This window comes from Labrus mixtus, chromosome 7 (genome assembly GCF_963584025.1).
Source record: "Labrus mixtus chromosome 7, fLabMix1.1, whole genome shotgun sequence".
NCBI lineage: Eukaryota > Metazoa > Chordata > Actinopteri > Labriformes > Labridae > Labrus > Labrus mixtus.
The window spans coordinates 26,305,273-26,361,056 of NC_083618.1; the positions used below are offsets into that span (position 1 = coordinate 26,305,273).

At 39.3% G+C, this 55,784-nt stretch overlaps 1 protein-coding gene across 1 annotated transcript; it reads right to left on the reverse strand.

The window, feature by feature from the left end:
• Positions 1-2,326: 2,326 nt before the first annotated feature.
• Positions 2,327-23,311, reverse strand: nucks1a (nuclear casein kinase and cyclin-dependent kinase substrate 1a). Its single transcript, XM_061041416.1, has 8 exons — positions 22,972-23,311; positions 15,546-15,592; positions 14,931-15,024; positions 11,304-11,350; positions 11,027-11,179; positions 8,037-8,186; positions 5,955-6,107; positions 2,327-5,298 (listed from the first exon to the last, which is right to left on the reverse strand). The coding sequence occupies exons 1-8, from the start codon at positions 22,986-22,988 to the stop codon at positions 5,045-5,047; spliced, it is 915 nt and encodes a 304-aa protein (XP_060897399.1). The 5' UTR covers positions 22,989-23,311; the 3' UTR covers positions 2,327-5,044.
• Between the last annotated feature and the right edge of the window lie 32,473 nt (positions 23,312-55,784).

The window sequence follows — 55,784 nt, forward strand, 5'->3', positions numbered from 1 at the left end:
TAAAATGGATTTTCCAACATTTAGTGTCCCCTTTAGCCTCTCTCTTAGTTTGTGCTGTCTTTAAGCATCTTAATCTGTATATTATAATCCTAAGAATATACTTATATTTATAGCATTTATTTATATTTATAGCATCCCATTAATCCAGACATATATACCCAATAATTCACTTTTTTTAGTCTACATCTGTAAATTTTGTAATTACTGTACATAGCACAGATTCTTGCACTTTCTGCTTATTTGCACTTCTGGTGAGATGCCAAACCTCATTTCGTTACTCTACACTTGTATATGTGTAATGACAATAAAGTTGACTCTCATGTCATCATGATATCATACTGACTTATACAATATAAAGTATTTTATATTTGAACAAATGAAAGTGAAGACAGCAGTGTTGCTCTGACTTGTGTTGGGACTGAGAGCAGATGGTGATGAATAAAATCAGATCTGCTCACTTTCTTGTTGTCAGCATGACGGCCATGTTGCCGGCTGTCTGGTTTCAGGACATCTCTCTGTCGGAGGATGACCTTAGCTATCACTTAGCTTAGCATGTGAGCAATACTCTGAGTGAAGTGACGATTAAAGTGATGAAGAGCCGGTTCACACATACACAACTTGTGAGATGAAGCGCAGAGGGGGACTCATTCATGCCTTAACAAATAAACCCAGCGCTGCGAGATAAAGAACAGAAATCTCCTGTTAGCATGAAGGCTAACCATCACTGGTCAATGCTGTTTCAACACAGTTACTTGAAAGGAAAAAAATCCTGCACACTGCTCCGACAGAGGGACCGAAATGTTGTGATTTTTCTAATAAATTTGTGATACTTCACAAGAGTAGTGTGCAGGATTTTTTCTTTTCCAAGTAATCGTTTTGTGGCACTACGCACCTCCCCTATGAGATAGTTTGATGAGCGAACACCTCCTTAAAAAAAACTTTGTTTCAACACAGTAAAAGAGAGTTCTCCATCGGTCTCATCAATCTATTTTTCACTGTTACACAAAATAAAATAAAATCACCTTTATTCCAGAGTATATTGACCAAATTGAGAAATGATATCACAACTGGAGCCGTGTGTAAAGATGATCGAACGTGTTGGCAGCAGGTTGAGGGAGTTTAAATTCCACACGTATCATACTATCCATCATGACGTCCACGTCGATGAATTTAAAACAAGGAATCAACTGGTGGCCAGTAGAGCACAGGTCACTGTGTCAGGCATTTTGAGTCATTGCAATCAATGGACTGAAAGCTAATCCATTGAATCAGTTTCATTGTCGTACACTTCAATGTATTTGTTCTTCCTTTTGCCTCTTGGGAGCAGTAACTCTTCAAACATCCAATTCTGCTGCTGCTGAATTAAAACTTCAAACATACAATTAAGAAACATGTCATAATCATAGACTTACACATTTAAGTTTAAGGTCATTTGGCTTCCAATGCTTGATATTGTTGGTATGCATAGTCTTAAACGAAATGGGAAATGAACTCGAGCTTTTAAAGCCTTCTGACGACTCAAAGCTCTTTTTACACCACACGTCACGTTCACCTATTTACACATTGATGGCAGAGGCAGCTTTAAAAAGTAGACACCAGTATTAACTAATCTTAGCCACTGACAAAGCAGCAGGTTCAATGTTTTGCCCAAGGACAATTCAACATGTGACAATAGGAGCTGGCAAATCGACGCTGAACTTTCAGTTACAAGAAGATCAACACTCGTAAGGCTAAACATGCCTTAGACTATTTTTTTGAAAACGAGGAAACGGCCTGTTTGTTCATTTAAAGAAATAAGGACTGTTGTCTATTATGGCATGACGGATGTTCTAGCAGACTTACAACAATCTGTATCCTAAAAACTCTGAGCTTTGAGCTGTTATATTCTTTATTATCTTCACCAAACAGACCAATTACATGTTGTTAACTATATTTTGTTTGTGTTTGGATCATTACACACTGATTGAATTCTATTACCTCTTTTAGTTTTAATGTTAACTTGTTTTTTATTGGGAAACAAGAAACAGAATCAGAGGTTTTCCTTATTTTCAAACCAGTTGCCTCCATTAACCACAATGCAACTGTTTATTGGTCAGACCCTTTCATTTTAATGTATTTTTCTCGTTTCTCAGCGAACAGATTCTGCAGTGCAGTTTTCATGTGAAGATGGAAGCAGCAGCAGTCTGTTCCATCAGATTATTATGCTGTTGTTGCACACAGCGCCCCTTAGTGGCAGCCACGGTGAACTTCTGCTCGTTCTAAACCAGAGAAGCTACCGGCACATTACAAAGAGCTTAATGTCACAAAACAAGTAGTTAAATCCGTATAAAAAGTAGGTTGCCTTTATTAGAAGCTGGGAAACCAAAACATTATCAACATCATTGTTGTTAATACTTTTTTTTGTTAGACCACAATATTGCCATCACCAGCATCATTTCATCATCATCATCATCATTGCTTCGCACTTCTTTTCCACAACATGCAAAAGGTTCAAGAGTTCAGCGTTCCTTTTTCACACTACTGACAAAAGCTTCTCCTCTTGGTCTCCTGTAAAATCACAACTTGGCTTACATTTACATGGCCAGTACAACTGAAGGTAGATAGAAAAAAAACACACATCAAAAAACAGTACAACTGAAGAGTTTGAAGGATGGATGTTAAGAGGAGAAATCCACAATGCCATGTGCCTCCTGTGAGATGATGGAGAGGACCCTCGTTCAAGCCCTCCATGCTGTGAACTACAGGACACTTTTTTTTAATACTACTGCATTCAAAGTTCTCTGAACTGAAGGTTAGTAGAAACACACTTTTTACCCCCTTATTTATATTCAATCATCTTAAAATGACTGGGAGGATTGGTTGCCAATTCAGGATCTGAAGGTAGAAAAACTAACCTGCTATTAAGGACATTTGTAAAACAACTCAATGTGCTTCTGAACCAAGTACAGGTTCCACTGTGTCCTGTTCACATCCAGGACTGATTTGCACTGCAGCCTTGGGACGGATCAGATCTCGTCTTTATCCTGACCAACACCTTAGAATAATATCCCCAAGATCACAATAGCAACCCTTTTCTTCCTTTTATGTTTTTTTTTTTTTATTTGACATCAAAATACTACTCTTTGCAAAAAAGGACAATCTCACAAGTGCTGCACCTGATGTCTGAGTCACTAGTTTTGAGATCGTTTATGGCTTTGGATGTTCTGCTGATCGTACAAATTGTTGACTTGTGTTAAGTCTACTCTGCTGCTCGCAGCAAATATCTAAAACATGAGGACAGGATACATTCTCGGGCCTCCAACGACGTTTCCAAAACCACTACTGAAGCTGAACTCAAAAATTAAGGCTTTAAAGACAAATGAATGCTGCTTATTTACCGAGCTGCCCACTTTGTTTCTTTTGTCAACTCGTTTCTGAGCATCAGAGCTTCATCTCTCTTTAATCCAACGTATCTGTTGTGAAACAGTAATGGATGAACAGAAAGCTCCAAGAAACAGATGGATGGATATCAACAGTAACCGTGAAGCTGATGGGGCCGGGAGAGGGACGGAGAGGAAATGAATGAAAGGACAGAAGAGTGGGGGGACGGCTGGTCCGACCATCCGGCAGAACAGATTGGATAGGGTCAACGTTTTTTCTTTAAAATCAAGATACATTTTATTTCTTTTCTTAAAAAACAAACATTACAAAAAAATCTGAATAGAGAATTAAAACAATGAACCAACAGGAGAAAAAACAACATTCATTTTCTTAACTCTCGACAGAAAAAAAAAAAGAAAGAAAAAGAAACATCTCTTCTTGCATTTCTTCAAAATCAAAAACAAACAAAAAAAAAAAAGGACAAATTTAGGGGTGCCTGGCACAAGGGATTGAATGTTCAGAAGCAGCCATGCAGGGAGGCGGGGATTGTGTGTTAAAAAAAAAAAGAAAAAGTGTCATGAAGAGTGGTGCTTCAGCCCAACATATGACAACAGGAACTGTTTTACATAAGCAGCGGATTGGCTGAGAAGGAAAAAAAAAAACAAGCCCTCTTACAGGATGTACCCCTACTTGAAGCATATACATTTAAACAAGTCAAATAAAAACACACAAGCCGGCTGTTAAAGGTGTGATAGTGGCGGTTCAAATTGTAATGAGCACTCAGGTGTGAGCCACCGCCACTCAGACAATCTACAGACCGCACCTTTAAGTTTACAAACTGACCTACGAAGCAGCAGCTACTAGTGGATTACCTTTTAAAATAACACGCTTTATTTAATTCTCCACGAAGCCACAATATACCAGTTCAGGGAACAAAGATGAAACAATCAGGGAGAGCTTAAAAAAAAAAAAAAAAAAACTAAATAAAAAGACATTGTTTTATCTGAAAGAAGCGATTTCAAACAGTTATCTAACTAATGTCACCCTGTTAAAAAATGATGTTGGTTTAAAAGCATAAAGTACCAAAGAGAGGGTGAAGGCTGAAGCCGTGTGTGTGTGTGTGTTCATGTCGCTTTATGTTTACAGCGCTGTCGTTACTGATACTGAGGCGCTCTGGACAATTCTCTCAGTAGTCGTCAGGAAAATAAAACAGGAGAATATTAGTCTGGCAGTTGTCTCAATTATCACAGGAGGAAAAAGAGAAAGCAAAAAGTGAACTGGTTTGATCACCATCAGGATGGATGTTTGCGAGCTCTGAGCTTGTGGAAAGGTTTAACAGTATGATGCAGAATGGAGATGATGGAAAAAAAAAAATAAAGGAGGCTGGGTACGGCTGAATGCTGAGACTCAGGTGTTGAAAAAGGAAAACAACAATCCTCACTGACACTGTTTGATCGCGTGAGAACAATGTCTTGGTTGGAGAGGGGTGAAGCAGACCAAGAAGAAGCACACCAAGTCCAAACCATTGAGCCAGGCCACCAGGAGAAAAAAAATAAAATAAAACGGGGATAAAAAACCTCGAACGTGGAGCAACAGAAGAAAATAAAAACATTGAGAAGAGACAGAGAGAGAGAGAGAGAGAGAGAGAGAGAGACAGAGGATGGGCTTCAGTGGGTACCATCTTCTAGTCTTCTCCAGACGGTGCCTCCTCTTCTGAGCCGTCCTCCTCCTCTTCCTCCTCCTCCTCCTCATCGCCGCCTCCAGCCTCCTTTGTCGTCTTGGGGGCGGGGGATGTCTCCTTCTTCTCGGCCTCCTCCTCCTCTTCCTCCAGGGGACTCTCTGGCTCCTCGTCCTCCTCCTCTTTGGGTGAGCTCTTCTCCAGGGCCTTGGCAGCACTGGGGCGCCCCTTCCCCTTTCCTTTCATTGGGCTGGGGGTTACTGAGAGGGACGAAAGAAGAAAAAGAAAAACTTCACTCACTAGTAAATTACAAATATCTTATTTAAAAGTCGGTGTTCAGGGATTCAAGAAAAAGAAAATAACATAAAATCTTTTGACCGGGGGCGCTGATAGCCTAGCAGTTATGGCGCCTGCACCATGAACGGAGGCTAAAGTCCTCGTCGCATCAGCCTCGGGTTTGAATAAGACCTCGGTCCTTTGCCTCACGTCTTTCTTCTTTCTCTCCTCCAAATGTTTCTTCTGTCTCTCTTTAGCCTCTCCTATCTAATAAAGGCAAAAGTCGCCTTTCAAAATCTTTTAATTGAAAGCGCTCGCCACAGAGGGGCTCCCTACATAAGCCCCTGTAATCTTAAATGGTGTTTTTTTTTAATCTAAGAAATAAAACTGTCACGTTTTTCTTTTTGAAAGCGACCTCACTTGAGACTTCTTCTAACATTTGCCTGCCTGGAAGGTGACCTACAGTTGGATGCATTGTATGCCCATACACATTGACTAATTCTCAGCTCGTAGTGGGTCCAGCAAACTCTAGAAAAGAGAAAAATAAGTGAAGTTTCTAAAGGAAATGCAGGTTGGAGGGCCTGGGGGTATCTACACATGTAGAATTTGCCCTTGCCTAGTCTGAGGTCGGACTTCTCACCTGTGGCCTTTAGTCGGGGTTTGGGGCTCTTTTTCTCCTTCTTGTCCGGCCGTCCCCGTCGAATCACCTTCTTGCCTCTCTTCTTGGAGCGACCGTAGTCGCTGTCATCATCATCCTCCACCATGAAGTCCTCATCGCTGCCGGACTCGTCAGCTGCACACAGAAACACGTATGGGATGTGTTAATGTAGAGGTCGTGATGCTCAGAAGTCTAAAACACGATGGCTTTGATGATCAACAAATGCAACAATGACCGCTCGTTGATTGTTCGACGGCCTTTATTTCACATAGAGATTATTAAGCATTGATACTAAAAAAACATTGAGGTATCGGTATAGCTCTGATGATATTGAGTTAGAAAGCTGCCAGAAATGAGCCGGTTATTGTGCATCAAAGCATGACTTAAATATTGATTTAAGGGCCGTGCACTTTCTACCTTCTGTGTTAGTTCAATAACTACAATGTAGTGGGGGGCGATATGACCTCAGATTCAGGTATTACAGGTCACGCATATGTAAAGATATTCACGCACTATAACCCCCCCTGTCTTCCCCTTAAACAAGCCGTGTGATGGGATACCTAACTCCTTTCTGTGCTCGACACTGTTCGGTGTTTTAGTATTTACAGAAAACCTTTTGACCACGAGTCAGAGCCACAGCCTGCTTCTTTTCATCATCTTGTACTTAAGACAAGGGAGTCATCATTTGGAAGACACATTCAGCAAACAAACACATGATGGCGATCAAATCCATTACAGCAAATAGCCCATGTTAGCCCGAGAAGGACTGAAAAGACAAGTGCTGCAAGCCACACTCACTAAATGTTGCCGCAACTTGAGGAGGGGAACATACAAGGTAACCAATTGCTGTGCTAGGATTCGCCATCACGTTAACTTTTGACACTTGCACTTGACGCGAGGAGGACAGTGAGCGTGTGAGGCCGCTGGCTCTGCTCCGAGTGTCAGAGCGAACATGCAGAAGACTGTCTTAAATCTGCACTGTCCTCTGTCACAAATCACCATTTACGCTACTTTTATGTCAATGCAGAACATTATACTTGTAAAGAAATTGACACCAGTTTACCGCCAACTTCTACTACAACGACAAGTGTGCATGAAACATACTTTACTGGAACGCTTGCTCGACACTGTTTACAACAGTCACAACAACGTCCACAACAATAGTGCAGCCCCACACACCCAGTTTGGGCCATGGCAGACAACATTTGGGTGTGTTGAATTCTGAGTTGAGTACCACCGGTCTAGAGTACGTTTTAAGTTAAAACACATGAAGCTGACTGTGTTCCAGTAGTTCATACAGAAACAACACATTAGCCATATGTCATCATCTACCTATGTGTGCTGTGTGGCTGCTGGGAGATTTCTTAAATGTTGCATTTAGTGAACCTGTGGCCGTTTTCGAAACCGCGTACTATACTACTAGTACGTACTGATTTGGCCAAAATGCAGTATGCAGTATGCGAACAAATGCGAGATCCGCAGTATGCGAAATATACCCGGATGTCATACTGATTCGGGAAAAATTTACAGTATGCATCGGACCAGTCTACCTCGCGTACTGTCTCCCAGAATGCAAAGCGCCAGGTCAATATTTACAGTCGTAATGGCGGAGGGCAGCTTGTCTCCTTCTTCTTATTGCCACATTGTGGGCATGAACCAATGACAAATATGACATTTTCAGATATTTATGCGTCTTACCACCTGAGATGTTCCTGCTTTTTCAACTGTACGATGCATGTGCCACATGTGCCACAAGCTGCTGCAATTACTGGCTTGCTCATATGATTACATATTATTCACAGCTGTGTAAAAATTAAACCTGAATGCTTGAAAAATATACATGATGGGCCATTGTTTACTTCCGCATTCCAGGACCGGAAACCAGTTTAACCGGACCAAGCATACTGCAAAATAACCGACGACTGGCAGTCATACTACATACTATTGTTGGGTTAGGGTTAGGGTTAGATAGTAGATCTACTGATTTAGATAGTAGTATGTAGTACGCGGTTTCGAAAACAGCCTGTGTGTTGTTGGATCAGTGTTAAGAGCAGTTGTACATACGGTCAGCATAAGTTTCCTCTTGGTCTTCATGCTCCTCGTCCTCGCTGCCTCCGTCACCCAGCAGGATCTCCCTCTGTTTGGACACGGCCTTGGAGGCGGCCTGACGCACTGTACGCTTTCGACTCACTTCCTTTTCATCATCGCTGTCTTCTACTCGGAAAACACAAAGAGTTACAGAATGACTCACAATCTTAAGAGGTCAAAAACAAACGAGATTAACTATGCTAATCATGAAATGCTGAGGCTATAAACAGGTCTATACCCGGTCCACATGTTGATCTGACATATTATTGTTTTTATTCAACACATTTTATGCAGCTGTTTTCCACTAATGTCTTCACACACTGACCCCAATTACAAAATACACAACAATATAACTGTGAGCTGATTGTTTTGTTCAGAATGTCTTTTATTTTAATACATAAAATGGTTCAGTGATTTTCTGCTTTTTACCCCTAGTTTTCCAAAATGTGACCGTTTTGAAACATTGCTACAACCTGCTGAAACAGAGTCTTCTTCAGTTGCCTAAAACTCCAACGTCTAATACATTAAAGTTGATGAGAGCTACGAAATACGTGGCTTTTTTTTAATGATAAATTGGATCAAGCATTAAACTAGCTGCAGACACATTTTCAGTCTGATCTAAGTATCTTATTAGACCTTATGGGGACCTTCACATTGTTCAGACGGCATGTGTGCTGGAGCATGAAACCCCCCGGATAAAGAAACCCAAACCACAGTGTTGACAAATCAACTGAATTTCGATGTAACAGCTAGTTCTCCACGGTTTGTAACATCAGATGATTTTTGGACTATATCGTTTTTCTCTACCGAAATATGTTTTATTTTTATTTTACATACTTTATTAATTCCTGAGGAAAATTCTGGTTTACACTTTGTTATTAAGAGACATGCTTCTCACACACATAGGCCCGAAGTACACACACACACACACACACACAGGACCTGTGGACATGCATTAGTGGAGAGATGTTAGAGTGGGCATCTTGGCTGTACTCGGGTAGAGTCCTGGCACCTCTCCAGCTACCAGACCTACTTCCCATACTTTGGTCTGCACCAGGACTTAAACCGGCAACCCTCCAGTTCCCAACCCAACTCCCTACTCCCTACAGACTGAGCTACTCCCTACAGACTGAGCTACTGCCACCCCTACTCTCTTATATTTCCTACAGCTTTCAGGGTGTTCCTTTACCGAACAGCCATCCTGTTAACCACTGCTGTGTATGCATTCTCGCTCGCTAAGGCAGAAATGGATTACAATGGCTTCGAATGGAAACAACACTTTGTCTGTGTAAAGAAAATAAAGCTGTTGGATTTATTTGAGGTTAATGATTCATTTGAAAGTTTATGAGGCTGAAATATAAAGACAATTATGGTGACAGAATAAATCAGCCACATTATTATTTATTTTAATTTAGATACTCTTAAAAAAAACCTTCAATGAATACAGAGAGAAGATGCATATTGAATGAGGATATAGTTAGGACCATCATTAAGATGGCATGCCGTCAACATCTATCACTCAGCTCAGCAGATGACAGTGATTGATTGATCGGGCTCATCAATCCAAAATGATTAACGCAGTGATAAATCAAAGCCCCATGTCACACTTTAAAGGGAATGTTGGAGACAAACAATTCAATCAGTCACAATCAGCTGGTGGTGTGAGAGGAATAAATAAAGAGCGTGACAAAGTACATGCAGAGCAACCGATCAATAACACAAGCTTTAAGGCGTTTTTAAATGTACATGTAAACACTCTGGTACAGTTTGAATAAATACAAACAACTCACTGTTTTTCTCAGTGATGAGCTCAAACATAAAATATAAGATATTTTCCTGTTGTCTTGTTAATATTAAAGGATGAGTAGTCTGTTTGTTTTTATAAGAAACATCGTTGTAAAATGCATATTCAGCGAGGATTCTCCAAGATTTTAATTTCATCTTATTTTTAGGACAATGTGTAGCAGACTGTAAAGCAGACTTTTGAAATATCATTTCAAAATCAAAAATGGTGCAAATTGGAGCTGGCAAATGCATGGATTTCAATTCCTACCAACAGAATTATAAGCAACTTGAGTTACTCTATATGCTGGTCTCAAGCAGGGCTGAGGACGCAGAGGTCTGGGAAGCTCACTTTTATCTAATATTAACTCTAATTTGAAGCTTATAGCCTTCAGCAGTCCAAACTACCACTGACCCAAGAAACTACTTTTAAAGCCTCAAGTTGGGTAGAGGAAATTGGTAGAGGCTTGTGAATCACAGATGGCGATCCATGAAGATCGCTATGCTTTACATGGTGTTACTTTACAGACATCTGTAAACACTAGGGCTGGGAATCTTTGGATGTCTCATGATTTGATTCGATTTCGATTCTTGGCGTCACGATTCGATTGAGAATCTATTTTCGATTCAAAACGATCCTGGATTCATGATTTAAAGTCTATTTTCGAATTAGTACTTACTTCAGGATCTACTCCATTTATCTGTGAGACTGGCGGAATTTCTTGCTGCCCCAGTCGGCATTCGACTGAGTTAAAGAGCTCGCATTAGCACTGAGCAGGAAGTGATGAATCTATTTAAAATCTCAGAAGATAAGAATCTAGATTTTAACAAATAGATTTTTCCCACCTCTATTAAACACTTCACACGTTAATAATCGTCACCTTACTGTTCTCTCAGTCTGTAAAGCTACTGTTAGCATGATCTTAAATGGTACACCATTTTAATCCATCTTTATAAAAAAAAACTACAGAAAACTAGACTTACACATTTGCTTTATGAAATGGATCAAATTCTCACAGCTAACAGAGCACTGACGTATAAAGCATCATTTAGGTCTCAAAATTTAGGGCTCTAAAGTCAAATATAACTGAGATGTGAGACGCATTAGTTCACCAGTGTTTTGTCATCTTTACCCCTGATGGAAAAATAAAGATCATTATTACATTTCAGAGATTGTTTGTTACCTGCAGCCCGTTTTCTTTTGGGCCCCCTCTTGCTGGGCTTCTCCACCTTGGCTTTCTTTGCTTTCTTCCCTCTTTTCTCTTCATAGTCACTTCCTCCATCTTCTTCTTCCTCCTCTCCAAAGTCATTGTCCTCTTCCTCGCTGCCAAAGTCATCTGCAGCAGCGATACAGAGGGAAGTCAGCGAGCCTGCTCTCCAGCGCTCAGTCACCACACATCAAATCACTCATGTTCACATAAGGAAGCGAAGACACTCTGGATCAGACGTAGGCTGACTTACCTGCTGAATCATTTTTGGGTTTTGTTGGCTTGTCATCAGACTCCTCACTGAAACAAATACAAGGGCAATCATTAGCAAAGGGAACGTGAACAAAATCACAGATATATTAATCCTCAGAAAGCAAAAAAAAAAAAAAAGGATGTGAACCTTGACTAAGACATTTTCACAAAAAAGCTCAAATTTGTTATAACTCCAATTTTTCAAAGATGAATTTAAAGTGATATCGACTCCTCTATTATTTATTATGTGATGTGTGAAAAGATGTAAAACGCAAACTTTCTCCTGACCCTAAACCATGGTTGCCTTTAATGATTGATTGAATCTGCATGTGCTGCTGACCATAAGCTGTTTCTCAGTCACCATTTGCACTTGTCATATTAAGTGTCTCCATCTGGATCAAATCCGGGTTGCGATGGAAGCCTGTTAATGAGATTAACCCTTAATCACCCGTTTCTCAGGTCACAAATCTGACCTGGTTATGCACAATCAGGCTCGACTTTAATGCACATTAAGTCGTTAACCAGAAGAATCATTCTAGCACTTGAGTTCTGTGGAAACAACACAAAGAAACCAATGTTGCTCAACAAGTCAACATCAATAAATACACTCAAATACATGATGAGTCAAACTGATACACAATAAGATAGATGGTTAATTTGCTGCTATTACACCAGAGTATATAACTCCTTTCACAGTCTGTCAACAGCAGTACATGATTAAAGTATGCATGACCATCAGGCAGGGTGTCAGGCCCCGAACATATCCAAGAACTCAGTCAATTGAAGACAAAAGTGACTGTAAAATATTGCAATTACTTGACTCCTTTGAACCTCTGTGACCTTCCCAGAATGAACAAGCACCCAATTGATCTACTGAGATGTTAGCTCCGCATGCAACAACGTCTATGCCTTTGAGGAGAAACTGTCCAAATGATTTTCTGTTTTATGTATTCCTTTTTGTGGCCCTCTCTCAAACACAGTTTTGTTTTATTTGACTGTTGCATTTTTTCTCTTTAAAACCAGTGATGTTGCTAAGCAAGTTTCCTACAAATTTAGTCGTTTCGTACCATCCTCATCTCTAGACAAGGTCTACCAGTTGTTTTCATGAATGCAACGCTGTTTTCTGAGGACAGCACCCAGTGATTTTGGTTGTTTCTAATTGCAATTACGGCATCGTGCTGATTTGGTGGCTGCGCTGCGTCGTAATCAAAAAGGTAACAAGGTTTCTGCGCAGAGCAGAAAGGCTGCAGGCACGGGGGAAACCTACCAAGAAATGTCAAAGAAATTAAGATATAGCTTAGAGAGCTCGGAGTGCATGTTCATCCTGTGGAGGGAACATTTCTATGAGACAGCCGTCACCCTGTCTCTGCTCACAGTGGATTTCATAAGCATCTCAGATAAACCTCAGAGTTATACCGAGCAGCATGAGTTAACATGCTTTATTTTTTATTTATTATGATTAAATGTCCACTTTTCATTTTCCTTCTGCACCTCTGTCCATACGCAAATGTTCTGCCTGTGTCTCTCTCTGGCCCGCGCTGCACCATTCATTAGCAGAATGTAATATCTTAGTTACAGCATGTTAGCATCTTTTTTTTTTAAAGATTTCGACACGCCAAGTGGTATAGAATACTATATATAGTATGAAAACAAAAACTTGTTATTGCCACAAACAGTGACACCAACAGGAAATGTTTAGTATATAAAAATAAGTTAATAGCTTGGTATCTTCAAATATAAAGAGGAACCATGAATGAAACTTCCGAGTATGCCAGCCCAGGCACACAGAGGACCCCTACTAGATATTAGAAAAGGAGTAAATCACAAGGTGCACCTGCGGATGTTTTACTGCAGTTCTTCTCCCTCCCCCACAGTTCCAACCAGCTGAGTTTCTCTTTTCTCGACACTCTTGCAGCTTTCCCCCTGCTCTGCCTGACACACTGCTATAGCACACCTGGCTGTCTACCATCCTACGATGTATTTGATCAACTACCCTCTCTATTTCCCCTGCTCTCTACCTGAGCCTAACTCCCCTCCTCTGTTTGCACCTGCAGTTCCACATCCAGCTGTTAACGGTGTCTGCTTCTGGTGGATCAGGGCCTGAAAATCAGTGCAGTAATTTTCTAAAGACCAGGTTTCATTCTGGCCGTTATTTAAGAGTCAGACTTTGAGTTTTAGTGACATTATAGAAATGTTAACCATTTATAGATTTAGTGGACCACAAATCAAAACCTTCTTGTTTAGTTTTAATCTGTAAGGGCGCACTCACACTAGGCTCAGCTTCTCTGTGCCGCGCTTAACCCCGATTGGCCCCTTCCCCATCCCCCGCTGGACTGCACTCACACTGCTCCAGGACTAACCGGGCCTGAGCACCTCTTGTAGCTTAAATAACATCGTAATACAACACATGCATGACTTTAAGCGATCATGAAGCACGGGGGGGGGCGCGTGGAAGGCTGTCCACGATTGGAACCCATGCTTGTGATTGGGCAATAACTGTACCATGCCGTGGCACACCTTACAACCGTGCCAGGGCCAAGGAAGTGTACCATGCTTGAGCACGGGTCGAGCACTCAAACTGGTCAAATGAACTGGACTTTGAGGGTGAAGCGTGCATTGGGCACGGTACAGATTGCCTAGTGGGAGTGTGCTCTGAAAGTCCTGAAATTTAGTCCTTACTTTAAGTCAAAGCGATTTCTCTCTTCTTAAGGAATCAGAAATTGATATCGAGGCAACAGGTTGTATTCGATATTTTTCTAAACGTATAAACACTTGTAACACCTTTAACATCGAAAGCAGTAAACATGCATATTAATGCAGATGTATAATAGCCCATAAAAACCCTCACAGAGAACATATTACCGCACTACTTTAGATTTAACCTACTAAACTGCATTTATTTTACATTTTTATAAAAGGGAAGACTTAGCCTTACAAGGTTATTAATATTATGATGCCACACAGACCTTAGGTCAGTATCGTGTCAGCTCACGCGTTCTCTCTCTCCCTCGCTCCACAAAAACACAAACACTCGATCCTCCTGCTCTTTGCCAGGCCGCGCACACACACACGCAGAAGCATCTCTTTTCTCTCGATTGTATTATTACAAACAGATTAGACGTAAAAGATTTCCAAAAAGACAAACCTGGACCCCAAAGCAGCTCGCTCTCTTTAAATATGTACCTCATCTTTATGTATTATCTGTGTAAGATAAGGGAAGCATCAGCTACAGCCGGACATGAGTCCACAGTACTTCACTTCTATCATTCCACATCTTTCGTTAGCTGCTCTGTGACTGTACTGAGCTAACGCCAGCTAATTTTTTTTTTTTTTACTCAATATCAACTTTCACTGTCGTCCATGAATGTTTATGTCGACCACTGTAGGTTTTCTATGTGGTCTTTTTTTTTTTGTTTGTTTAAATCTCCCAGAACACTCAGCGTAAATCTTTTCGTGTGTTTTGTTTTATTCAAACCTCAGAGCCAAACGCTGCCTCTCTCTGCATGGTGATACATCAGATTTATTTCTATATCTGACAACCGTACATGTGTCGTGGTTTCAAGAGGAGGACCCCTAGGCTACCCAACTCACAAAAGAAGATCAGGACCCCAAACATACAATACATTACCTGTCATCCTGTGAGTTCTTTGAGCGCTTGTGCTTGGGCTCACGAGGGGCTGTGGCGCGCACCTTCTTAGGCTTACTGTCACCGTACTCCTCATCTACAGGGAAAGGGCAGCGCGTTAAGTTTTGGACACACATGCTACCACACACAAGGACAGTTTCTTATCTGCTGTCTGTCCCAAACAAGGCATTACATTCACGCCCGAGTCGAGTCTCTTGGCTAGATCTTTTAAGGTGTATTTTGGGGGGTTTTATGGCTTTATTTAGAGATAGGACAGTGGACAGAATAGAACCGAGGAGAGGAATTGGGGAATGACATGGGGGGAAAGGGGGAAACGATTTGGACTCGGGCTACCTGCTTGGAGGACTATAGCATCCGTACATAAGACGCATTTAATACTAGGCTACGGTTTATTTGACCAAAACGCTGATAAAGCAACATCAAGTTTAAATTCATGACTTGTAGATTTAGCCTTTCAGTATTCATAACCAGAGACAACTATCCATGGATTCTTCCTCAAAATAAAAATCTTTTATATCATATCAAAGCAGCTGTAATTTTATACAGATGGCGCTTCTTCACTGCCAAATACTGGGAAGCCTCTGTAGCCTCTCTTACCTGCATCCGACTCGTTGAATTGCGAGTAGTTCACCACCTTCCTGTTCCTGTGAAGAAATACACACACATCGCATCAGATAACACTCACACACAACTTCTCTGTCTGCATCAGATTTAAGGCATTTCAAAAAGGTGCTCACGGCTCATAGAGGTTGACAACAAAGCTTTGATAAATCAGGTAATATACATGTAACAAGATGGCTGTTTGTGGTTTACGTCTGAATTAGGTTATTTGGTTTGAGAGGCCACAGACTGTCTCCCGTTGGGGGCACTGAACTGGACACTGGTCCACCTTCTACAGTTTCCAGGGGTAATTTGGCAAAGTGAATGAAAAAGCTTCAGGTGGCAAACATGAGATCAGGTGACACACACCTCTAGAAGCACTATTGATGCAGATTAAAACACAGAAAACCCTTTTTCAATTTACGTGAGTGAATAGCAATCTACAAAGCAAAAAGAGTACTCTGACATGAATCATTTGGCACACTGGTATCTCATGCAGCGATGACTTGAAATAACCGGGGCCACCAAAAATCATTTTCAAGGAAAGCAGATCCTAGACTAGATGACTACTGTTGGAGTGAATCTGTTGTGTGGTGAGAACAGGAAGTGAGGGGGAGGAGTAACAGTGTCATACACAGGTGCATCTCATTACAAATATAGCCAAACATTTCCAGCCTTTTTTTTTTTAACCTTGTTTATGTGTTACAGCTCAGCATCTCAAATATTAGAATAAAAAGATGCAAATAAAAAAAGATTAATATATAATGTGTACCCTTCTGAAAAGTATCTTCCTCAATACTTGGTCAGGGTTTCTTGTGCGAGAATGACTGCATTACTGCCAATGTCGCATGCGTGGAGGCAATCAGCCTGTGGCACTGCTGAGGAGTTATGGAGTCCAAGTTGCTTTGATAGCGGCATCCAGCTCGTCCGTATTGTTGGGTCTCTCATCTACCTCTTGACAATTCAGGTCAGGCAAATTGGCTGGCCAATCAAGCGCAGTAATACAATGGTCAGCAAACCAGTTACTACTAGTTTTGGCACTGTGGGCGGCAGGGACCAAGTCCCGCTGGAAAAGGAAATCAGCGTCTCCAAGAAGCTTGTGAGCAGACTGAAGCATGAAGAAGTGCTCTAAAATCTCCTGGTAGACAGCTGCGTTGACTTGACAAAACACATTTGACCAACAGCAGCAGATGACATGTCACCCCCAAATCACTGACTGTGGAGACTTCACACTGGACCTCTGACCTAAAACCCCCCAGAGAATTTATTGGGTATTGTTAAGAGGAAGATAAGAGTCATCAGACCTAACAATAAAGACAAGCTGACGGCTGTGATCAAAGCAACACCTCAGCCGTGCCACAGGCTGATTGCCTCCATGCTACACTGTATTGATACAGTAGTTTGTGCCTAAGGAGCCACGACCAAGCAATGAGTGCAAAAGGTACATACTTCTCAGAAGGTCCTAGGGACAACAGATGGGATTCAAATAAATGAATAACCTAAACCAAACTAAATCCAGGTCGACATTTCTGTTTCAGATCCTTTTTGGTTGATCTTATGTAATATTCTAATATTTTGAGATACTGGATTTTTGATTTCCATGACCTGTGAACCGTTATCATCAAGACGAAAAGCATGAAGAGGCTTGAAATATTTCACTTACAGGTAATGCGAAATGAATCTAGAATAGATGAAAGTTTAACTTTTAAGGTTAAAATGTTTTACTTTTCCACGATATACACATTTTTTTTTAGATTCACCTGTTCTGTTTACAGGTGATTGGATGAAAACAGGCACACATGCAAACACTCACCACAGTAATAAACACCATATCTGCTCAAATGCAGCCAACTACATACACATTCACAAATCCCACTGTGACATATTCACTTTGTAACCAGCTCCACTCTAATGAGTTACTAATCTATGGAAAACAAAGTGTGTTGACACAATTCATCACATAGGGAGGATGAATATATCACAAAGTTTAGCACACTGTGTTAAAAATGACGCGATTATGACTTTCTGCGATGTTTTACAAACACCGAAATAGATTCTTAAAGCGCGGAGGATTGTGCGATTCATTTTCATGAATGGACAGTCATGTGGCTGGTTTGTTTTCGAGGAAGCGTGCCAGATAGTGAAGTACAGGTTTCTTTTGCTCCCTTTGTGTTGCCTCTCTTTTATTAGAGAAAAAAAAGCTACTTGTCTTGTGTTGTGTATGTACGAGGGACGAAAGGAAGAAATAAGCTGAACAGCATAAAGAATTGCAGGTGCAGAGCAGAGAGGCCACATACAGCAAACAGTATGAATCAAGTTAGTGTTTGTTTTAAGAGTAGCCCTCAATTGATTACATAGTGCTGTGTTTGCTATGCTTGCATTTATTATTAGCCAAATCAAAAATGTGCCAAATTAACAACCATGCATGCAGCAAAACAGAGGTAGACTGCTGCCACTTTAATATCAGGTTTATCTAAAGAAATATTTTGATGTCATGTACACAAGAGTTTCCTTGAATAGAGTATCCACGCAGTATCATAATTATGTTCCCCTCGTGACTGATGGCGTCCAGGCAGCCGTCAGCAGCTGTTGGGGCAATGTCATAGCTCACAGCTAACGTATATGAAATGTGCTGATCTGCCCGACCAGAATGCTCCGGTCGACTGTAAGAGCTATGATCGTGAAGAGAAAGCCCCCAGAGGCGCAAAGTCACAGTTTGGCTGAGTGTTGAAGTGTTGGCAAGTAATGTAGGTTATAAAATCGTCAATAAAACTGTATCATCAGTCACTACAGCACTCCGAACTTCCATTGCAACCAACATCAGCACACACACGGAGTATGAGGAGCTTCACAAGCTCTTTTACAGATTTTAATGGGACGGTGGCTGTGGTATTAGTTTGTGTTCCAAGTAGTATCTCTCACTACTAAACCCTTTTCACACATACGGAAATCTCCTGAAAAACTCCGGAGAATTGGCTACCCGGAGGTTCTTTAGGCTATGTGAGAAGTTTCTAAGGCCAGACCCCTAGTATTTTATCTGCAGAAAGTCCGAGTGAGCCGATGTCTGAACGCGGCAGCATATACTCCGGAGATTTCACCTCGAGCCAATGGGACCCCAGTGACGTTTATATACAGTGACTGCCTAAAGTGTCTGCACGCGACCTCTACGATCTCCGTGCGCGTAATTAAACGGCTGCATTATGTTTTCTGTTCGTCAGTATGTTGTTCTCCTCTCTTTTGTGGATGTTGTCATTCCGTTGGATTACACATGGCATTGATATAAAGGCAAATATTCTCATTATAACGTCGTGTAGCGGACTCTGTTGCTTCGGCCGCTACTTCCGTGTTGTTTATTTACGTCACGTCTTACCGAAGGAAATCCCCCGATCCCCCACTGCGAAGAGCATATGTGACCGGCTAGGTCGGGAGAATCTCCAGAGCGGTCCTCCTGCAATTATCTAGATATTATCCGGCGTGCACATGTGAAAACGGCTCTAGTTTTTCAGCTGAGATTAGAGATGCACCGATGGCATTTTCTTTGACCATTCTTGTTTCTGGTCGATACAGATTTCTGTTTTTTTTTTTTTTTTTTAAATCACTTTAATAACAGAAAAAACTAATGAATCTTTGGCGCTTCTCCTTTTAAGGAAATTAATGTTTATTCGAAATAAAACACTGGCTGATAAATGACAGTGCATTACCAATTAATCTTAAAAACTGCTCCAGGTTACATGAGCATCTCTCATTCTCACTCAAATTAACTTCCACTAGAACATTTTCAGTGTCAAACCCTTTGTTAACTTTATTTTCCTTTTAATTTTTTGACCTTATGGAAGCTTAATAAAGTAAAATAAATTATCTTCTGAAACAAAACATTATTGTTTTCATTGCTCTTCACATTTTAGATTCAAACAGCCATCATTTCCCCTTATCAGTGCAAGGTTTTTAATTTAACTCTTTAATAAATAAAATTACAGAAACAGAAGTTTACTGCTTCTTTCTCTTCCGCTGAATTTTCTCTGACTCCTGAAGTAATGAACACTTACAGACTCTTACCTGTCTGCCTCTTTTCTCTCTGCCTTGGTGAATATCTGTGTTTGTAATTTTCCTCATGTTTACATCCTTTAATTATCAATATTTATCTTTAATAAGTTCTGTAAAGAGATGCTTCTCACACATCAGGTCAAACTTTTTAATAAATCACCCATACACTGATGTTTTATCATTGAAGTGTCCCTTCGTAACCAAATTATACTAAAGGAATATTAATTAAACATTTAAATGGCTGTGCTCCCCGGCAAGCAAGGCAGAGAAAGTTACAGAGCGACAGCGGGTTTGCCCACGTATGTAACAGGCAGCGCAGACGCCAACCACGGGCAGAGATGTTGACGGGTGAGAAATCCCAGGAAAACGTTTTGTATTTATCCTCCTCTATGTCAAACCTGCGTGTGTGCGAGTCTGAGATCGCCACAAAAATTGGCTATACCTACGACGCCCGGCCGGTCACTATTCCGAGCAGGCGGAAAACTGTCAGATCCCGTTCACATGCCTTTTCAATCTATCAGTATTCCTTTAGCTTGGATCATCAATATGCAGGTAAACATCCATTTAGCTCTACATGATCCCTATGAACTGCCCAACAACTCCGTGCTTGCTCCTCAAGTTGCTTGTAGGAGGTCAAACAAGGCAGAGTACGATAAAGTAAGACATGGCCCAAAGTCTGTTACCGGGAGAACTTTCAAGAAGTCCCCAAAAAGTTGGCCTCCGCGCCCAGAGGCTATAATATTGTGAGACCATAGCAGATGGCGTCTGGGATTGCGAGCTCCATCATTCATTAGCTCTGGCAGACCAGCTCTGCTCCCTCCTCTTGAGATGTCTCAGTCTGGCCTAATTACAGTGAGGCCAATCACAACAGTCTTTCAAATATGGGTAGTTGTGAAATTAGCCAGGTCTCATTTCAGGGACTACGTCCTGCTAAACGGCTCATTTGAAGACTGATTGCGTCACAGCAGTACATCAAACGCTGTCCTGGGCAACCAAGAATGTACCCTTTGTGGGCCCAACATACTGTACAACAAGATTAATTGATTTTCAAACGCCTGACAAATACTTTTAAATTGCAAGTAAATTGTCACCTCAGTCGCAAAAGCTAGCGATATGAATATTGAAATACGAAGAGGCATAAAACTTTACACTCTCTTTTGAAAAAAAAATAGGTCAAGTTGGTTATGTTAACTAGTTCAGGTGCAGTTGTCAACGTTACTAGGTAACAGAAACAAAGTGATGAAAGAGAAGTTCAGGAACAGGTGGTCACTCAAACAGGAAGTCGCCTGGTTTCGGTTCCTTCACAGACTTGGTCCTTCTAAGAATGCTAGCCCTGAATTAGGGCAAAGCTACTGTGGCATACAGAGGAGCTTTGTCGAGTCATTACCCAATGAGAATTGGTTGTTTCAACTAGCCGCCTGGCCTAGTAACCTACTGCTTCCTCAGGTTTTATTACCCAGATTGATGTGAGCATACAGAGGCATGTTTATCCTTACCCATTGGTAAAAGCTCAATGATTATTAAATAGCTAAGCAGATAACACACTGCTATCTGTTCTAGCAATGCACGGCCAATAAAGATACTGACACCAAGAAAAAAGCCATTTCATGTTAGAAATAAGTATTTGTTGGTGGACACAGCATGTTAGCAGTGTCTAGAAGCCATGATGTTCCTAACCTCAGCCAAGAAGATTCATCAATATTAATAGGATTGCTCACTAACACCTCCCTGTGCACACTCTGACCGTGCTCTCATTGCAAGCTAGCATCACAACAATGAAAATGTTGTTTAATAGTATAATTTATGCAAATGGATTGTACTGTGCTTGACCAGCTTTTTTAAAAAATAAAGTGAGTTAGCTTTATATATTTGGTCGAAGTGGAAGTCCCCAAAAAGTATCAACAACTAGGATTACTCGGTATGGCAAAAATGATTATCAAGATTATTTTGATTGATATTGAGATCAGGATTATTAAAAACAAAATTACTCGCTGACTTCACGACATCTGGGAATACATGCATTTATCAAACTTAAACTATTTTACACAATTTCAACACTGAAAAACAATCAAAAATTGAAAATAAATAAGTGAAAAATATAAATATATATATATAATTAATGAATTAAAATAAATTAGGCTAACTACTTTTAGGTGCTGTTGATCTAATCATTTGGCCAAAATATAACAATAAATACTTTAAAACACATGGCTAAACCTATGGACAAAAGAAGTGTAACATGCTGCATACTATTCATCATGATTACCTTGTTTCATGGTCAGGAAGGCAAAAGTTAAATTTAAAATCTTGATTAATTGCACAGCCCAATCAACAACACATTTTTTCCCCCATAGAATTTTATCTTATTTCTTACCTCCCATTAAATTTTACACAACCCCTCGACAATTTTAAATAAATGAAATCTCAATTTTTATTTTATTAAAGCTCTGTGAAATGTTTGATTGATAGCATACCTTGACTTCTAATCAAGTTTGTTGGACGAGTTAATTTGAATTAAAATTAAAAAGAAAAAGAAGTGCCTGCAGATATCTCCTGCATTACAATCAAAGTGGGAATCTAACATTGGAGGGGGGTGTGGTAACTTTATGTAGTACTCCGCCCTCCTGTGACATCAGCCAGCAGTGTTAATTTACAGCCAGCGCTTAAAATGTAGATATCCGCGTTCAATTACTTTCCCAGCGACAATATCTTGAAGAAAAACACGACTTGAGTTCGTAAAGAAACCCGCAAAATGCATGCTTAAATCGGGATTAAAACGCAACACAAAGAAGTCTACATCCGCGACATAACCTAGTCTGCGCGGAAACAAGATCAAATCCGGAGGAGGCCGACACCACCTCCTTTTTTTTTTTTTTTGGTGGTGGGGGTTGTATCGTTTTAGAGCCTCTCCTGTTTGAATGGGGTAGCCATATTCTCATTCTCAGCGAGAGAGGGAAAATATTATAAAAGGGCCTAGTAAAGCCCCCTTTGAGTGAGCCGTAAAACATAGCTGTTTAAAAATCACACCGCCTAATTTTTTTTTTCCGCTTGGCCTACATAGCAGAGCAACAATGCACATCATGGATCCTTTGAAAAAAAAAAAAAAAAAAAAAGCAAAGGAGAGACACGACACAGCGGCGGGCTGTATCTCCACAAGACATGGCGAGCAGGGATCCATGTTAGAAAAAAAAAGAGGGTGCACACGCCAAGAGGGAAACACACCACACGCACACTCTCCCATTATTTTTTCATGAAATAAACACATCCCCAGCTCATAAAAAAAAAAACAGCATGGTCGAGCCGTGCATGTTATTTGCAATGGCTGCCAGCACGTCGTTATTAACTTACGCAAAGCAGTGGACAGAATTAGCACACCTACCTCACTGGTCTTGACATTTTGCAGGAATACTGTAGAGGTTACGGATGTAAGAAAAAGGGGAGGGGGGAGGGAAGAGAAGAGAAAAAGCACAGGGGGAGAAAAAAAAAAAAGAAATATAGATTCCCGCTCTGCAAAGCACCGAAGGGGAGCTAGGTTGACGCACAAGTCCACCGTCCGAGCTGGTGCGTGAAAATAAAAGTAGGGCAGCGACCTTTCCTCCTCAAGCAAATATTCTTAATTTTTTTTTTTTACCTTCAGCTACTCAAAATGGTGAATAAAACAAACTGAAACTGCAGCCTGTGTGCAACCAAACCCCGCGGCCTTGAAGGGGTGGTTCCTCCAGGACAAGCACCGCCCACAGGGGGCCCTGAGAGGAGCAGCGCGACCCCCCGCTTTCCCCCATTGGCTGATTTAAAGAACCACTTCCCTTTCTATTTGTTTCCTGAGCTGCTCGTCGGGAACACTTTTAGCATAGAGTACCCCGCCTCCGGTAGCAGGCTTGGTTGAGGCAGCACTGGTAAGAAAACAAAAAGAGGCCCTCAGGTTTGATGCAAACATGGAATTCAGTTTGGGTCCCTGAAGACCAAAAGGCAACATTGCAATTACACGTAACAACATGCACACAGATCATGCTCGTGACGGTCAGATTGAATGTATCTCACTTAACAGATTGGCAGAGGTTATGTTATAAGTGAGACTAGCCTGCCTCTGTTTCACCTGGCAGCATGATACAGGCAGCAATGAAGTATACCTTTACAGCTTTACATGCTGTTATAATATATTCTCAGTGACTGTTTTTTTACACAGGTACAAATAGTGTTTTTTAACTCTACAAAAATACATAGCAGAATTTCCCAATGCCAAGTTTCCAGCCTTCGTTGCACAACATTTATTAAAAGGAGAAGCCTGTTATTCGGTCTGAATGAGTCTTTTATCTGCAGGCCTTTTCTCTTGACCCTGACCATGGTTGAATACTGGTACACCGCTGCTCCGCTACAATATGAAGGGCTGAGCATGAGCTTTGTTTCAATAATACATGTTTCTTTGTATATGATGCATGTTTTGTTTCTAGTGTAATCCACATATTGCAGTTAACATGACTCATGGATTGATAAGGGGATATGTAAATCTAAAGTTTACAGCGTTTACAGTACGTCCTCTACAGTTCAGACTTCTATTGGCCTTTCAGGCAAAGCTGAAGCTGGGGGCGTTCAACGTGCTCTGGTCAGCATCATCATAATGCTAAATATTGTACTAATTACATTCTTGCAAGACCAGGAACCGGATGATCTTAGAAATAAAAGTTGTCTGTTGATATTAATCAAGTTGTCGGGTTGTTAGGGTGTCTTTGACTTGTGCTCTAGCTGTAGACATCGTTTGCCTACGTTGTAAAATATTACATATTGCTGTGCTACTGCATCAAACAAATTCCATCTCTTGTCTTTATGTTAAATATGAATCAATGTAACAGAGAGCATCAATTTAAAGATTTTTTACATCCAAAAATGTCAGAATTTTTTTCTTTTTTGTTGTTGAAAACTGCTAATTACATGGACTCCGAGGGGAAATCAATTAATTTCCAAACTTCAAACAAAAGATTAGTTAAATTTTTTTAGAAATGCGCCAATGTCTAAAGGTACACGCTGGTCATTTTATTCTTGTTGGTCATTCCTCTGTAGACTGCGTGAACTGCACATACCGGAGGAATCCTTTTTAGCACATCACATAGGTGCATCCTTCAAGCTGACTTTTTTCAAGAGGTGGGGTAAAAAATCGATACAGTATAGTATCGCAATATTTTGTGTGGCGATATTATATCGTCTCATGGCGGCCAAGTATCGATATTTTAAATATGATATTTTAGATATGCTTTTTTTTTTTTTTTTTTAACTGCTGAAGGTGTTGCACAATTCATTTTGAACAAGTTGCATTGTTAAGAATTCATGTTCAAGACATTCAATTAGACTGAAATACAAATAAAAAGACTGAAGTGAGATGAACAGACTGAGAATTGTATCTTATTTGACAAAACAGTTCTTGATTTAGTTTAGTGTAGTGGACATAATATGCAGTTAAAACGCTTAATTGTAATATATTGTATCGTAATTCTCAGCATATCGCAAAAATGTTAAAAATCGCAATAGAATCGTATCGTGTCTCGAGTATCGCGATAATATCGTATCGTGGGGACTCTGGTGATTCCCACCCCTACTTTTTTCCATCAGTTTTTTTGGAATCATTTAGTTATAGTTATGAGTTAATGTATGTCAATGGTTTAAGTTCAAAGTATCAAATAGTATGGGGGGGTGGGGGTGCACAGATTTCATGCATTTGTTTCACATTATTGTTTAAACAACATGCAAAATTAGCTATGATTTTTCTAATTTTTTTCATTTTAACACAACATGACATAATCACTTATAATATAGCTTTAATAAAGTAATTCATCACATGTCGCTATAACAAGGTTTCTTACAGTGATTTCTTCTTGAAATGAGGGGTACAGCTTGAAAGGGAAGAACAATCGTCATACTTAAAAACGTTAATCCAATTTAATTTGTCTGGTCATTTCAATCGGTTCATATAAAATAAAAATATCGGTTAAAAATATTTAAAGTTCAGCAGTCAATAACTCCTGGGAGAAAGTTTCAAAATTGCAACAATAAAACTTATAGTGCTGCAACAATCTTTTGTTGAAATTTCCAGCTGAGTTTTGGGGGTTCTGGATGGATGTAACCTTTGTGTTTTTTTTACGTTCATTGAATTTCAGGTCCACCCACACATAGAGAGTTTGAGTAGCTTCTGCCAAACGGTAAGCTGTGCTAAAGGTTTGTTTGTGAGGGGAGTTATTCCCACCATGCTTTGTGTGTTTGTCTGTTTGTGCGTGTTAAACTGTTAGAAATGATGTAAAGTTGGATCTTGAGAAACGAGCTGCTGAATGAGAATATATTCATCTGTATTTTTTGGAGTGATGAGCTGTAATAATGCATGCCTGGTCGCTGCCTCTGCTGTGTCTCTCTCTCTCTCTCTCTCTCTCTCTTGCTTCCTTCACATCAGACAGACTTCTGTTTCTGCGCTCAGGGATGATGCTGTTGTGAGGAGCAGGTACGTTGCCTTGGTTACCAGCGAAGTGACTCTTGCCTCTCTCTTTATGGCTTCACAGTTGCATCTGGATCTTTCCTCAGTCTGAGCTCTGCATTCTTCAGCCTGCAACAATAGCAACCTAAGACTCAGAAACATGTGGTTTCACACCTTTTTGGGGAAGATGACTAATGCCCACTTTGTGAACCATCACTGTCTAACAGATATGAGCAGTAACCCAAAGCTTAAAAAACTCAGAAGGTGCTGATGACTCAAATCCTAAAATATGCTTTGTTTCATTCACTCAAACCTTCATCACATATCCCACATGTGTGTGTGTTTTTTACACTTCTGATAAAATGTTGGGCTGCAGCCAATAATTTTTTTGGCAAAGCACCACATCACCAGCTCGCCTTATGTGACACTGCCCCCTTGTGGCCTTTATGTCAAACTGCAATGCACCAAAGAGAAATGCCCGCAAAGACAACCTCATTTGACCCAGACGCTCAAATAACCAAAGGCAGAGTTTTCCACGAGAGAGAAATCTTTTCCTTCTTTGTTGATTTTGATGATGTAGGTGGATAATTTTAGAAAGTAAGAACTTGCATGTGTTTATTTAAGTACTGTACTGTTCTCATGGTATACATATTTACACTTATTTCTACTTCTATTACTCAAAAACCTTTAAATAAAATGCCCTTTAAAAAAAGATTTAAAAAAAAGAAAACTGTTTTTTTCTCACATGACTCCTAATCAAAGACATTCTGTTTGATACTAATATAAAAAAGTATGGGACAGTAAAGGACATGCATACATAATATTGTTTAGTTATATTTGCTTTTGTAAGATGAGGTTTCATTTTGTGAAGTTTTATTTTATTCTTCTTAGGTAATTATGATAACCTAAAAAATGTAAGTAATCGTAACTTCATTTCTATTTTCATTTTATACTTTACATAATTTATGATCTATATTTACAATGCTGCCCTCTGCCTTTAAGGTTTCCAGAGTTCAGAAATGAGTGATCTTGTTTGTAGTTGAAGTGATGTTTCACAGTTGTCAGTGTTCAGTCTGTGTCTAAGGTTGTACTACAGTCACCATGGACATCAAACATGTACGAGACACCATTATCTACCAGCCCGGGGTTAGCTTTCTTAGCTAACATTACCACAAAATACAGCATTACACTTGTATTAAATCATAATTATAATAACTTATATACTTCAAAGGATACAAATATAATCAGCAAAGTTTGCTTAAAGTATCAAAGTTATAGTTCCTCGGAAGAAGACACCATGTGGCTGGAATATGATTAGGCAAAATATGAGATTTTTAGATCGTTGATATTGATGCGTCTGTTGGCGATGGTCGAGGTAAACTTCTTGATACTCGCTGTTTCACTTTACATTGGTTGTTGAGATAATAATTAATGGAAGAAGGATAGAAACAAAACGTTTGGATTAATATAATTGAGTTCATGTTTTTGTGTTTCCACCAAACTAGATTTTTTTCTTCAATAATTGAATATCCGTCTCATTATGCTTTAAACTTATTAATATAAGTTTAAAGTTTAAAGGGGGGGGGGGGGGGGGGGGGGTCAATCTTTACTAGTTGTATTTCAAATTATAAACTGTTTATAGATATGTTGTTGTTTTTTTCAATTGTGTTTTAGTTTTATTTAGTTTTATAAAAAAGCCTCATATGTAGATTCTACTCTCTAATACACCCAACACACACTCACTAATAAAGATCACACACACACACACACACACACACACACACACACACACACACACACACACACACACACTGAAAAATGGCAAAATACATTCACTAAAGGCACACACAAACAAAAAAAACACCTACTGTGACACACACTCTTTTTTTCTTTTTCTTTGAAACCTCATTATAAGGGGATACTTTGGCAGTATTGTCTCTATTCAAACATGTACATAGAGCATAATAAATCGATTTTTACTAACTGATGGCAGCTCACAGACACTAACACTGACAACAGGCTCCAACAGTGATTTAAAAAAAAAGATTATTTTAGGGCTTTCGCCTTTATAGCGATAGGAAAGGTGTAGCGGGACAGGACATGTAGGGGGAAGGAGTGGGGAATAAAGACTGTATCCTCTACAAACTGCTAAATCAGTGCCTAACCCTAACCCTAACCCTCCAACAGGGCTTTTTAAAAATAAGAAATAAAATCAATCACTGATTGAATCTTTGACCATGCTTTTTTTATTTCATAACCTTATTTGACTACACTTACTTTTTTTTGTGTAAAATTATGATTCCTAAAGAAAGAAAGAATTTCAAACACAAGCACAGAAGTAAAAAAAGGTGTTGTATTTTGATCTTGTGAGGGTATTCATGTATGCAAACTGCAAAATCTGCAAGATCCTAACATCTGTAAAAATGTCTGTTAATATATATATATTTATATATATATATATATATTTTATATGTATTGCACAGTGCCGAAAGATATAAAAGATGTAATTTGAGACTAAGACCTCAGACTTGGGCAGCCACTGATTCAATATATTCACTCTGAAATAAGGTAAAGTGGAGGTGAAGTAGATTAACCTTTAAAAAACAAGTTATTCTTTATTAGAAGAACCGAGGTCAGGGCTCCTGTTCACTTTTGTATTTTGCTCACTGGATGGTTCTGAATCTGACGCCATTTTAAATGAACTGTGCACTGATCTGATATTTAAAAAAAAGCTTGCATTAATATTCAATGTTTGGATGGTGACTGTGAATATCCACAGCCACACATCAAACAGTTATGAACCTTTATTTAAGAGGTGATACTTAAAGGCAACATGTCTGAGCAGTTCTTGTTTGCCTCGTCCCTTCTCTGTTCTTCCTAAAGGGGGCGTCACAGGACTGCGTTTGGCCCTATAAAGAACCGGATTCCTGCTCGGAGCACATTACTAATTCTACTCAACCACTACGGGTGGATGCCTGCTGGCCAAATGTTTGACTCAGTAGCTCCGTCCGTGCGTGCGTGGACGTTTGATTCAAATGTCTCTTGACCCGGCTGTGACCCCCTCAGCTGGTGAACTCTTTGTTTGACAGTGTGCAAACAACATGCAGACGCTCGCAGAGAGAAAGAGAGAAAGCAACAGGGGTTAAGAAGTTCCATAAATGAACCTCTTATTCCAAAGGCTTATCGTGCCTCCTGGCACACTGATTGTTCGTACACATCATCCTCCTCCTCTTTGGAGCCGATTCCCTCATTTTCTCCGCTCTGTTCTCAGATGAGTAGCTGCAGGCGACGCAGCAGATAAGTGGAGCAAGAAATACAGAGTGTGAGAGTGAGATGGATGGAGGGAGGATTCTGCACTGGTTAACTCAATTCTTAAGTCTGTGATTTATTCTAAACACGTGCATGAGTCGTTACATTCCTCACACACAAACACACACACACACGTAAACAAAAACAAACAAACCTAAAGCTTGCTATCGTCTACCAGTGAAACATTAGTTTGCTCGTGCCAGATGAACCCCTAAAACCATCAGTTCACCAAAATTAGACAAACAAACCCCCCAAAACATATTCTCATGATAATCCAGCAGCATGCTGACAACGTTCGCTCGCCATGCTTCTCTTGATTTGTATTTTCCTCCCCGTCAAAAGTTTGTGCGTCCTGTACTTTGGATGACTTTTTGGAGTTCTTAATCAAGCCCGCTCCCCTGAATCTTAATAGCCCTTCCAGCGTCAGAACACTTTTTTTTTTTTAATGGTTCCCAAATGAAATCTTCACTGCGGATATTTGGACTCGTCACAGCAGGAAAAGTGCAGGTGGAAGGAAAAGTGTCAGTGATGACATCGCTCCAGCAATCACTGCAATCCAATCCAAGAGAAAACAAAGTCATCTATCGTTATTATTTCAAGCAGAAGTGAACGAAAACATTTAAGGTGTCCAGCTTCCTAACGGTGAGTCGACTGAGCCTGCTTGACGTAAACAGAACCCTGTAGTTGAATCTCTGAGTTTAAAGAAAGAAAGAAATCACTTCCATGAAATATGTTCTCGCAGTTTAATGCAGCTCCTTTTTGATATATTTGACTACAAAGTTGATCAGCTGATTTAGATAAAACTGTCTATAGATTAATCATTTAAAAAACTTTATTAGTCCCAGGATTTGACTGTTTTTATCAGTTATACTAGTATTATTAAAAAAACATTCTCTCACATATAACTTGATTTTTTTTCCTGCATGAAAAGTTTAAAGGTTGGTGAATTCATAATAAATCAAACTTTAGAAAAAAGACTGCTTGTCTCCGGCCACATTTGTCTGAAGAAGATCCTTTGGATGGAAACGTTGCCCTTAATAAAGTTATTGCTCATTGGGAGCTGAACAGAACAGTGTGTGGACCCCCTTTTTTCTGCAGTTTACGCCTTTATATGCAGTGTGCTTGGATGTGCACACACTCGTCTTCTTTATTCTCTTGTTGAAGTGTCACATGTTTCTGTGTTTCTTGTTCTATAAGAAGAAAAGTTGTTTTAACTTTCCACGTAATTCACTCGGCAGAGAGACAAATCAAGTAAAAAGGTTTGTTTTGTGAAATGTTTTCAGATTTAATACAAAGTGAAATATTCTTTTCATGGGTAACATCGATTTCTTTTTTTCAGACCTCTGATTAAGTGAAAAATACCAAGATTTATTTTTTTCTCAAATAACATCCACCTTTCACCCTTTTAAAAAAATATATATATCTCAGAGTAGAATCATTAAATTGTATTTTGTATTTATTAGGAGGGCCACTCGACAAGCCCCTCTGGGTGTCTTTGGCTCCTCCTGCACATTTCTTTCTGAAGTTATGTTTTATTTTTTACTTCCCAATCATTGTGTACTGTGTGCTATTGTTCTTTGATATATAAAATTTAAAAAATGAATCAAACATTTGACGGAGGGGCTTTAAATGTCACTTCTTGTGTCGTAATAGTACCTATGAAATAATAATAAGAGTTATTAACTGAAGATGAATGGAGGGGGGGGGGGGGGGGGGGGGGGGGGGGATCAGATATATTCACACTTCTTTTCAAACATCTCTTTAGACTTGCCTGTGGTCTTATGCACTATTCTTTTTGTTGGTTGGTTTGTTTTTTGTCTTTGTGGGGAAAAAGTTAATGTTGGAAAATGCAGAATTCAATCAATCAATAGTCCTGATAATCTGTTTATTAGTTTTAATATTTACCTTTAAAGACTTAAATGTGCTTTCATTTGTATTAACCTTAATACATGAACAAGATGAAGGATGTATAGAAAGACCAAATTCACTTTTATTTCAAATACAAACTCATATCTTTCTACTCATTAAATCATTACTTAAATGTTTCTAGTTGCTCCGCTTGTTTTTTTTTTTTTTGTCAAACCGCTCTCACAGAAAAAAGTTTGCAGTACTTCTTCAGTTGTGAGACCGCAAAGACTCATTTGTGGACTGAGAGGAAAAAAAGGAAGATTAGGGGTGGATTAAGCGACTTTGGGACTCCAGGCGGATACCTGAGACCTCACTGATGCATGATGGTAACTTTTGTGTCCTCTGGATGATTGAGCTGACAATGGGAGCGGTACTGGGATGTTTAACATGAGTACAATGAGTCAAGCTCCATTCTAAAAAAAAAACCCACTGTTACAAGTAAAAATCCTGCGTTCAATATTTTGCTGAGACAAATACGCTGAAGTATAAGCAACCGAATGCTCTTAGATTTGTTTTAATCCTCTTCAGAAGAGAGCTCATTTACACTTGAAATGATGAAAAAAAAAGCTTGAATAGCTGATAGTAAAACTTTCATTTCACAAGTCTCCCCCTCTGTCCCAGACCTGCTCACTGAACCAGACGGTGAAAGGAACGTTTTTCTCATGGAACAGTAACTTTACATTGAATTTGAATGTATTTATTTAATAGGGACAATACAATTTAACAAAGCGTGAAACTGATGTGCTGCATAAACAGTATAAAGATATTGCTAATTTCCAACTCGTGTCCCTAGTTGGACCTTTGGGTAAACAAACAAAGTAAAAATGTACAACATTTGATCACATAAAACCTCATAACACTCTATGAGGATACATTCAATTAATGCAATAAACATGAATGCTGTCTTTAAAGTTTTGCATGTCTCCAAAAATAGATTTATCAGACACAATTCTGATTGATAACAAAATATAAAAACAGATAAGAAATGATGCTTTATAATAGATAACGTCTTTAAAAGTGAATTAGGAAGATACATTTATGAGATTAAGATCAATAAAAACTGCTAATCATGTTAATAAACCTGTTAGATTTTAGTACAGAATGGTGATGAAGGGTAAAGGTTGTTTCCATATCGCTGCTTTATTAATCTCTGAATACGTTTTCAGCGCTCTACCCGACATGCCGCTGCCCTTTCTCTTCCCCCTTTATCCTGGAAACTGATTTCTTCTCTTACAGCCGTCTACTCGCCTCTTTTTTTTATAATCATTATTGTTGTCAACAATCGGTCTGTCATGTAAAGTTCAGACCCGAGCAGCTTTAACAGACGACATCACATCCTAACAATCCTGACTTTTGTGTCAGATTCAGAATTGATTGAAAGATTATTTTTTTCTTCACTCTGATCACTTTTAAAGCACATCTGTCTTGGCCCGGAGCCACATTTCAGGAATGTGTGAACCAGTCTGCAGCCGCTCACAGGCCTGGATCATCGGGTGGAGGATCCCCTCTGGCTGCTTCTAATGTGAGGCTTTAATAAAGAGGTGAACTCAAGCTCTGCATCAACCTGCCGAGGGTGATGAGACCTGCTGAAAAAGTAACTTCTGACATTTTTACAGACTTATATTCATTTTTTATTTAACCTTTATTTATCCGGGTTAGTCCCACTGAGATCAGAGATCTCTTTTTCAAAGTAGACCTGTCCAAGAACAGCAGGTTCAACACACAGGTTCAACAACAAACACTCAAAGTCAGACTGTGCATGTTTCATTATCAGAAAATCATCAGCTGGAACAGCTTCAGTTATTTGATTTTTTTAAATTGTTTTTCTTTTTATTGTCTTTCATTTGTATCTCATTATACTTTCTCGCTTCCTTTTAAATCCTTTTTTTATTTTTAGGATTATCTATTCATGCTTTCCATCATAGGTTCTTACTAACAACCTTTTATTAACCAAACTAATAACATAACAAAGAAATGAATCCCTTTCCTTTAAAATCATTCTGTCTTTTCTTGACTCAATTTTTTTTATGTTAAAGATGATTTTTCTGCCTTTTCGGTTTTATGTGTGAGGATGCTGAAGGTTAACAGTGGTTATACTTCATGCAGGGATGAAGAGACACGAGAGAAATCCGTCTGAGGGCTTGGAATTGAACCGCGACCGCTGCGATTACGACTTTACCAGAGAAACTCGGGCTCAGAGATTCCACTGTTTTTACTCGCTTGACTTCAGCTAACTGTTTCTTTATTTGTTTTCATTTATTTATGATTGTAATTTATCTTCACTTCTTTTGTTTTAATATGTCCTCCTGAATAAACTGTTTTGTTTTTTTTTCTGAAAATGACCATTGAATGTATTATTCTGATGATTATTATTATGATTAGGACTTTCAGTGTCATCGTGGTCCTGCGGTGAAAGTGGATCAGAGCTTCATCATCTGTGACAGTCGCTCGTTATGTTGAACAAAAAAAAAACAATTAAAAGAGAATTTTTAAAGGTGTGTGAGACTGAAATGATCGTCCTAATATTCAAGGTAATTTAAATTCTATAATGTGACATCATCATCATGAGTCCTTACCTTATATGGATGCCTGATGCAGTCACCTTTACCATGTATATTTTATTTATGCACTTATGATTATATATATCAGATCTTATCGTCATCATTTTGTACGCGTCTTTGTGGAGGAGAAAGAAAAGGAAGTTTTTAGAAAAGAAAATGATTTCCTCAGTTATATTAAAAAGCTCCTTATAAAGTATCTAAAATCTACAAGTCATCATCACATCCCTAAAACACTGGACATATTAACAGTTTTATTCATTTTCATTGATTTATTGATTTTAAAAGTAAAAATTAAAATGTACATTACAAACAAAGCAAACAACAATCAGAGAATACTTTCTGTAGCGGCTCGATTGTTTTTTCTGAACTAGTCCATGTTGGAAAAGGATGAAGTGAACAAACGTATCCAGTCCTACCGCTTCTTTCTTTTTAGCTTAATAAATGAATCCAAGGCCAAGCTTTCCAGAAATATAGTCAAAAAATACAAATAACAAAAGCAACTAATATAATGTATTACACACATTCATTTGTAGATGTTTAATGTAATGATTTGTACATGGAGAAGACAGTAAACATTGAAAGGAACAAAGTAAGTTTGAAAACACATGGGGAACTTAGCTCATTTAAAACTCTGAGTAAGGCAGCCTGTGTTTTTAGTGTTTCTTTTACGTTCTCTGTTTTTGTCAAAAGGACGGATGGACAGCAATCAGATATCAAGAAATGACATTTCAATCAGTACAAATTAAACGATTGTGTGGATGACGAATCTGTAGTCGTACGATAGCGAGGACTTATAGAGTATTTGAGTTTCTTATTGAAATATGCGTAATGTTTCTTTTACTATATAGTTGATTTTTTTATATGGATGAAATATGAAAATACTGAAGAAGTTGAGCTTGTTGTCTTTTCTAGTTGGCATTAATGTGTTTTTTTTTCTTGTTTGATTATTGAGATTATGTAGGTCTTTGTTGTTGTTGATTTCTGACATGTATATTTTTTGTATTTAATAGAAATTAAAATAAAATATATTTTTCAAATAATTCAAATTTGATAAACAGAAAGAAAAACATGTTTGTTATAATTTTTTTTATTGTTGTCATTTTGTAATCAGTGTAATTTAATCCTTTAAATGTATTTATTAGGCCTATATCTTACTGTGTCAGACTTTTACTTTGAAGCCGTAGATGCTCGTCGCGATGCTGTTGTCTGTGTCATAGGCTCATCTGAGCTCAGTCTGATCCCTGCAACGCTTTCTATTCACTAACATTTGCCTTTCTTTTCTTTTTTTTGTTATGAACTCTCAGCCGAGCGCAGGTTTTATTCTGGTGTGAAGGACGTCTTATTAAGGTATCTGAATAGGTCTAGACTTTAAAAAGCTGCTCCATTCACACAGCAGCTTCTCTGCCTGCTTTTATCAGGTCACTGTGAAGCGACACACACACACACACACACACACACACACACACACACACACACACACACACACACACACACAGATATCTGCAATGAAAAGACAGAGAGAGAATCATCACATCTAAACATGTTCTGCTCTCTCAGAGGGAGAGAGGTGTAAACACAGGACTTGTAAACAAAATGAAAGATGAAACCTCGGCCCCCCCTGTTTGTCTCAAGTTTCATTATCTGCCCTTGATGTGGAAGTATCCCAGCATTATGTAGCGGGTTTAAAGGTTGGAACAAAACTAAGAGCGAGGCGAGAACTCTGTGTTCTTGACAATTCCCCACTCTCGCCCCGAACAGAGATGTGCTGACAGTCGTGTAGCTTGAAATGTAAATAGGTTTCGACATTAGTATTCAACCGTCATGCCGTACTTGTTTGTGTGTCTGTGCGTGCATGTGTGTTTAGGAGAGGGGGGAATAGAAGTATTTGATCAGACTCCCCTTGGTTGAGTGTGAATCTCAGTAGCAGGAGTTCATCTGTGGGACAGTCAGCAGCACCAAGCACATCAGCTTCATTGCAGAGTTTGGCAGATTTTTGGGGATCATGCATATGTGTGTTTGTGTTGTGTGTGTGTGTGTGAGGCAGCCTGTGTTTGTGTGTGTGTGTGTGTGTGTGTGTGTGTGTCACTGTGAGCTCCAGCATCTGTCTCCTCTCATGTAGCGCTCATCCGTCCCACACATTCAATACACAAGATATCGCTTCAACATGCAAACATTAAGCCGTGAAACTCCTACGCAAGAGTCAGCCAGTCCGTATGTGTGTGTGTGTGTGTGCGCGTGTGTGTGTGTGTGTGTGTGTGTGTGTGTGTGTGTGTTAGCCTTTCTGGGCTCTTTGTCACATTCACCGGTAAGTGAACCCTTGTCCCTGAAAATCCAAATGACACAGTAAACTGTTCCTGTCACCCATAAATCCCGGCAATTATCCTCAGAAACACACACACACACACACACACACACACACACACACACACACACACACACACACACACACACATACTTAGTGTGCACCACTGTTTCCAGTGCATGTATGCCAGTGTGTTAATCTGGCACCTTTTATGCCAGTTGGCGGGAAGTGAAGAAGAGCGATGGTGAGGAGGAAGAGGAGGAGGAGGAGGAGGGGTGCACAGGTTTTTCTTTTGAAACTCAAGGCCAGACATGATCTGTAGCAGCTCAATAAATCCTCTCAAACTCACACAAGCAGAAACATTTATGCCAATCTCAACACTTTTATTGAGTTATGAAATGATTTCAGTGTGTGCTCATTTTGATTCTTAAGCCCAATTTTTTGTTGCACTGAGAACCACTTCTGCAAAGTCTTTCCAATTTAGCAAAAATAAACTTTTTCAGGCTGGTGAAATATTGGCCTTAAAGGAAACGTGCTGAAACAAACACACACACACACCCAGCTTGATGTGAAAATGTTTGGGTCAATGTAAGGTGGAAAAATAGCCCTGAGAGTCTTACTTTAAGGTAGGGTGGATAATTTATTCTGTATGCACCTTTGTTTTTAAAAAGTATCTATTTTCCCGTTAGCAATCAATAACAGAAATCATTTAAAAAAAATTAACTCTGCACTCTGACTCTGCACACTCTCTGCATTTGAGCGTTGTCCTGCGAAAGCAAATGCTGTGAGCCAGTTGCACAAGAATGGCAGAAAAGCCTATTTTACAGTGAATGAAAAAAATGATTCTTTTCGCTCCTCTCCCAATCATCTGTCGTCGACTCGTCCTGCACCATATGTGAGGCAGAGCTCCTCCATGTGATGAGGGGGAGCGGCATCAGAAGTTCTGCATCCAAAGCTTGGCAATAAGAAAAAAAGTGTGTAAGAAGAGTGAGTGATAGAGGAGGCATGTCAGGTACTGATGAAAATACAAGAGGAGATACAGGGTACGTTTAATAGAAGAAGAGTGGATTTAAAAACAGGGAATGTGTAGAAGGGATACTACAGTACTTTGGCCATCAAGAGCTTTGCCAAGTCGGAAAATATAACTATAATGATGTCATCAAGTTGATTTGGATTAAAAGTGGAGAAAAACAGAAAGAGTGCATGACAGCGTGTGGACATGCAGAGGTCATATCGATGTTAAGCAGGAAGAAAATGTAATAAAAGATGCCATCGTTTTGCTGTAAAGTTTCAAGTCTTAATGAGTTTGAACCAAGCGGCAACCTCCGGCGTTAGAAAAATGAGGCCAATGTGGAAATGCAAAATCCTGCAGTTCGTCGAGGGTCCGCTTGAGGCTGGCTCCAGGAGCCCCAGAAGTCATATACACACCACAGCCAGAAAAAGCCAGTTTTTACAACAGAAATAAACATGTTTAAAGCCTGGTACAAAGATACTGTAGGTCTGATTAGTTATTGTTCTCATGGGCACACACTGTACAGGAGGTGATTTTTAACCATGCTTCCTTTTTTATTATTATTTTTTTTTTACAATACGTGTTATGCAAAGTTAGGCGCGTAGCTGACATGATTGACAGGTGGGCCAAGTGTAGTGGTTTGTCAAGAGGCTTAAAACCCGCCTCAGCTCCGTCATTATGGCTGACTGAAAGTTAGATTGAGACAGCATTTCCAGCATGGCGGCTGCTGCCGATGAGCCTCCGGAGGCCCCCTCCAGTAACAAATGGATGACGTCACTCAGGCTTCGTCCATTAATAAACAGTCTATGGTTTAAACAACATATAGAAAGAAAGGTAAATAGAGCTCGACTTTAACTTTGTATTTTTGTCCACAAGACCTCGAGCTGCTTGCATTATTAAAAACGCTGCAATGCTTCACAAGTAAGTTTGACTGAATACAGCAAAAGTAACATTAAATACAGACCAAATAAGACTGGCAGCAGGTCGAGAGTTTGAACGGGGGGGATGAAAAAAGAAGCGAGGCATTTTGTTTAGTAGCTCTTGGGGCTTTTCTGCTTTATTGTCCACATTAATCCCCGCAAAATGTCTTGAAAGACAGCAGAGGAGGCAGAAAACTCATCTCCTTTTTCCTCCAAACTATTTTCCTCTTTTTGCATTTATTAAATTGTTTCCCACAGTTTCATAGAAAGAGTTTGTCAGGTTGATAACCTTTGAATAAAAATCTATAAAAGAGAAAAATAGGTAAACATATTAGCTATTGCAGTTATTCAACAACCAAACGCTGCATAACAACTTTTTCTGTCAAATCTACGTCATGTACCTACACCTTCTATCGCTCTGTCATCCCCGAGAAAATGAAACAGGAATATTAATAGAGATGTGACTTACAGATATCCGTCTATTGTGAGGTAAAGATAATTCAAATCTGTGTAAGACGAAGGATTTTAATGAGCTGAATGTAATCTTGTTAATTTAAATGTGAACGGTGTCAGTATGAGATGCATGTTAATAAGATGTAAAGGAGGGCAGATTGAGTTTACGTCTCTTATGGGATCCTCTGTGTTTATAATTCATGTCAAGATAATAACCGACTATTATTGAGGATACATTTGATTAGCGATGATTCAGCCACGCTGTATTCAAGTCACATCTACAACAGTTTGGCTCGGGGCAATGTCAATGCTGGTATCAGATATTTACCACCTGAAAGTAATGCATGGGGGTGAATATGCATGAATGTGATAGTTCAGGATTTGCACATTTTCTCACGCTGAGTTTGTGCATACATAAAAAATGTTTCCATCTGGACAGAGATTCACTTGACACTGTACTGTATCTGTTTCAACTGTTGTTAATTGTTATCAAGATCCAACATGTTGCCGACATATTGCCGACATATTGCCAACATATTACCAACAAATTGCCGACATATTGCCGACATATTGCCAACATATTACCAACATTTTGCCGACATATTGCCAACATATTGCCGACATATTGCCGACATATTACCGACATATTGCCGACATATTGCCAACATATTACCAACATTTTGCGAAAATATTGCTGACATATTGCCAACATATTACCAACATATTACCAACATATTGCCGACATATTGCAGACATATTGTCAAAATTTTGCAGACATATTGCCAAAATATTGCCAACATATTACTAACATATTGCCAAAATATTGCCAACATATTGCCAACATATTGCCGACATGTTGCAGACATATTGCCAACATATTGCCAACATATTGCCAACATATTACTGACATATTGCCAACATATTACCAACATATTACTGACATATTACCAACATATTGCCGACATATTGCCAACATATTGCCAACATATTGCCAACATATTGCCAACATATTACTGACATATTACCAACATATTGCCAACATATTACTGACATATTGCCAACATATTACCAACATATTACTGACATATTACCAACATATTGCCAACATATTGCCAACATATTACTGACATATTGCCAACATATTACCAACATATTACTGACATATTACCAACATATTGCCAACATATTGCCAACATATTACTGACATATTACCAACATATTGCCAACATATTACCAACATATTGCCAACATATTGCCAACATATTACTGACATATTACCAACATATTGCCAACATATTACTGACATATTGCCAACATATTACCAACATATTACTGACATATTACCAACATATTGCCAACATATTGCCAACATATTGCCAACATATTACCAACATATTACTGACATATTACCAACATATTGCCAACATATTACTGACATATTACCAACATATTGCCAACATATTACTGACATATTGCCAACATATTACCAACATATTACTGACATATTACCAACATATTGCCAACATATTACCAACATATTGCCAACATATTGCCAACATATTACTGACATATTACCAACATATTGCCAACATATTGCCAACATATTAATGACATATTGCCAACATATTACCAACATATTGCCAACATATTGCAGACATATTGCCATCACATTACCAACATATTGCCAACATATTGCCGGCATATTGCCGACATATTGCCAACATATTACCAACATTTTGCGAAAATATTGCCGACATATTGCCAACATATTACCAACATATTACCAACATATTGCCGACATATTGCAGACATATTGCCAAAATTTTGCAGACATATTGCCAAAATATTGCCAACATATTACTAACATATTGCCAAAATATTGCAGACATATTGCCAACATATTGCCAACATATTGCCAACCTATTGTCAACATATTACCGACATATTACTGACATATTACCAACATATTGCCAACATATTGCCAACATATTGCCAACATATTACTGACATATTACCAACATATTGCCAACATATTGCCAACATATTACTGACATATTGCCAACATATTACCAACATATTGCCAACATATTGCAGACATATTGCCATCACATTACCAACATATTGCCGGCATATTGCCAACATATTGCCAACATATTGCCGGCATATTGCCAACATATTGCCGATATATTGCCAACATATTGCCAACATTTTGCTACTCCTGACTGTGTACTGTATCTGTTTGGTTTCGACTGTTGTTAATTGTTATCAAGATTCCACCATATTACCAACATAATGCCAACATGTTTCCCTAATTATTCACATCTTTATCTGTACATTTACACCGATATGGAAAGTATTTTGGTAACACTATATTTGAGTGTTATGAGACCCAGAATTTAAAAGACGCTGTTGTTAGTTTTGCATTAAGACATGATGTATTTATGCATTATTTTCACAGCTTATCACACTTCATAAAGATTGCTTAAAGTTGTTATGAATGCTTGACTTTGATAAAGCCTTAGAAATGCATTTATAAGGCTTAATAAATATTCTGATGATGCATAATGAGTGGGGGGTTCATATAAAGTGGCACCAATATTGGTTGCAAGGGAGCATAAAAATGACTAGAATAACACATACCAATGTGCACAATCAAATGAAGAGGATTTTTTAAACAACGTTAAATTATATCTTACAAAGTTAAAATGATTAAATGAATCTAAAACCCTGTTCAGTATTTACAGGAATAACATCACAGTATACGATTTTGCATGAATTTTAACATGCAAAATCGTTGATTCGTTGGATTTAGAAGGTTCAAAGGAGGAGCAGGTTGTCCACCAGTAAGAAGATCAGCAGCTCCCAGTTGCTCCACGTCTTCATGCTGGAGTGTCCTCAGGTAAGAGATTAAACCCACAGCTGCTCCCAGTCAGTGTCTTTGACGTGTGGGTGGGTGCGGGTGGCATGTAGCGTGACAAATTCTTCTTTTAGTACCAAATTTAACATCAAACCATCTTAACGAACATCCGATTTAATAAGCATAATTTGTTCACTCAAAGACTCTGATCTGAAATATTTAAAATCAATCAGATAGAAAATCCCTCCCCATCAACAAATTAGAACATTTATTAATCATTCATGATGGTGATATTTTTTAAATGGTCAAAAGTACCAATAATTCGATAACGCAAACATGACAATCCACAAAGTTTACCTAAGGTTCTTCAAAATTGGTGCAATCTAAAAATGTGTTCAACACTTAAAACATTTACTTCAATGAACAACTCTAACTAAAATAAATCTATTTGCAAAGAAAGCACTCATCCGCTCTGCTGTGCTGCTCATTTCTCTGACCCCTCACTCATCCTGGTAGGAGAATCAGTACTTCAACAATCGACCTGAAATAATCAGAAAAATCAGGAATTCAGTCCTATGGTTCTGTGTGTTACAAAGAAAACTTAATCATGTTCAATTACCGGACCACGCAAAAGAAAGAAAGAGTTTGGAGTTGATTCAGGTTCATGAAGAGTTGAATAAAAGTTGTGCACTGGGGATGATAGGAGTCGAGGTCGGCTGGAGATGAAACGGGTGGATTGTGAGGGGATGAGCCAGGGCTGAATGAGCCGTCAGGAATCCAGGGGTCTGAGCTGCCTGAGGGGGGGGGGGGGGGGGGGGGGATCAGCTTCCTGGTAGTCCTGGTATGAACAGGTGACACTCACACAGGTGATAATTACTAAGGCACAGTTAATTCGATTACTTGGAAAGAGAGAGAAAGACGTGGTCCTTTTACCTACATCTTTGTTATAATAAATTCATAATTAGGGAATGTTTAAAGCATCCCTCCTCATAGAAAGAATACGACATATCTCATGTTATGTTAAGTTCCTCTTCTTATCACCAAGGCTTACAAAAGTGACAGAAGATTCATGTAAAAAACATATGAACAGGGTAAACTGCTTGACAAGGCTCAGCTACAATATCTGTGTAATAAAACCAATATTTTTGTCTGTTGTGTTTTTATGCCCTCCTTGTCTGTTTTTCGACATCTTTCCCCTAAAATATTGTTTACCATTATCTGTTGTTGCCTTCAGCTGTTGTGCAAAACTGTTTACCTTTACATTCACTGCCTGTTTTCTGCAGAGTAAATACCTTTATCATTATAGCTTTCACTTTGCAAAATCACTACCACAAAATTATTATAACTGTATATAAGAATATACATATTCCGTATTCCTTTAACTGCTACATTGTCGCTGCTTTGCTAAATTTGTTTTTTATATTTATTGCTACATGCCAAAGTTTTGTGTGTGTGTGTGTGTCTGTGTGTGTGTGTATGTGTGTGTGTGTGTGTGTTCTTTAAGTTTTCTTTCTCTCTTGTGCTTTCTTCAGGTGTTGATCCTTCCCTCACTGCAGCCACTGATCGAGCACACCTGTGCCCACTCTGCCATCAGCTGGCAGAGTGTAAAGAGCAGGAGGGAGCAGCCAGTCGGGGTGAGTCGACCGCGCGGCTGCGTGCTACTCGGTAGACGGTGTACGCCTTCTGTGGAAGGAGTGTGTTTTCTGAAAGAACTTTGTGCTCATTGTTTGGGGTTTTTTTTGGGTGAAAGTATGAAATGAAGTTTTTCAGATTTTGTAAATAATATATTTTTTAAATGTTCTTATACTTAGTTCCTCCTTTTCCCTGGGTGTTATTTTATCTCATCCCCTATAGCCATCTCAGGGAACGTAACAGAAATATTCATCTATACGTTTGCCTTCTTTCTGTCTTTCTATTTCACCGCCCAAATGGTTTCTTCATTCGTTAATCATTATTTTTCTGTTTAGTTTATCTTCCTCCTCGGTCGTTTAGTCGCATGTACACATGCACAGAAACACACACACATGCCAAATGGATACATGTAGTTCTCTCGGTCTCGTAAATAACCAAAAATTTGTACTAATTTAAAAAAAATCATTTATGTCTTTTTGCAGTGTTTCACTGGTTGGACTGTTTCTAAAAACTTTCAGACTTAGCCTCTCGGTGACACTCCCTGAGCTCATTAGTTCCTACCATGGACGGAAATCTTTAAAAGAAAAAAAGGCAGTTATCCGGTACTTTTCTAAATCGGCTGGGGGGTTGTCATTATATGCAATTGTCACTCATACCAGAGGAAATTTGATGGGGACTATTTTCAGCAGCGGATTGACATGTATTTGGCACAGCAGGACTGTGAATGTGGAATTGAGTCAGAACAAACTAAAGTTTGTGTGTTGAGTGAAATGAAGCAACACTTTGCAACAGTTCCGCTCACTGATGTTTTTTTTTTGGACAACAATGGAGCTCTACGATACAAATAAAGTCGACATATCAGACAATTCTTGCGAGCAGGAGATATTCATAACTGAATCTGGCTCATTTTGTTGTATTTTTATGACAATAACTAAAATATTCTCCCCAGCCATAAAGCTACTACTATTTGTGTTCTTTCAGTGTGTGTTAGTATCTGTCACGGCTGCAGCAGCAAAAACATCTGAGCATCTACTTTTCTTTAACTGATAATAACTGGATGTGTTGCAAGTCAGCATCTTTGTCACCCAGGGCAAATTGCAATGAAGACATTCGACAAAACAAATTAAAAGTGAGCAGAGGCGGTTAACCCAGAGTGTGTGTGTGTGTGTGTGAGTGTGTAAAAAGAGAGAGTGTGCCTGCTTAACCCAGCTTCAGAGCCTCTTGATGCTGCAAGTCTCCTCCCCCTCCCCCTCCTCCTCCTCCTCCTCCTCTTCCTCCCATGGTGAGAAGCTCATCGTCAGAATAGCATTCTCCTCTTTCTCTCCCTCCATCCCTCCCTCCCGATGCTCCACACTTGTTGAGGAGCTGTCATCTCTTTCTCTCCTCTCGCTCCCCCCCCCCCTCCCTCTCCTCTCTCTCTCTCTCTTCCCTCGCTCTGTCATCTTTCCAGTGTGGCTGCAGGGGCGGATCAAAGCCGGGTGGAGGCGGAGGGAGATAGCAGGGGGGTAGAGAGGGAGAGAGGAAGAGCAGGATGAAGGGGAAGTATTTCTGTTTTTTCGGGGTGAACGAGAGGACACCATGGCTCAGTGACACACATACAAACCCCCGCCGAAATATGCGGCAATAAGCTGTGAGCTGCTGCGGCTGCTATCCAGCTGAACGTACACAGACATGAATGACAAAACATTTACGAATGCATGTTGATGATGAGGAAATATCAGACTGCATATCAATCATCACAGCTTATTAAGCCAATGCAGAGGTCTTAAAAAACAGCCGGTCTGATCCTGCATGAAAGGTTAAATCAACATGTCTGGCACTCTTCCAGAAGGCGTTATCATTACAGAGCTGCTCACACACACTCACAAACACACACACACACACACACACACACACACACACACACACACACACACTCACAAGGGATGCATGTTATGACGACTTTTTTTATGTTCCCCTCTGCACATTTCTTGTAGTTTTTTCTTTCCGCCACAAGGTGACAGCGTTGGATGATCTGACAGCGTACGGTTCAATTACAACCCTCACATGTTTGACCCAGTAAATCATTTCACTCGGCTCTGCGAGCGGTTAATAGTATATTTTGGTAACACTATTTTAGGCACGGGTATGTTATGATAAAATATAATAACACCTCGTGGCTTATTCATGAAGCCCTGCTGTAAAATGCGCGGCGAGCAGAGGTAGTGTATGATACTATCAGCTGATGCTTTACAGTCAGATACAATGTTTAACAACAGATGCACAGTCGATCTTTTCATTTACAGCTGATCTGAAATTAAAATCATCATGTAAAAATATTTTTCACACTTTCCCAATTTTAGAAATAAAATCTTTTATTGTATTTTGCCATATTTGGCTTTCAGCCCGCAGAGCATTAATGAAAACATCACAGCGGACTCATCGATCAGAGAGTGAATAATAAAGTATTTATGATCAAAGTATTTTAATTCATTTTTTAGTCACTATTACTTTTATAAATTAAAAGTAAATATGAGTTTGAAATAATTAAAAGATGCAAAATGGTAAAACACTGACATATGAGGACAGTGGCTTTTTCAGTAATTTCTATAAGACAACAAAATAATTGGTTTACATTTCTGCACCAGGCCATGAAGAGATCAATTTGTCCACTCTGAAATAAGCACATTTAATTATTTTTTTAACGCTCCTGTGAGGCGTTTTTTTTAGTTGTTTGTGGAATGGAGAGTGTGTTATGACTGGCTGACTGATTCAAGTCTTTGACATATATTCTAATAATTGTAATATTTTCTTGAGCAGTCCGACTTAGGTTGTAGAAGAGAGTGGCCTTTTCTTTTGATGAATCCTTTTCTCCTTTTTTTTTCTGTCAGGGAGTTAAGCAAGGTGCCTCCATTTTCCTTTCTTTTTGAGGTAAGATAGTTGACCAAGATGTTTTTGTTTATTATTTTTGACCTGTTCTCTCCCTGAAGTTTAAGAGTTTTGTGTTTAGTGTAGATCATTTCATTGTCTTGGTCTGCAAATGGGTTTGGTTGTGGCTCATCATTTGGAGGGAGGTAGGGGGCGGGTCACTTTTTATGCTACGTCTGGTTTAACCTTATGCTGGGCGTAACAAGTGAATAATACTGATTCTTTTCTCTGACTTAAAAAAAAAGAAACGAGACCACCGGGTCGATGTCGGTCGAGGAGATTTAAAGCATGCAGAGCTGGAGAGTCTTTTGTTGCTTTTTCTGAAGAAGAGAGTCACAGTGAGTGATACATTTGACAGTTTTCAGTCAGCAGGATACGTTTTGTTTTTGTGACAGAATATTATTTAAACACAAGGTGTTTTCACACATAGGCAATGAAGGCATGTTTATTTATATAGCACATTTCAACAACGAGGCAATTCAAAGTGCTTAATACACAAATTTGAGGAGCTGCATTTGTGAACGCAAACGGTAGGCCTACTTTTTTTCACGTCGACTTTACCCAAATCTTTCCTGCCAGCCCACGGCTCAAATCTTCTCTTGAAGTTTGGGCGGTCTGATGTGGTAAAGCGGCAGGAAATATTCAGAAAAACTCACCAGGAAAGTTGGATTACACCTATTTCACGCAAGCGATGGAATCGCCGTGCGCACAAGAAAGCTGTTTCATAATGTTCTACACCACTCATTTGTTCATACTCTGAATACGTCAAATTACATGTAGCACTGATAGAGAGGGAATAATTGTCATCATAGTGTAAGACAATGTTGCTCCTGCCTCCTGAGACCCCATCCTCCCCATTCAACATGTGAAGTCTCCCGCCTTGGGGTGCACATCAGAACAAGCATTCAAGAAGATTTCAGGGGCTTTTAATTGTCTACACATTTTTTTTCAGAGGCAATAGGGCACAGGATCAGAGAAGAGAAAAGTGGTACCACTTGTCCAAAGGGATCGCCAAGATAAAGACCAAATCTTAGTATGCTAATTATGACTTCTGACTAAATCATCTAACAAGAAGCTGAGAGTAAGTACAGCCGCTCACTGATATTCATCCGGATGAAACTTAATTACCTCCTTCAATTGTTCTGAGGAGACCACAGCATGTTACTCAACCTCCGTTTCAAACTCGATACAAGATTTTTAAAGTTAGTTTAACACTTAACCTTCTAAGTAAAATAAGGAGTCTGGTTCTTCTTTTTATTTTTTAAGCAGTCTCAGTTTTTCTATTTCAACGTGGCAGAGAAGCATTTCTAAAACAACCACTCAACGCGTACAATAACACTCTGGATGTTTGTGTCCTTGGATGGATGTGAAGTTGTCTGGAAATCAGTCACCCTCTCCTTTACCTGTCTGCATGCTGAGTCCTGCAGCAGAAGAAGAAGAAAAAAACAGCCTAACTTGTTTTCAATCCCAATCAATTTGTTTCAAGTGTTTTACTTAAAACAAGTTTATATTGTCATTATTCATTTGTGATAATGCATTTGCTTTCGTTTTCTAAAAACGCAGACAATGCGTGCTTAACAGAGACATGAGGTTAAATACAAAACAATCTGAAGTACAATTAGCGCACACAGATATTATTTTGTTTTATTTCCAGATAATAAATACTGAAAATAGTGTGGAAAAAGTCAAACTTTATACATGTAAATAAAGACAACTTGCAGCTAAAATGCAGCACTTGATTGTCAGAGGTCGGTAATGGCTATAGGAGAGTTTTTCCTGTACATCCATTCTATTCCTAAATCATGTTTCTCAGACTGATTAGTGAAAAACCAGATTAAAAATGGAAGACAGTCACATTTTCACAGAGAGGATACTTTGCATTAATACAGAGAAGATCTGCTGAACTGAAAGTAGAACCAGACGAGTGCTCTGTAGTCTACACGGCTCATATCTAATGTAAAGAACGGCTGATGTCTGAGCTTCACAAACTTTAAAATAACAATAACATGATTTTATTTACAACTTTGTTCATTTCTCGTACACTCAGTCAGCAACACAACATGTGAGTGTTATTCGATATTTTTCTGAGACACCCTTAAAGAACAAAATCATGCATCATGGGTAGCCTGAGTGTGTGTGTGTGTGTGTGTGTGTGTGTGTGTGTATGTGTGTGTGCTAAGCTCCCCCAGACTCAAAGCCATGTATATGCATATTAATATAATCTCTTCTCTTCTCTTTTCCTCCAACTTTTCCTCCTTCTTTTCTTCCCATCTTGACATTTCCTGACACATAAGCAAACATTCCCACATACATGTAAACAACACACCATCAAAGACATATCATATCATATTTTCTCTCAGCAAATCTAAATATGTACTACCAATTTCCTTTTATTTTTTGTATCACTGTCTCGTCTGTCCTGTTGTCGTCACACTCTGCCGTGTTGAAATCTGTACCACCCTTTTGTTTCCACATTGCTTTTAAAAGGAGGGAAAAGATCAAACTCATTTTTCTTCACAATAAAGACAAACCCAATCACTTTTTTTATTCTAACAAACTATATTATTCCTTATTTTTGTGATGGGACAAAGTCCTGAAGGATCTGTGGGGAGTACATTGACTATGCATGAGGAACGGCTGCCAGTAAGGGGAGTTCGGGGTGTTCACTTTTGCAAACTCTATTGACCCAAATAAACCCGGAGACCATTGTGCTCTTGTGAGATGGATGTTCTCAATCCCCAGGAGGCCTAACACACTTGTTCTGGTCATGCCCTATTAGTTTTATTTTGAAGAATCATTTCTTGACAGTGTCTGAGGTTTTCAATTTCAACTGCCAACTTTGGCCCTTTAAATCAACCGACAAAGGGCAAACCCAGGACAATGTCTTCAGAGTGGAGGTCTTCAACTTTTTTTTAAAATGAGAAAGAAAAAAAAAATACAATCATGTGTTTCACTTCAGTGAGAATATTAATAGAATAAGCTGGGCCCAGTTTGACCAATCAGAGCAGGAGTTCTGTATTTCAATAGAGCTTAAGTAAGCTCAAAGACATGCAAGAGGAGGTCTTTTTGAAGATAAGATAAGATAATCCTTTTCTGATCCCAAGAGGGGAAATTCATGTTTTCATGATATGCAATTACTTTTTTTTTTAAATGAAAAGCTGTGTGCAGGCTTGACATAGTTTAGAGACTCTGCAACAGTGAATGTAAAAGGCCTGGGTGTGCATCCAACAAACTGTGGTGAATGAAGTGCTGCCAGGCCAAACATAAGGTAAAAAAAAAAAAGGTGTAATAAATTGCGCTAGTGGAGAGTCGGCTGTCAAAAACAATGATAACAATGACCTTCATTTGTTTATATCGTGTTTTTTACACACACAAAAATGTCAAAAATGTCCGTGGGAATGAAACAACAAAGCTTGAGAGTGAGGAACGTTCAGGTTCTGCTGACGCTCAAACCTTGGCACACCTGGCCAATCACTGTGTGAAGAGAGTATGAATGTAGGATTCTGTTTGTTTGACAGTCACAGAAATATTGAAAGCGGTTTTCATTTGCTGCTGTGTTTTTTTTAAATGTAAATGTATAATTTCAGTGAGCTTTGTGGAGCATTATACTTTTGCTTTTTATGCCAGTACAAACCCTTTAGACTGCAGTGAACAATGTATGCAGTCAGAAGGCGAGAACGTTGTGGGTTATATTGTATATAGGAAATGACCTTGAATACAAAATATTTTTTTGATTCAGTGTTATTTTATCATGTCTTCTTTTCAGATGTAGTGTAGATATATATCGACAAGATTCTAGTAATACCATACTTATCCTGATAAAGTGGTTAAGATTACATATATTGTGATTTTTATGGTATTGAAAGTGTGATAAATTGCACTTTTTATGACTCAGCTTTTTTCATAGGTCTGTGTTCTTTGTGTTTGTGTTTGTACTTCTTCCTGTCTCAGTTTATGTCCCCATAGACTGTATAAATAATGGACAGTACAACACCTCGCCTTAAGTGAAGCCAAAAGATAGAGCGCCTCCAATCGACCGGCTGCAGTACAGGTCATAAACCCCGCCTCCTTTATGTTAACAGCTGGTGCATAGGTCAAACACTCAAATCCAAATACACCAAATACATTTTCCTCAAACCAGTTTCATCGTAGTTATTATCACACAGATTTGTCTTCAAATCATTTTCTTTATTTGATGCTATAAAAAGGCATGAAAGACCACGGCTCTGTTGATTAATGCAGCTCCGGCGGTGCTGTGTGCACTGGATTAGCAGAATAGAGAAGGAACTATGGGAGACAACATAACAAACAGCCGTGAATATCTGCTTCAAACCGCCACAAAAGTGTGTTCAGCTGTGGACCTTAGTGACCTGAGGGATCTTTGCCGTTGTATCAGTGAGTTAGATGTTTGATAATAATGTGCCTCTGTTAGCCGATTGGTATTTTGGAGACTTTGGCTCCAAATGCACAATATGTCAGCGACAGTCACAAGTGTGTTTTGGTTTCATCTTTGTACAACTGTTGGAGATTGAGGCGTGTTGTCCATATGTATACAGTCTATGGCCCCTTCAAAGTAGTGGAAGAGAAAGAATATCCATTTAAAATGTCTTCATCTAGAAATGTATACCTTGTCCAAATGTCCAGGTGTGCTAATCTAAAAGAATGGGAAACTGAGTCCAGAGCAGGAGCAGGTGTAAGCATTTTCTCTGAGAAACCCCCCAGAGCTCAGTCTCATCCACAGTGTGGGAAACCAAAGTTTTCAGAGACCTGCTTGGAGGAACAAAGAGGTCCATAGTTCCTGTCTCGACTGCTTGTTGAGCATGAGCCTGCAGCTCTCTGCAAGCTTTCTGTGCCAGCTTGTCTCACTGCTAACATCCAGGTATAGAGCTGTCACACCGCTCTCTGACAGCCACACACAGCACTGCTGCTGCTGCTAGGTGCCAGAATATACTGTAAAAAGTACAACTTAGAAAATATGAGCATGAGGGGTTGCTTTTCCACCCTGTTTGCTTATTATCCAACATGCTACACAGTCGTGTGCTGTCCCCCTGTAGGAGATACATTATTAAAAACTTGATTGCCTGATTGCAATTGTGCATGCAGAGGATGCTGTTTGCTGTGAGTTGTCTTTGATTGTGTGTGGCGGAGCAGGACTACGGTCGTGCTGTGTAACTAATTATAAATGACCTCCTCTGCAGATTAATCTTTGCTGTGTGTGTGTGTGTGTGTGTGTGTGTGTGTGTGTGTGTACATTACTGTGCTGGTGGTTACCTCAGGAGCACGATAGGTAGGTCAAGGTTAAAAAGGAAGAGAAGGACATTCAGTGTCTTTGCAGTCTCTGTCTCCATATAAAGTCCATTAACATCTAGAATGATAACCATGATGATAACTTCAACCTATGAGCCATAATGGAGTCCGTCCCTGCTCCAGAGTGAGGGCTGTTAGGGGAAACTTCTTACAGGTGCCATCGATCACCTTTAAAATTCTGCCCATTCTTATTCTTCAACTTAATGTTACACCAGGTGTACTCAGAAGCTCTTCATGAGCTCAGTCAGTCAAAGTGAGACTGCAAGGACACAGTGTGATGAATGTGAAGCATTAAGCTCGGGCAATATTGACAAAGTCAAATATAATGAAATATTTGACCAAATAACTCAAAATCATTAATGTGACACGATTATGAAGATGACTGTTGGTGCTTTAAGACCACATTACAGTTTCTACTGTACTTAAAATGTTACTTTTAACCTCTGGTGTTTCTTACCTGCGCCATATGTCTTGCTCGTGCACAAAAGCGATCCCACCTCTGTGGCGACATCGGAGGCAGTAGGGACGAGACGGGAACACTTCAAGACAGGCAAGTCTGTATGGGAGAACAGTGCAGAGTCATAAGCGATGTGAAATGTTTGAGTCTGCAGGGTGGAACTGCGTTTAGTGTGTGTGTGTGTGTGTGTGTGTGTGTGTGTCTGAGTGTGTGTGTATGTGGAGCTCCCGCTGTTCGTTTACACGTTGCAGTTCCGCAATGCCATTTGAAATCACAGACTAGATAAAGACAAAATGACAGCAGAGCTTCAATACGGGACTAATTGCAATCTAAAAAAAGGCTCTTGTGTGTGTATGTGAAGCTCCTCGTGTGTCTACACGCTGTGCCTCCACAACGCCTGAAGCAATGAGAAACTACACAATGGGACGCCAATGTTACTCCACTGCAGATCGGATATGTAAGCACATTACACTGCGGATTCAATTTCATATATGAATTATTTTTATATCCAATTTCTGATTCCTGAAAGTTTGCTTGTGCTTGTTGTAAATGGTATTTTCTTTATGTAATAGACATAGGCTCTTGTTTCCAAAGGTGAAGCCAATGGAGCGGTGCCTTATACCTGCATTCTTTCTAATGACCAGTAGGGGGGGACTCCACTGGTTGTGACTAAATAAATTCCTTGTAAGTCTACCAGAAATAACGCTACTTAACAGTAAACTTATCACATAGTGTCCTGATGGATTTACGGCAGTATGAAGGCGATTAGTTACTTTTGATGGTCACTTTACAACGCAACCACTGCCATCAGTGTGTGAATGTGTAGGTATGACATGCGGTGTAAAAGTGCTTTGAGTAGTCAAAAGACTAGAAAAGTCGTGATAATCCTGCTTCATCATATGCCTAAATCAAATCAAACCTTTTATAATGTATTACCTTACATTACAAGTTTGAAGCCGCCATCCTCTATCAAAGAGAAATCTCTGAATGCCTTTCATCCTTTCAGGTATGCCGACCGGGTGCAGCTCACTGACCCGTGAAAACCTCTTTAGCCTCCAGGAGTCTCCTGTGCAACCAAGCGGAAGGCTTGAAACAAATAGCCTTTAATAGAATTTAAATATGTGGAATTAAATCATGTAAAAAATAAAATAAAAAAAAAGTTGGACCTTTAACCTAAACCCATCATCTTGCAAATCAACTCCTGACAATAAAAGAAGTGTTTTGCAGCTGAAGTTTTCACCGAACCCAAAGTAATATCTGTAAGTTCTTCAGAACACAAAGATCAAAATGTTATTTCAAGCCTCCAAATCTACTGCTTTTTTCCCCTCTATATTAATTTCCCCTTCTGAAATGTGTGCACATTGTGCCTGCATCAAACAAAACTGCTCTGGGATCAAACTGTACCTTCTCAGATGATGTTATAATTATCATCAAAGCACACGCTCTGGGAACACTCGTTCTATTTACCTAAAATTATTTAAGCCTTTATATAGCAACAGCAATATTATTTTGTTCGAGGAGAGATGATTTACTGCTTTAAATATCCCTCCTGCATGGCATTAACAGAGAGAGACTAAGTCCTCATCTGACATCTCAAACTTTGAATGTGATTTTGAACGTGTGTGTCCATTCTGTGTTTCTAAATCCCAAATTATTTCCCCTCTAATCAGCAAACTGGACCTGTGTAACTTTGTCTGAATGTGTCTGAACGTGAAGCATGCATCTGTGAGTGTGTTAATTTGTGTGTGTGTGTGTGTGTGCGTGTGTGTAGAGAGATAGAGCGGTCATCAGAGGTCGAGTGATGTCAGTGTCAGTGCTCTCCCTTCTTGTTGACCCTGTCATGGTGACTGCCAACCAAGTGTCTCCATCCGTGCGATGCTGCTCGCACACACACATCAACACACGAGGATCTGACATCTTCAAGTGCAAGGGCCACAGCACTGTCAGCGTCAAGGGCAAGGCCAACAGGAGGGGCGCCTTCAAGTGTCTTCCCTGAGTCACCACTCCCCCCCCCCCCCCCCCCCCCCCCCCCCCCTCAGATACAACAACCCCACCCACACACACCCACACCCAGAAAATCCTCCTCACAGCAGGCTGAAGCAGATATGAACAATAGGGATGTAATGATGTCAAAATCTCATGATTGGATAATATCACGATAACAAGTCCATGCAACTATATTTAAATATGTTTCAATGAAAATCAAAGACTTAAAAAAATGAATTTCTTAAACGATGACTGGACATTGAAACAAGAGATGAGATAGGTCAAATGACGAATAAAACAAAGCAACTGGACCAGCTGGAACTTCTAAATGAAACAAGTCATACTCAAAGAATAACATCTAAGATTTTTTCAGGGAGTGAATACAAGTATTTATCCAATTCAAAGGATAGAGAGCAGATCATCTGAAATCTAACCGGCAGGAGCGCAGGTGCAGAAGCCACTTCAAACAGGGTCGTTTGCTGCACGTAATTTACCTAATTTAAGAAAAAAGCGAGCTAAAAACCAAACCGTGGGGTGAATGTTGATACTTTTTCCCTAGCAAGCCTCTTTGTTTTCACACTACTCATTTGTGTTCCTCCGCATGCAGCGCACTGATCAGCTGGCTTGAAAGAAACAACAAATACAAAATTCCTTTTTCTGAAGAAAGGGACTCAACAAGTCCAGAAGAGAGAGGGGGGATACTTCTATGAAAACTGGAGGACAGGAGAGATCCAAAGTTACAAACAGACACAAGTTCAGCAGAGAGTACAGCGCCCTGTCGTTGAAATAGTGAGGCCTTCTCCTTATGTCCCACATATGGTGATGTGTAAAATGTTGTGTGTTTAAAAAAATAAATATAGAAAATGTTGCTGAGGTAATATCATGATTTCTCTCTTGTGTCTTTTTCAACACAAATGACACAAAGTATAATCATTAAAAGCCCCTCTTTGACCTTTATGTCACTACATGTTGTGTACTTGTGTAAAAGAGATTACTACGTCATTCATGGGTATCTGCATAGACAAACAACTTAACAGGAGTCATTTGTGCCAAAATGCTCGAATAACGCTTTGACCTTTGCTTATTATTCATCATTATTTCTGAGGAACATATTTGCCAATGCTTTTGCTTCTTGCATGATGCTCTCTGCCTCGTGTGTGTGTGTGTGTGTGTGCTGTATTTATCAACAGGTGCGCAGTGTTAAAGTCTTAATTCCCCTCTCAATGCATCATACACATTTGAAAGACGATTATGCAAAAAAATAATTGAAGAAAACTCAAATTGATTATGTCGTCCAGTGGCTTCTCTGAGGTCATGCAATTTGGAACTGTCAATTTCTCTGCCTCTGAAACAAGGTGGAAACACAATGCGATACACAATGAGATTTAGAACAGGAACAAGGAAGGCTGAAGTGGTGGGAAAAAAACATCCATTTAATGATGGTTTAAAACATAAAAAGAAAAAGCATTGAAAAGTAGTAGAAATAGACGAGTTTCAAACTTTACTTAATCTATGCATTCATTTGATTTTGTAAATCCGGGACAGGTAAGTGTAAATTTACCTCAACCTCAACATCCACATCAAAACTATCTCCCCCACCATCTGCTCCGTAGCTGCTTCAATATTTGATTTTTGTTTGAATGACAGGTTCTCTCAGTAAGAGTTGAACCACAGCCAAAACAACAGCCAGAGTTTTGTCATCTGGTAGAAACCGCACATGAGCTCTCCTCCTCTTGCCGAGTGTGTTAGAGGACACTCCTGAGTGCACTCAGAATGGCAAAAAAAAACTTTTGTCCAATGAGATATGCTTATTAAATATGGCCCTAAAACAGCAGAAAATACAACAATGAATCAAATAATTTCCCGAGTTTCATTAAATCTGATTCATTGAATCTGAACTGTGATCAATGGACAAAAAAAAGAAAGGAAAAGCATGAGGCCCAAAGAGTCAATAAAACGAGACACTTTTCATTTCTTCTGACATGCACTGAACGGAGAAGTAAAAGATATGACCAAATAACAACAAGATGGAATATTTTATTCTTCTATTATACAAATATCCATCTCTATAAGCGCTGACAGCATCTTTGGATTTGTGTGTCTGAGAGATTTCAGTGTGAACAA

Excerpts from the sequence above, each read along its gene's own strand:
- nucks1a (XM_061041416.1), bottom strand. Across the intron at positions 11,351-14,930 it reads AAGAACTCACAGGATGACAG|TGAGGAGTCTGATGACAAGC; the intron begins GTAATGTATTGT and ends TATTTGTTTCAG. Across the intron at positions 11,180-11,303 it reads ACCCAAAAATGATTCAGCAG|ATGACTTTGGCAGCGAGGAA; the intron begins GTAAGTCAGCCT and ends TCGCTGCTGCAG.